General features: G+C 43.7%; 3 protein-coding genes across 6 annotated transcripts; 1 reads left to right on the top strand and 2 right to left on the bottom strand.

The window, feature by feature from the left end:
* Positions 1–26211: 26211 nt before the first annotated feature.
* igf2b (insulin-like growth factor 2b) lies at positions 26212–33941 on the bottom strand. The gene is made up of 4 exons (XM_030425968.1): positions 33701–33941; positions 32543–32693; positions 30793–30974; positions 26212–29317 (listed from the first exon to the last, which is right to left on the bottom strand). The coding sequence occupies exons 1-4, from the start codon at positions 33773–33775 to the stop codon at positions 29078–29080; spliced, it is 648 nt and encodes a 215-aa protein (XP_030281828.1). The 5' UTR covers positions 33776–33941; the 3' UTR covers positions 26212–29077.
* A 2097-nt stretch (positions 33942–36038) lies between these two features.
* th (tyrosine hydroxylase) lies at positions 36039–43795 on the bottom strand. Of its 2 annotated transcripts, XM_030425966.1 has the most exons (14): positions 43580–43795; positions 43215–43301; positions 42904–43107; positions 41186–41360; positions 40987–41075; positions 40796–40863; positions 40643–40693; positions 39485–39630; positions 39253–39388; positions 38761–38830; positions 38615–38671; positions 37529–37624; positions 37247–37380; positions 36039–36625 (listed from the first exon to the last, which is right to left on the bottom strand). In XM_030425966.1, the coding sequence occupies exons 1-14, from the start codon at positions 43661–43663 to the stop codon at positions 36466–36468; spliced, it is 1557 nt and encodes a 518-aa protein (XP_030281826.1). In that variant the 5' UTR covers positions 43664–43795; the 3' UTR covers positions 36039–36465. The 2 variants fall into 2 exon arrangements, with proteins under 2 accessions (XP_030281826.1, XP_030281827.1); XM_030425967.1 differs by lacking the exon at positions 43215–43301 and having other exon boundaries at positions 43580–43794.
* Positions 43796–57509: 13714 nt separating this feature from the next.
* nap1l4a (nucleosome assembly protein 1-like 4a) lies at positions 57510–68216 on the top strand. Of its 3 annotated transcripts, XM_030426157.1 has the most exons (15): positions 57510–57628; positions 58641–58678; positions 59129–59201; positions 59978–60122; positions 60590–60676; positions 60884–61018; positions 61104–61175; positions 61273–61412; positions 61650–61795; positions 64314–64333; positions 64456–64575; positions 64766–64801; positions 64951–65004; positions 65973–66007; positions 66373–68216. In XM_030426157.1, exons 2-14 carry the CDS (start codon positions 58663–58665, stop codon positions 65976–65978), a joined length of 1050 nt encoding a protein of 349 aa, XP_030282017.1. In that variant the 5' UTR covers positions 57510–57628; positions 58641–58662; the 3' UTR covers positions 65979–66007; positions 66373–68216. The 3 variants fall into 3 exon arrangements, with proteins under 3 accessions (XP_030282017.1, XP_030282015.1, XP_030282016.1); XM_030426155.1 differs by lacking the exon at positions 65973–66007; XM_030426156.1 differs by lacking the exons at positions 57510–57628; positions 65973–66007 and adding an exon at positions 57692–57970.
* Positions 68217–71120: the final 2904 nt, after the last annotated feature.

The raw sequence follows: 71120 nt of genomic DNA, 5'->3' as shown, positions 1-71120 counted from the left end.
CATCCAGAACACACGTCTTATAATTTCACCGGAAAAGAGGCAAAAGATGGCGCGTCCACCCAGATGTCGTGTTTCCATCGCTGCTGATCGGAGATGGAGCTGATAACTACCTGTGACTACTGCAGAGTCACCGTCCTGGGATTGAATGCAGGTTGTACCGCATCCTACTGAAGACAGATGTTAGTGGATACCAGTTATAAATGAACAGCTTTTTCTATTGGGACACAAATTAGAAAACAAAACAGACTAATTGACTTTAATTCCCAAGATCTTGTTCATATTTTTATCAATGAACTTCCACTGAATTTATGAATGAAGGCTTTCTAAGATCCGATCAAAGATCGAGGTCCCATGCCCTCCGTGCCAATGGGGAGAGGAAGTTGGATGGTGGAGTGTGAGCAGCTGGAGAGGTTCAGCTTCGAGGGGCTGGATGTTGGCAGAACAGGTTCGTGAGGTTTACGACCGCGTCGTCCGCTCTCTCCACCAATCGTTGTCAGGGCGGCGTCTGGCTTCTCCCTCTCGCGGTCGGTGCTCCGTTAATCATCAGCCCCACAGACGGCATCTCGGTGTCTGAGCTTCCTATGCTGACACTCCAGCCACACGTCCTGTTCCCAGGAACAACAGCCAGACTTCTGGAGTTGACCTCAGAGGCTTGGATATAGATCTGTTCATGTGTGCCATGAGCTGCAGGGCCAAAGAACTCTGCTTGAGCAACAGAAAACAGCTGAGCCATACACGAAAAACAGAGATGGAATGGTGCAACGTTCATCAAGTCTGAACTAGCAACGCATGCTTTAGATGTCCTATTCAATTCAAATGAGTTTCACGAGGGTGTGGCTCGGTTTAATAATTTGCGGTTGCCTCCAGGAAATCTGAATTATTTTATTACATCTATCAAATTTTTGTCTCATCTGACTTCAAACAATGCCTGCATGCCTGCACACACACACAAACACACACACACACACACAGGAAGTTAGTGGTTGCGAATGAGTGGCGGCATTAGTTTACAAAAAGAGTCACTGTTAATGAAGCTACATCGTGCAACTATGAAACTGATAAAAGCAAACATATAAAGCACGATTCTTATATATGAAGCACTGCAGCACGGTGTTTTATTTCTGCAGCATGCATCCTCTGAATTTGCAGAATTTCCAGGTAGCAGTCACATTTTTGGTAAAGGTTACGGGGTTAAAGGGCGACAGCGGTGGCCAGGTAGGACATCTCGCACGCACACGCACAGAAAAAACAGGATTAATCAATCAGCCTTTCACTTCTGCGAAAAGACAGGTCGCCGCTGAAGCGTCGGTGTTTCATAACGCTGCGCGAGTGTCAATGATCTCCTCTCGTGTTTGACTCGAGAGGCCTTATCAGTTTAGCCAACAGATCTTATCAAAACTCTGGTTAATCAGTGAACGAGACAAAGCGAGCTGGAGCTTGATTGAAAGGTTCAACGGCGAGCGCTCATACCCCCCATAATGCTGACCACGGAGAGCGGCTGAATTCAGAGGAGGAGAATGGGTCAGGTTTAGAGGAAGTGTTTGCTTGTTCCTGCGAAAGTCATGTGTGCGTGAACAGTATGTGCCTCCGTCTGAGCTGAGAACATACTGAGCCAACTGAGCCTCAACGCGAAGGGGAGGGTGGAGGATGATGCTTGATAGAGAGATTGATTATAATCGATTATCACAGCTGATAAAAGGAATGGAGCGGCAGAAGAAATGTTGCAGGCTTGAGATTTTTCACGTGTTCCTTGAGTCATCGCCAGAACAATTCACAAATGAGGACAGAGGATGTTCACTGTACAGTTTTTAAAGCCCACTGAGGGAATGTGATTGTGATTTTTGGGCTACATAAGTAAAACTGATGTGATTTGATGTGCCAAGTCAAACAAAGTCAAGCCAAGACAGCACATGTGTATTAAAAAACCTGTACAAGTTTAAGCAATGCAACAATAACGGATGCAGCCAGAACTTTCTGCTGTGGAGATCACGATCCAACACCGAACGTCTTATTATTTATCAATTTTCCGTATTTAAAACAGTTAATGTAGTTGTCATCATAATTGTTAGAGGCTACGTTAAGGACTTGTCGACCAAGCAGAAGCAGATCGAGACCGATCAGAAGCAGTAAGTAAGGCGGGTCATTTCGAGAAATCGCTCCCTATATGAGACGTTACCCTCTTCAATTTACAGCCGCGTTTTGGCTCATTGGTTGCAGATTCGGTCCGTTCACTGTTCACTCAAAATATGCTCATGTTCAAGCGCGTTCATGCGCGACACTGGCCTGCTGTATATTGTTGCAAAGTTATGATTGGGGAATCAATGTTTGCAGTCTGTGCTGAGTGAACACTTCAATTTGGAATCAGTTTTTCACTTGACTTTTTCTCTTATAAGGAAGCTGAAGGAAAAGTTCAGTCGGGTCGGCGATCTTCACGCTTGCTCTCTTTATAGAGATTTCATCAAGCTGATCATGTTGTTGTTCAGTATCACTAATGATGTGACACACTTCCATCCCATTTGGTTTTTTTCAGAGATGGCTGCAGGAATCCATCTCTACCATCACATCCATCCAGATCCTCGGCTTCTCCTCCGCACGTGACTCGACCTCCACGTGGGTCGACTCCAGCTCGCTTCACGCTGTGAGTACTTCTGTAAAATGTTAATGGGTCCTCCAAACTGAAAACTGTCGGTCCATTCTGCTATTTACACAGCTACAGCTGAGGTTTGGTTAAGTCACGGCACAAAAACAACGTGGTCGGGATTAGGTAAAGGTCGTGGTTTGAGTTAAAATAACCACTTTGTTGGTCATTGGAGCGTTGTTGTCATAGCTTCAACAATAACCACTTGGTTACGGTAAGGGAATGATGGTCATGGTTACAAGAGCAAAACAACGTTGGCAGTTGGGAGGAAACTGGAAATGACAAGTCCGACAGTTTGCTGACCAGTCCATCCTTCACCGGCCTCCGCATTTTGCGGACTCTGTGACTCCTAAAAAATGTAACTCAACTTCCTCCTTTGCTCACAACGATCAGGAGTCATAATTCCAAGCTGCGGACTTTGTCACATGAACGCAAATGTCTTACTTTGAGGCTTCGCGAAAGGAAGACAGCCTCGTCAGGGTCTCCAACATACAGTTTGTCTTCACGTTATATCATGCAGATGTATTTTCTACTGTCAGTTTGTCTCTCGTGGTTGACATGTTTCAGTCAACAGATGTTGTGTGAGGTGGACATTATTAGGGTCGAAGGTCAGGAGCTCTCAGCAGGCGCTCTCTGGGTTTATGGTCTGTAGCTCGAGGTGAGTAAGACACATACGCACATCCGCAGCGAGTCACAGGCACCCTGTTAACATCGGCACTCTGTAAAAACTGTGAAAAATTTGTCTAATTAAAGGATGCAGTTTTAACGTGTGGGTTACAGCACAGTCTGTACCCTGGTCGCTCATATTTGTATTAGTCACACACACACACACTCACACACATACAGAAAATAGCGAGCGAGGCAACTTATTTACAGCAAGTCATTTAACTTTCAGACAGCAGGATGTTTCATGGATTCAAACATTTCCTGTTGTGGTGTTTACAGAGGACGTCTCCTCATGCATTATGTGAGCGGTGAGTGCTCTGCGCTCTTCCCGGCACACTTACGTCCTCCGACATCTCAGGAGAGAGCCGGAGAAGGTGAAAACAAAAGGAGGACGGCGCGCTCACACGAGGGGACAGGAGGGCGGGAGGCGGCGGGAAGTCGTCTAGCGGACGGCTCGCTCTGCTTACGTTACACTTCTAACTTTTAAACTTTTAATAGCTTTTCTATTTTTCACGAGGTCTGAAGTGAATCTGCAGACTTTGTGCCGACGGCTTCTCTCGGCGTTTTCCTCCTCGCTTAAACGCGTTAGACGTAAATAAGCGACACATTTTCGCGCTGCTGCGTTATCTGGTGATTCTTTTCTCATCTCAGAGGCGTTCGGGCGCCTGTTAAGAAGATGTAGGCTCGGGCTCTTCTACTTGCTCTAGGTCTATGGGTGTAGATGAGTGGTTCAGGACCATGGACAGAGACTCAGACAAGTGCACAGTCTGTTATTGGATGTTCTGCTGCCGGAGCCTCCCTCCTCCTCTTATCATCATCACTTAATGTCACTGCGGGTGATTAAGCTAAAGGAGATGGAGAGCACAGCGCTCCGCGCGTAAAGAGACAAACTCTGAGGTTCAACTTCGATCTCAGACATCACAAACATGTGCGATTGTATAGGATGTTCCACAACACGAGTCCGAGTGTGTGTTGACCTTGTCACGGGGCCAGAGAGCGTAATGTTCCCAGTCAGTCACTCAGTCAGACGGTTTAAAAGTGGAACAGACCGCGATAAGGTATTTGTTCTCAACCCCGGTCTGTCGCTGCCTTTTTGATTGATAAGAACTGCGCCGGGCCAAAGTTTGCGCCCCCAAACTATTTATATTTGCCTTCGTTTCAGACTCTCCGGCTGCTCCGACACTTTTCATGAATCGGAGAAAAAAATGTTTTCGATGGATATTGTTTCTCAACGAGTGCGGAACAGGAATCCTCTCACATGATGAATCACTGGACGACGCCTGCTATCTTTAGTCCATCACCAGCGTGGCACTGAGTTTACTTCTCCTTAGGGAAGTGAGAACACTTTCAAATAGCCTCTCGATAGTTTCTCAATAGTTTCCCCCCCTGAGGAAATTCTGCAAGAGCTCAACTTTTGCTGATCTGCGCAGTTTAAAAGTGCAGTTGCAAAGTAAAAAAAAAGAGGATATCCCTTCGCAAAAAATGTCATGTGTCATGTGAAACTATTATGTTTTTCAGAACGTCAAGGGTCCCCTGCACACGTGTATTACAAGACGCACACATATATATATATGATTTCCACATTAAAATGTTTAAAATCCTGAATGAATGAACATGCACATTTTCACCACTGTGCACAAGATGTCTCCTCCTTCACTGTTACGTCCGTTCTTACTGTTTGTGCACTCGAGGCTGCAGGTTTCTACGAATGCCACCTCCTAAAAATCAGATGTTCAGCGAGCGGAGAAAGTTTAAACTTCCAGCGTATGAATGTGAAAACAGCCGTCTGGAGTCAAACTCTGTGCAGCGTGAAGTTCAAACATTCAGCGCCGACAAGAAGACAAACACACAAATCAATCAATCAAATCTTAATTCTTTTACATCATTCATTTCTGATGTCAGAAAGCTCTGCTGACGTGTTAAAGGTAGCTGCTCTGTGAACCCTACGAGTTGATACCAGCAGATTGGGTAAGACCTGGAAAGGCTCCAAACCGGAGTCGACCAATGTTCACTCGGTCCTCTGCGGTGTGGATGACATCAGTCCAGAGGAGACGAGCTGGATTTCTTCATTTTCCTCGTCTCCTTTCCCCCCCCCTTCAGTTCCTCTCCTATCTCTCTCATTCATCTTTTGTTTATCACTGAATGGAAAATGATGCAATGACGCTTTTATATTGCTGACTTATAATCTTTACACATCCTTCTCTGGCTGATATTATATATATACAGTACGTTTAGACATTTCCCTGACTCCTGGTTCGACAGGTATTACTGCAGAAGATGCAGCCACACAGCTCCACACAGGTGACGCTCTGCACCTGTGAGAAAGCCCTGAATCTCCTCCTCACCCCCCCCCCCCCAAGCCCTTCAACAAAAGACTCATCTCATTCAGTTCATCCGTTTCCCCCTCTTCATCCATCTCTTTCTCCCTCGTCCTCCACGTCTGGGCACAGCGCAGCCCTCTGTTCATCGCCGGGCAGCCGCTGCCAGAGCCACTGCTCATTACAGCCCCACATCTGCACTCAATAACAGGCCACACTCTGCATGAATAACGGCAGTGTTGCAGACATGAGCGAAATGTCAGTGGAAGGCTTCATTACTGGTGGGCAGAGAAGTGTTTGTGTGTGTGTGTGTGTGTGTGTGTGTGTGTGTCTGCCTCCCTTCAGGTCCTCGTTGCTCTACTGCAAAGGCTGGGGGTAACCTAGCTTAACCTCTGACCCCGCTCTTCCCCCTGTGTGACCCTGCCCCTTGCCCCTGCCTGAACCCCCTTTTACCCCCTCTACCCCCTCGGCTTCTGGCAGAGATGGATGAGAAGGAGGCCGACAAGAGATCACACGCATTCTGCACCCCTCCTCAATGAAAACAAAGCGTGCGGCATTTAAGGAAAGACTGGGAGACCCCGAAGCTTTAATCTGACAGGCTGACGGGCCGCAGTGGCCTCAGACAGACCTGGGAAGAACACAGCGGTACCACACACAGAGGGAGAAGGAGGGAGGCGAGGGGGGGGGGGTGAGAGCAAGCTCAGATAGAGACGTTCTCCTGCATTCCTCCTGTTGTCCAAGTGAGCCGTAAATATTTGTCAACGGCCCACAACATGCCTTTACCTTTCCCTACTGTTTCTGTAGAAAGAGCCGCATATCACAGATGCCTGGCTAAGCATCGTGACCCGCAGTGTCTCAGGTGGCAGCTCCGGTCCCTTTATTGCCGTGTTTGGTTTCCCGAAAAAAAAAGCACCTCCGGCTGCTTGTTTGCCCTTCAAGTAAAGAAGTAAAACATGGCCTTTCACTTTTACAACATGAAATTGTGGGAATAATAGGACGGAGGTGGAGGAGGATGTGGAGCGGTGACCCGCCTGTCAGGACGTCTAAACAAAGAGGGAGTGGAGGGTCAGTCAGACAGACGCGACCTGATAAGCCCGGTCCAGGCCTCCGTTAGCCACTGTTTACTCTGCAGACATACCACCGACCCACAGTCACTTCCTCCCAAGTTGGTCTCCGAGATTTAGAGGGATGAAAGGGAGAAGGGACGTAAAAGGAGAGGATGATGTCGGGCACAGGTTGAACTGGAGAAACCCTCGACTGAAACAAGAAAAGTGTCTTGATTTTGCTCATAATGTAAGAAACCGGACCTGATTTGACAGATAAACAAGGTTTAATCACCAGTTTTTATCAGGATTCACTATAACATGGATTCTCTGGACAACAATACACTGAGTCAGATTTGATTCAATTCAGGATTCACACAATCGGTTATAGAAGAATTCACTTTAATGTCTGGTTTAGGCCATAAAACAACCACTGACACGCATAGAAAATATCTTAAAGAAGTCATATGATGCTAATTTTCATGTTCATACTTTTATTTTCTGGTCCTCGTAGAACAGGTTTACATACTTTAATTGTCAAAAAACACATTATTTTTCTCATATGGTGCATCACTGCAGCTTCTCTTCTCACACTGTGTCTTGAACGCTCCGTTTTAGCTACAGAGTGAGACATCTCGCCTCTGTTCAATCTTTGGTCAGAGTTACACTTGCACATTAATTAACGGGGAGGATGTAGCCAATCAGAGGCAGAGTAGGACGGGTCAGCTGGCAACCATAGCTGTATATATCTCATAATATAAATATAAATATATATATTTATATACCGCCTGTTACATAGTGACACACATAAGTTACAGAAGGAAAGGATCAACTCCAAACTGGGTGTTTCTTGCGTGGACTTTTTTAGTTTGCAGCCACAAAACTGCTACATAAAACAACAAAGGAAAGGCAGAAACCTAAAAGCATAATATAACCTCTTTAACAACAAGAACTTTAAACAGTAGAATGAAATTCATCTCAATAAAGTTCATAGATGAAACAATTATTAGCTCAAGTACATAATAGTTTACACTGCATAAATTAGCCTAGCAGCTAGCGCTCTTCCCCTTGATGAACAACTTACATGTTTTATATAAACTCTTACTCACTGAATTTAAGCCGTTAAACAAAATATTAACCCTAACATTGTTGAAGCCGAGCAGCTAATTGCTTTTAAAAATAATCATATTTCCACACTGCTTTATTGTTCCCAAGAGAGGAGTAAACACTTTGCAATAACCATTATCATTAATTAATGCTGTGAAATGTTTTATAAACCATTTTTTTAAGCAGTTGTTTCCACTGATATTTCTGAAACTGTAAATGTAAAAATACTGCAACCTTAACATCTGCTTAATAAACTTAACTTAATCACCAGTTACCTCTTTGCATCGATGATGTTGGACGTTCCAAATCGATGGATCGTTACACCCCGACTTAAAAAGACTACTTTGGATGTTGATCACGCAAAGATTGAATGAAATTTCATTCCTTGTTTTGCATAATCGACATCCAAACTAGTCTTGAACATAAGAACTATAGAGAGGAAATTAAAAAGAGGAAACTGAGAGAGAGGTAAAGTAAGGAAACAGAACCCAGGATCCAGCGGCTGAGCATCGGTTTCACTGGTGGGATCTGGAAAGGTGATGTAATTTACAGAGAATGGTTGCGGTTGCCTGTACAGAGAGAGATTTACTGGCCCCAGGCTGGCCGTCTAGAGGGCACACACATCTCTGTGCAGACACTGGGAAACACAGGGCCATAAAACCGAACGAGCTCATGTGTGGAGCACCTCATAAATTAGGCCAAATAGCTATGAAATAATACCCCAAAACATTCATATTAGATCGAGATCTGTAAACATCTTTTATGTCACTTCGAGTAAGAACCTGGCAGGGCCTCGACTTCATCAGCTCTCTGGATGCTAATTTAAGGAAAGAGGAGGTGTGGAGGGGGGACGAGAAGACTTCTTGGTCTTTCCTCTCCTCTGCTTCAGAGTCGCCAGCAAACATTTATCACTAAAGAGGACGTCTCACTTAAAAGGTATTTCCTCATATATATTTTCCTCTCTCATCATGGGGTGGGGGTCCAGTGTGGGGGTTGTGGGGGGGGCGGGTGTTGAGGCTCCCCTCATCCCTGATAACATATTATCTATTGGCTTAAGACGTTGACAGGAAACAAATTCCCAGGCATGACAAAAGCCTGGAATGCGGTACAAGGAGGTTGTCTCCCACACTCCCTCAGAGAACCCCCTCCCTCCTTCCACCACCGCCCCCCCCCCCCCCTCCCCCTGCACTCCCCCATCCTCTCCCCTCTGAAGGATGTTTTTGTTGGGTAATTGATGCAGAGGTGCTATTGATAAGAAAGAATGAAACATCAAACCACCTCGCGGAGAAGCAGACAGGTCGGGGGGTGCGCGCGGCTGAATCAAACGTCTTGAGAAACGCCACCAAAGGGAGGATTAATCAGTCTTTCTTCCCCGTTTCTGTTCTCACGTTTTCTGTTTTCCTTCGCTCTTACCCCTCCTCCATCAGTGTCTTTTTCATCCCTTCGTGTGTGTGTGTGTGTGTGTGTGTGTGTGCACCGTCAAGACCTCATAACATTTTGGAAAATGAGCACAAAATCTGATTGCACATTACGCGTTGCAGACGGTGTACTTCTGCACCGCAGGGTTACGATCTGACATCTTGTGTTCATCACATTAATGGTTGCCTAATGGTTAAGGTTAGTGTGAGGTTTAGCCAGGGGAAGGTTTGGTTAAGAAACTACAACTGATTCGGCGTATGGTTTAGGTTAACGGTTGCGGTTGGGGGTTAAGAGCCTTTGGTCATGGTTAAATAAGAGAAACTCACCACAACAACATTTTTGTGTCTACCTTGAGTCTGTTTCTAGTCACGGCTCTGTTACGTCACCTCTTCATGCATTCTCTCACTTTTATGCTCATTTAATGACAAATTCAGGGGAGGATTTTTTTTTTAGTTTTATCCGTGGTGGTTTTCTGGTGTGTGATAATGAATGAGACAAAGAAAAACGGGGAGAAAACTCCCTGAAAATCTCTAAACCGTTCCACCTGGACGTTGGAAGGCCTCATGCTGGACAGACTTTGGCCTCTTTGTAGCAGACTGATGTCATAGGTCGAATTCCTCTGCAGAAGTAGGCCAGGGCCCTGTACGATAGCAGATTGCTGACTAATCATAGAGAACAAGCCAGGGAGGAGACAATGCTCAAGCTCAAAGGAGCTTTGTATTGACAGCAACTCACCGAGTGCCTCCATGCGGCTGGGGCCTCAGTGACGGACGGTCCCCGTCCTGGGAGGTTGATGCTCTTGGAAGCCGCCTTTATCAACAACTGTGTTTGATATAAAGGGAGTGTTTGTGTGTGTTTTTGCTACTCCTGATGTCTTATCTCGCCCTCGTATCTAAGAATCAGTCGGCCCGGCTAAAGTCCAAGGTAGACGCGGAGCACAGATTCTGTTTACTGTTCTGCTGCTGAGCAGATCTCTCATTGTGGCCTCTCAGAGAGTGGAGATGCCTTTCCATTGTGAGGGGGGGGGGGGGGGGAGAGAAAAACAACAACAACAAAAGGAAGGGGGTAGGGGACTGTCTGCTTATTGTGTGTATGTGCATGTGTGTGTGTGTGTGTGTGTGTGTGTGTGTGTTGCAGACGTGTTGTGTAAGGCTGAAGTTGCCCAGAGGGGGATCTCTGGGCTCGCCTGCTCTTAGGGCTGGGCATGTTCCTCGAATACCGACCCTGGAATTCCACGGCCCGGGGTCAGGACTTTTATTTGCAATCCCACCTTACACTGTGTCCCAAAACACACACACACACACACACACACACACACACATTGATCTTCTGCCGGCCAGGGGAGCGAAATACCTTCTCCAGCTGAAGTATTTACTCATATGCTGAGGCTGCTTAAAAAGAATTTGCTGCCAGCAAGAAGCTTCTCCTCGCACACACACTCTCTGATCCGACGCTATCAGATAAAGCGGCGCAAGTTCTCTCCTGCAGATCGCGGTTGCAGGGGTCAGTTTGCACGGAAAAATGCGAGAAATGTGGATTTTTCAGAATCGTATAGCGTCGCCTTCAGGCTGAGATGTTCTCAGAAATGTCTGCCGCAGACTTCAGACTGAGGCTGGCGTTTAACTCTAAAAGCAGTAAATTCTGCTGTGCTTGCACGGAAAGAGGTTGTGACCCGAAAGAAGCTGCACATGTTGCTCTTGCTGCGACCTGGCCCGCTGAACCTGTCCACATTCTGTAGCAGCATCATCTATCTTCATTTAAAAACGACCTCACCTGCAACTGCAGTCAACAATATGATGTAACTGGCTGAAGGCCATTCACCTCCTCACAAGTTTGATTGTATCATATATATTAAGTTTTGTTTAAATCTCTTAAATTCTGAGAAACGTAAAGGTTTTATCTGCTCTGACTTGCTTGGTTGTCATTAAACAGGAAGTAAACTTGCATTTGCAGCGCGGTGATAAAGGAAAACTATTTGGCTTTTTCATTTTCTTCTTTTCCTTTCATGTTTTATTAACGTTCTCATGCATGTAAAAGATATTTACAGTTGAAAAGTTCAAAGAAGCTCCTCACACCCACAGAAACACATAGTTTGTAGTTCCACCTTTAATTCTGTGACTTTGTGACATCACACTGCGTCACCGTGTCACACATTTACCTACATTTTGCTTAGCGGCTTGTTTGGCATTTAAGAATTGATTTCTGTTGTTGTTAGTGGTGCTGGGTCAGGCGTGTGTGAGCCGGCCAATCAGAGCAGACCGGGCATTCAGGAGGAGGGGCCTTACAGAGACAGAATGAGAACACTGATGTGTTATTTTTCTACATTAAAGGATGTAAACCTATTGTAGTTGTAACCCAAAATCAAACTTTGAACCCAAGTAATGAGGATAATATGTCTCCTTTAGTTACAAACCTGACAACAATCACAAATCAGATTTTGTTTTGCACATGCTGTCAGTCTTAAACGAAGAACAAAGAACAGAAATTACACATTTTCCCACAGTCCCTCAGGCTGTTTGACCTCTTCACCCACTCAGCGAGACATATTTCATTGTTTATGTCTCAGTCGTTGTTGATGTACAGTTCCACCGCTGCATCTGGTTCGATGTATATCTTCAGTACATGTGCTGTGAATCACCGTCAGATGAGAGCTCGCTGTAAATGTCAGCCGCGGGGCGGACAACTGCAGCGCCGTCTGTGCCGGAGAGCCTTTTGGGAAGAGCTGCAGAAGTGAAACTCCCGAGTAAACTGTGCTGGGGGTCAGCTAACAGCCATATGAGGACAGCCGAGGGTACATTGGGAAATGTACGGCCTCGTATGGAAAAACAACTTCGACAACGTCAACTTTACGGCTTCTTTTAACAAAGACAGCATGTTTAATGATGTTGGGACGAGCCGGCTTTCAGGCCGTAAAAACGGGCGTTTACTATATGATCTGGCGCGCAGGACCGGCGCTTCAAACGGCGTGTCCCTGCATATTCTATAGACATATATGTGTTGCATATGTAACAAAGCTTGCCAAAATGTGTCACAGTGCATTAGGCTCTCATTTATACCCACTTAATCTTGCGGGAGAAAAAAAATCTCACTCTGTTCTGAATTATATTTAATGCATTGTTCTGCCACAACGCTAAGCCGCTCTCCTGAGCTGCGTATATTGCGTACGGACCATATATCTCAATTACCGCGGTAACCCAGAGAAAAACAACCACTTAAGGATTACGTGTGATAGTACAGCTAATAGGATGGAAGTGACGTGATATACGAGGAGGCAGAAAATACGTTTTTCCAAATCTCTCAGCTGTAGGGAACGTCTGGAGTTACACAGGCAGCAGCTAATATATATGTATATTGCCTGAATATTGTGGGAAAGCGGCCCACACACAGTATGTACAGTATAAGGTGTTCCTGCAACCACAGGGAGGAGATTTTTTTTTTTTTTTTTTTGCAAAGTTGGCTCCGAAGATCACATTTTCACCACAAATCATGCGAGGCCCAAAAAATTGATGTCACTCTCCGCAGAGGCAGAGAAATGAGAAATATGATCTATCGGGTCGATCGAGCCAAACAAATGTAGGGTAATCCGCCACAGTGTCGGCATCTGTCTCGTGTGTTACTGTCAGTGATGTTCCACTGACAATGTTGACAACCGAACCTCGGAAAGCAGCGCAGGGAACACTTTCCATACCTCCTACTGTTTCCCAGGAATTCGTGTTTAAGCAAAGCAAACACACTCTTGACTCCACACAGACACACACACACACACGCACTGCTGCTGCCTAATGAACATAGCAGAGCAGCAAGCCATTACACATACCTCATTCATTTCCCCAAACTGTTTTCGCTCATCGCACACGTACAGCTGCGAACGCTGACACACGCGCGCCCACATGTGCATCCTCCTCCGGCGCACTATCTGTCAAACGCACACACACACACACAGACACACACAACATCGCACGCAGTCGCAAGAATCGCACAGGCCCGCTCAAGACTTACGCACCGTCCCATTTTTTTGTTTGTGACACGGTGTTAGCGGGAAGCCCGGCTGTGAGCTAACCCCACCATGTTTTTCTCGTCTCCCCTGTTATGCTTGGCACCTGTTGTGTGCTCGACATGCGCACACACACACACACAGACACACACACAGACACACATAGCTCAGACACACCATTTCTTTGCCATGTGCTATTAATAAATTGAAGAAATCAAAATTCTTTCCATTCCTGTCTTAAAGACCAGCGGTCAGAGTTTTATAGGTCCTTTATCATCTTCTGTCCGTTACGCGGCTCATGTTTTATCATACTTTTTTCCATTATTGGAATTTTTTTCAGCTATTTATAAGTTCCCACACTTCTCATGAATAGCGACGATGCCACGCTTTTGGTCGATGTTTCACGCGTGAGCTGCGTGTAAAACAGAAACGACAAGGATGACGAAAACAAAGTGACCCCTGGGTGTTATGTTCCTCCAAAGTGTTGTTTTCATGGGTCTTGTGAGGATCAGTTTCACACATCGACTGAACGTAGTAAATGATATTGAAAAAAAAAAAAAAAAAAGTGTTATTGTGCTCTTTAATCTCCCTGTTTTTCTGCTTTTGTCCCCCTCACCCTTCCCCCCACTCGACAGGAACCCCGCACTGATGACACATGGGAGCCGAGCTGAGCTGGCAGACACATCATCCCTTGTTATCGGGACCGCTGGAAAGCCCCGAGACCCCTTGGACCCCCTCTGAACACAGGAGGGCAGGTCACAGCGCTGGAATTTGAACAGGTTGAGGGGAACGTTTAGGTAGAAAAAAGAAAGAAAGGCCGAGCTGTGGCGTCATCCCTGTCCCCTCTGCTGCACAGTTTCCTTGAAGAGCGTCTGCTGGCAAACCTCCGACAACAACTCTGGATCCTGCGCCATGTTTTGTTTGGCCGCTGTGATTATTTTCATAGAAAGAACATCTTTATTGATAAAACTTTGTCTGTTGTCCGGGGCTGTTTTGCTCGCTGTTTTGTTTGGTTTGCCAGTCCGTGGCGAGAACTCTGTCTCCCTCCTGACTTGTGAAAGACACGTAATAGTAAGAATGATATCTTTGTTTCTGAAGAAAATAATGCTTGTTATTTGGAGAGGCAATTACTGGAAATATTAAAGAAAGAAAAAAAAAGAAAGGAGAGATTCACCACAGGATGTTTCCAGTTTCAGTTGTGAAATGATGATTTTTGACATATTTTGAGGATCTTCTTTTGTCGATTTCTCTTTCATTTTATGATAAACTATGACAGAGTTGGAGAGAGGAAGCTGTTTGTTCAAGATGTTTTTCTGCTCCAGCCGTCTGAAATAGTCTGTGAGAGGAATTTGAATAAGTGAACATGACACAAATGGCAGAATTCAAGACTGTTTGTGACCTCGGTAGCAAATGATTCAATGCATAAGTGTGTCTTTTCCACCAGAATCAATGTTAGCTTAGTACTTTTCAGCAAAACCACAGTCAAATCCAAACTAGATGTTTCTTTATGTCGCAACTTTACATTTGTTTAGGTCAAAATTTCCATTTCTCTCTCGTCACAATGCCTTTACTTATGCTCTGATTAGGTTTACGCACAATAAGCCACAGTCACAGATGGAGACGGTCCGACTGCTTGTGAGAAAAAGCCGGATTTGGTCGCCACAGAAGCAGCTGGAAAATGTCCAGTGATGGAACCGCCGCCGCCGTCCTGACGTGAAAGTTACCCAATAGAGCTCAACAGTGAGCTTCCGGAAGTGAAAATGCCATTCATATTCTGCGTAGAGATTTTGATTATTGGCCATAATGTCGTAACCATCCAAAGTAGACTCACCACGAGTTATGAGATTGTGAAACGATGATATATGATCCTGTAGAAGCCACAAGTCCGTATGAAATCAATCTTGTTTCGAGAAAAACACGTTTTATTCGCGATGTCATGGAGAAGTACTACACTACCCACAATCCTATAGTGTAACAGCAACGTCTCTGATTGGTGGAGCTCGCTGTTACCATGGAAATGTTTACCAAACCCACGAATTTCCTGTTAGCTAGTTACCGCTAACACTGAACTCTACGATGGTTTACCACAGAGCGACCATGATTTCACTTTCTGACCCACAGCGTTTTTTTTAGTGATGAGGAGAAGAGCGTTTTGTTTGGTAAACATTTTCATGGTAACAGCGAGCTCCACCAATCAGAGACATCGCTGTGACATTCGCAATGGTTTATGGGATGAGTAGTTCCTTTACTCTTAAGACAATTACGTGCACAGTCTTTGCTTTTTTCTCCGTTTTCCAACATTTTTTTTGCGCCGAATTAAATGTTTTTTGGTCACGATTCAACTTGTAGTTCATTGGCTTTGTTCCAGGCTCTTTATATAAGGATTTTGTGAAACGTCAATGGAGTGAAGGAATGGCAAATTCACTTCCGGAACTGGAGCCGTTAGAAAAGTGGGCGGTTACTGTTGAGCTTTATGATGAATTGTTTCGTCTGTAACTCGACATGCTGACATCTTAGACAGGTCTCCATCGCAAAACGTGTGTTGTTGTTGTTACGTGCATGTTTCAATAAATATTAAAGCTGCTTCAGGGAGCTTTGATATGTCGTTGATTTTGGAGGCCCCTGTGGACAAAAGTGGAAGTGTTTCCACCGTCACAGCGATTAAAAATAGAAATGATCAAAAGGGGAAATCTCCTCCTGCTTCTCTAACTTTGCCTGGGAAGATATAAACACAGGCTCTTCTGGTCTGCAGATGTAAAGAGAAACTAAGTAGAAATATTAAATCTTCTTGCTGGTGATCTTGTTGTTAAAAAGAACACGTACCTTTAATGAAATAACCCTCACCATACTCTCTATCTCTCTCTGTGTGTGTCTATACGGCGGCCGTACAGCCGAGCAGCTGTCAGAGCAGTTACAGGTGTTAAAAGAGTCCGGAGCTGATGCACAGGTACAGTTTGTCACACACAGAAACTCACAGGTGGCTCTCGGCGCTGCGAGCTGAGCACCTCTCTTGTTTATCAGGCCGGCGGGGGGGGGGGCTGCAGGTGGGCTGCAGGTTCTCAGGTACTAACTGACATCATCAGTTAGCACACAGCCCGCCGCTGCAGGAGAGAGACGTCCCAAACCATCAGCGCAACCTTCTATTTTCACATTTTTAAAAATTAGCTTCAGGATGGAGGTCAAATAAAGACAAACTGTTATTTGCAGCGATGGGCCGGACGGTAATTGCTACTAGGCAGCAGCGGTTGATTCACACGGCTGAGCACACGTGGGACAAACAGGAGGCTCGTAAGCATCAGTTTGTCTGGAGGAGCATCTCCCTGTTCGACCTGGCCTCAGACAGCGAGCTAACTCTCGCTTTAATGATAATAATAAGGCTAACATGGTATAGCCTCTCTCCCTCCGAGCCCACAATTACTAGCCTGGCACACAGCGTACGCACACAGTCTGTCTGGGGACCAAGCCACCGGATAATTCCTGGTTACCTGTCACAGCCACTTCTCACAAACACTCTTAACATAACAAAAAAATAAAAACATTTGATGGTTATGAACACACATGCACAGACGTGGGCTTCGGTGGCAACAACACACACACACACACACACACACGATGCACGTATGAATTAGCCGAAACATGTGCAGGGGAGCCAAGCGTGGATTTGCAGCTAATTTTCTCCTCCCAGAAATGTCTAGTTAAGGTGAAAACCGCTGCTGTTACCTCATCTCACGGGGTCATTCACGACACCAGAGGGTATATTCATTCGGTGAGTAACAGGAAATTGCTGATGATGGCTCTGTGTTAATTGACAATAAAACAAAGGCAATTTTGGGGTGTTTTTGAGGCTTTGTGTTTCTTATATGACTCCCTTGTAATACATAATAGGGGCTGCTGACTGTGACTGCTAAAGCCCTGGCTCTCCCACATCCACTGCTGACTGTGGTTGATTCTCCGCTCTCAGGACGGACTCACTATCAGGTCATCACTGCTTATTTAAAAACCTTTAATTTATTCTTGTAGTGTCTCTGATTCATCTACTCTTTTGGCGTGTGTCTGTTATAATATGAAGATGACTTGACAGAAAATAAACGACTTGAGATTGAACCCGATCTTGGAAGTTAAAGACTCGTGACTTCAGTGACTCAAATGACCGGCCTGTCTTCATTTTACGTTTCATTTTCATCTTATTGCTACTATAAAATGGGAAATAACAACCAAAGAAACAAAGATAAAACATAAAACAGATATATGCAACTCATCCAGCGTAATATAAGCTTGCAGAAGCCCCCGAGAGCTGATTTGCAAAGTTCAGTTCAGATGGGGGTGTGCGCTGACACCTTTAGCTTAGCAGCTGTAGTGAATATCTTGGCTTTAAAAAGGGTGTAAATAACATCTATCAAATCAATTTGCACTTCTGGAGAATTTCATTACACCAGGCAAGCTGTTCGGAGCCATTACAGGCCCCGTGAGAACGCTGCAACACTGTTTTGCCGCGAAGCTCCAGAAATGTTTTGTGGAAACTATGAAAACTTCACCCGACTTTCCATCAACACGGGGCCGAGTAATGACTACATTTTCATCTTTGGATGAACTTCTCCTTTAACTGAGGACTCAACCTGGCCTGACCCGCCCGAGTAAAAACGACTTGGGGTCTTTCTTGAGGCTGAGACCAAACGACCTGCTGCTTTCTTTATGTATGAACGCGCACATGCACCGTTCTGAGGACAGCGACTTATCTAATAATCACATGCGCTTGAGAACTCAGTTACCAGCAAAGGGCTGTAAATCCACGTCATTATCTCACTTTCTGTCATGTTTATAGCTCCGCGTTATACGGCAATATCCTCTAATTTACTGTTATCTGGCTGATCATTAATCAAGCCCATCTTTATTGCACACCTGCCCCACTATCTCAGACTATCTCTCCGTCTACTGCCAGTGGAAGTGATTTTTGTACTGTTGGATAGAGCAAGGTGTAAATGTTGAAACACGGATTGTGTGTGAGGTCGCTGGCCGCGTGCCGTTAACCGTCAGCGCTTACTAATGCAGTGTGGGTAGATCCAGGGAGGGCCGGCTGCACGCAGGAGCATGAGCCACAGTGCACACATTGACACAGGAGACCAAAATCTGAATGACACACAACCTCTGCTGTCATCACCTCTATTTCAATCAATGTGATTGTATCGGTAAATGCTCAAAATACAGAAACATGGACACAGGAAGGCTGCAGGAGCCCGGATAACACAGTCTATATAAAAACGATATACAGACATGTATCTGGTTTATCAGTCAGGTGTGTCTCTCTGTTATAAGTGACTCTGGAGCATCTGTATCCACGTTTTATGTATAAGAAAAGAAATAACTTCATGTTTAACATTTGCCGAATTTACAAGAAGGCCGAAGTGATTCAGAATTTGTCACAGACGGCATTTCATAAAGTGGACGTTTGTCCTAACTCGCAAAATTGAGTGATTTTCAAAGGGAGTCTGGTGTATTTTTCTCCCTCTTCATCGCCTCGTAGTCTCGACTGCAGGTGCCGTGGCTGCCTCGACCTGTTGTATGTTTATGTCTGCTGTGATGCAGAATATATTTAATTTGTTGCACAGATTTGTTATATTAGAACTATTACATATAAGTTATCCTGGCCAATCACATTAGATACAAAAAACACGAATGTTGCGCGTGTTTTATGATATCTGACCTCTCAGCAGCCTCAACTGTGACTGACTTCCAGCGTCCCTGCATATAAAGATGTTTATTTATAGACCATAGCTTTACTTGCATGTTTCATAAGATATATATGTATAGCCAAACTCTTATACAGATTAACACAGATGTAATGAAGCTGCACAAAACAAGTCCAAGTTTACAAAATGACATTCAAGCAGTTGCAGCTCACGTGGACAACTTCACTGTCGCATCTTGGAAAGGTTTCCGAGGTCTAACATGATCATGTTGTGACAATAAAGGCATTTTAATGGTTTAGAATAGAGAGTATTCTTGTGAAGCTATTGGTACTAATGTATCGATCAATACCCGATGGGTCAATCTGCAGCGCTGTATGCAAATGTTCATAATAAGACAATAAATGTTCTTCCCTTCCCGGCCGTCGTGTCTCTGCTGCTTATCAGCTTCGTTTATCTTGTGCAATATAACGGCAGATAAAACAGAAGTTGTTTACATTGACCTGCTCGCGGGGTTAACCAGCTCGCCGTCATGTTAGAGCCGCCTCTTCCTCCCCGTTTGTCGGTGTTTTACTGGTTTTTAATCGACCTATAGAATCTCGTGATGCACCATTAAGATTTTTTTAAAAGGATCCTTCTTTTCCTAGAGAGACGCGGCTGAGAAAGAAAGCACTAAAGGTCTCCCTCCAAGTTGTGTCTTTTTCTATTAAGTGCTGAAGGAGATTAAATCAACATGGTAATCCTACCACCCACCACACACACACACACACACACACACACACAGCTTCTCATCCTTGTACTAGCTCGGAGGCTTTGAACTCAGTAACACCGGCCACGCTGGTCAAAAAGTACGTCTTGCTCCTGCGCCTGTCAGCCGGCTTCTCTTTTATTCGCTCCGTCCCGTTAAAAACAGACGACGAGGATGATGAATGCCGGCCAGTCATAATATCATCTATTCTTTTCCATCATGTCTTGCATCATTGTGCATATGTTTTCCACTGTGGCACAGTTTACTGGTCTCCCATAGGCAGACCATTAATTGCTTGGCGCCTCTCAAGAAAAAAAAAAAACAGGAAAAAAAAGCAAACAAAGAAACAGTTTTGTTAATAGCCTGCTGCTGTTGGCTGCTGATTTGGCCCAAGTAGTAATGCCAATTCTTTTGGAACGCACACAAACATCATACTGCCACCCATCATTAGCAGGGGCTCCGTGAACACGGGTGTGTGCGTGTGTTTTAGCCGCGCGTATGTGTGTGCATATTTAAAATGCGCGTAGCTGCGTATGCACGTGCGCTCTCATGCTGTTGTTTGTGTATGCATGCCCAAGTTTGTTTATGTTTGTGTACGTTTGAGTATATGTGTGGGTTCTGCACAGAGAACACTTTGTCATCACCGGTCTTGCCCGACTGGTGGCACTGCCATTATATTTAAGTGCGCACAAAACACACAGACACACACACACACACATATATATACATAGTCTTTTCAGTTGTGGCATTTCTGGACAACTTCCCATCCGCATTACTGAAGCATGAGAATGAAATTGACAGTCTTGGGCTGAAGGATGGCACAGCAGACACAAACAGCCGCTGCCAGCTTCCATGGCAAGTCTCAGAGGACAATGGTTTGGGGCAGCCAAATGGCACAGTTGCAATGTCCTTCTCGAGCAATTTCCTCACAAATATTTGCACTCCTCTGTTGTGTTTTTTGTCCGACAGTGTGTGCATGTGTGTGTGTGTGTGTGTGAGAGCGCGCATGTTTTGCTGTGTGGGCAATGACGATATCTGAAATGTCTGTCATTCTTAGAAAAAAAAAAGGCCGTGGAAGAAAAAGAACGTTTCTCACAGCGAAACGACACCAAGTTCATTACCGGACAATCATTTTATTGTGCGCGAGGAGGGTTTTTTTTTTTCTTCGTACAAATCGTGTCACAAAACAAGAAAAACAGAAGTTGCAGTAAAAGAAACAAGGAGGAGGAAAAAAGATCAAGGAGAGGAAGAGAAAGAGCGCGCTAGGAGGAAAGAACTCTGTAACCCCCGGGCCCTGACGGAGGGCCAAAGAAATGGAGCTTATCTTGTTTATGTGGGGAAGATAACTAGAATGCTCATCTGGCCTGAGAGCGAGAGAGAGAGAGAGGAACCTCCACCATAGCTGTATGCTGACACTGTTCACTGGAGACTGGAGCCTGTTTATGTGTGTGTGTGTGTGCGTGTGCGTGTGTGTGTGTGTGAGCATGACAGCTGGACACACACGCTGGCACTCGCTCAACTGTTGCACAAAAGTCCAACTCAACACTTGTCATTCAAGAGCACATAATAACATCCACAGGGATCTGGTTTATAAAAATGGAAAAACACGCGGAAGAGAGAGAGAGAGAGAGAGTCAGTTAGCAGAGGTGGAGGGTTGTTGGGTTTTTTTTTTTTCTTTCTCCCACATGGCTGTTTAGTTCTTTAGTGTCGCTCGGGATTTGGCAACTTACAGGACGTTTAAAGTGCAACAGATCTTGCTGTGGGTAGAGTTTCACGTTGCGATCTCTCCGTTTGTGGCTGATGGCTTCTTCCAAGCGCTGCTCGTGTTGTTTATCTCTACCTGAACAGAAATAATATTGCCAGCCCGCTCCAACAGAGAGTCATCCAGCGGAGTTATTTGAAGTGACGGATAGGTATGGATCATGGCCTGCCTTGTAATTAAGAGAGATTGCTATTTTCCCCTCAGAATGGGCTCTCCTATCCTGATCTGTAATTATATGTTGTTCAAACACAGAGGGGAGTGTCCCTGGTTATTGTGCAGCCTGCTTTACCACCACAACAAGTGCCAGCATCACTGATTGTCTGCCTGCAGTTTGAACGTTTCACTTCTTTTAAGTTTTCCATTAACAGCGCTGCGTGTTTGTGTTTCAGCTCTGCACCCTTCGATGTCTTACCTCTAATGTGTCTAATGCATCACGGCAGCACCTCTGCATGTGTGTGTCTGTGTGTGTGTGTGTTATTTCTGTGTATGTGTGTGTGTGTAGTCCCAGGTAGTGCCCCGGTGACCCCCCGACACAGTGACACTGACGTGCAACAATGATGAATGCCCTGATAGAGTGAAGTAAGGACACACCTGGATAATGTTAAAAGTTAAGAAACTCAGAAACCTTAAACGTTACAAGATGCTGACCTCCTTGTTTAATTAAGTGCAGCATTCTGCTTTTAAACATTTACTGCCACCCACTTCACTCTTCCTGCAACACCTTCAATTAAATGTAGCCTTTAACAAATCCATGAATTTCAGAAAATGCCCCAAAAGAAAAAGGCGATAAAAGGTCACCGCTGCCGGGGAACGTATGGGCAGCGTGGAGCGGATGTTTACATTTTTATTTTTGGAAGAAGATGCAGACGGTTTTAAAGGAAAGTCTTAAAAGTGAAAGGCCACGGAGGGCAACATTTGACCCCTGTGAATAAGTGTAGCCCAGGCGGTCTCGGCACCACACACAGAGTATATTTCAGTGTAAAGCTGTGACCCCCTTGTTTTCCAGTAAGAGGAAATTGTCATGCAATGACCCAGTGACCACACTGGAAACCACTTCCCCCTTTGTTATGATTTTGTATGGCTTAACCACCTCATTTCCTTTGTCCTGGCCCTCCAGAGTAAAGTCTACCCCACACATCTTGTCACATCCACATTTCTGTGCCGTTTCTGAAATCGTCTGACCCCTCGATGGTGTGTTGACAAAGACACCGAAAGCCACAAAATTGCAAAACTTCACAAACGTAGCATCCAAAGTGCTCCGTGTTTGGTTGTGAGTGGGCCGTCCTTTCTCATGCTTTTCAGGAGATCTTGTATTCCACGCATGATAAACTGTAAAGTCACTGAAGAGTCGCGATGAATTCACACGTAAGCGACGAGGACGCATTCAGATTTTGCACAAGGGAAAAAAAAGAAGCTCGACGCCGCCGAGCTTCTTCTCTTCTCCTCAAACTGTCCTCCTTTGCACAAAAATTCCGCGAAAACTTCCACTTCACTGTTAATATGTCAGAATCTACGGTTACGTAATGAGGAAAAGCCTTCCTCGCAGCTCCTGGTTGATTAGGAATCAACAATTAGATAGTTTTGTGGGGCGCTGAAGAAACACAATCCCCTCTTTATGCTCCCGCTCTGCTGAAACCACCATGCAAGGACGTCGACGGAGTTATATCTGCAGTATGAAATTAAGCGCTTTGGGAGAAATTAGCTCGACGGTTATGTTTCAGTGTAATTAATGAGAGAGAGAGAGAGAGAGAAGGGAGATGCACACCGCACTCAGGAGTTTTGACTATTCCAGGGGGCCAGTACAGTTTGTCCTGGCCATAGAGGTTCTCTGGTATGACCCCCTTTCCCTCTGATTCTCCCTCTTTCTGTCTCTTTCTCTCAATCTCATTCCCCTCTCTCCATCCCTCTTTTCAGCGCACAGCAATTAGAGAGGCAAAGTGGGAAAAGAGGAATGTGTGAGCACGCTTTGTGAGGATCGGGAGAAAGAGAGAGGGAGCACAAGGGAGAAAGTGAGAGATAAAGAGAGAGGGAGAGATGAGAGAGACACAGAGGAGGGGAGGAGAAGAAAGGAGAGGAGAAGGCCTGTCTTAATTGGCCTGTGTGGCCACGCTGGGCTGTGATGGTCTGGGCTTGCCAAACCCTGTGCCTCAATAGTTGGCCTGGCCTTACATGCATCCCGTGCATCCGGCCAACCACAACTAAGTCTAGTGTGCTCTTTGGCAGTTTCCAATGTCAGGCCTGGGAGAGTTGTGCCACCCACATCTACACTCCGCTCCACAGTTCAGGAGGCCTCTCCGATGGGGATGGATGCGTGGGTTTGGGGTTTATGGTTTATTTGGCTCCACCAGTTTAGGTTGAGGTGGCATTTATGTCCTCTGTGTATTGTCTACGTATTCAGGATAATTCTATAGCGATTGTTTGTTTAGCTTCCACGTATAGATGCGGATTTAAATTTAGATTTGGCAACAAGGAAAAAAAAAATTACATACATACCAAGAAACATACCATTTGGCCCCGACACGCCGCCTTTACTGCACTGACGTCTCTTCTCTCTGTGGTATCAGCTCTGATGATCTCGACGAGATCCAACCCCTTAAACATCACAATCAACATCAATCAGGGAGAAACGAGCACAAGTCCCGGCGCTTCGCGGCCCGGTTTGGCTTGTTTTGGTTGACTTATGTTGTGCCAGACGCCGCTCCGTCAAGGCACAGCGGTGATGTGACGAGCCCTGAGGACCAGAGAGTCCCTGATCTCATTACCGAGCTCCAGAGAGTCATACTATGTATAAACACCTGCGGGGAACAGGCTCAGTCCCAGAGCGGCTGCTGCAAAATACACACACACACACACACACTCGCAACACCTGCACACACACCTGCCAATTTGTTTGAAAGGAGTCAGTGAAAGTGAGGCGAAGCGTTTTATTGTGAGTGACACTTTCAAAACACTAATAACACATAAATCAATAACGGGGATGCAGTTCTAGAATTCGCTGGCGGACGAGATGAAAGTATGTGAAGATTTGCATATATGTTGAGTGCGTGCACGATTGTGCGTTCGAACATGTGCCGCATCCAGCCATCCGTCACAAGGGGATATTATTTTCGACAGCAATGTTTTTTCCTTCTTTAATGGGTTACTCCTCGGTGGGGCGGGCAGAGGTGATTTAATTGAGCAATTCATGACCATAAAACAGGAGACGCAAGCTCCACTTTCCCAGGAGCGACTCGCGTGCATCTCGTCACCGTTAGGTCGAGCTTTGCACTTAAAGCCAAAGCAAAACAGATTTGTGCCTGTCCTGCTTGTGAAGCTCAACCTCTTTAGTGCCAATCTAAACAGAACTGAGAGCTGCAGTCAACTCTGCTGCTGCTGCTGCTGCTGCTGCTGCACCAAGATAACCCCAAGTGCCCAAAACTGTTCCATTCTGGGAACAAAGATACTAAACTGTAAATCTGCCCGGTAACAGACATCCCACGGCTGGGTATGTGCATGCATGTCAACAATGAAAGGTCGTGCCATTTTCAGAATATGCATGTGATAATTTGAGACATGTCGCTTACTAAACTTAGCAACTGAAGTGGAGCTCGCTCCAGTAGTTAGCGAAGCCGCTGGAGGATGGAGGGATGGATGTACGGATGGGTGTGTCAGACGCAGTGAGAACAGGTCAGGTTTAGTGTGGCATGCAGCAGAAGGAAGGGCTGAGGAGTTGTGGCCAGCCCGGTTTGCCACTCTGCCAGTGCTGATTTACACTTTGGCACACACAGTCTTATCACAGAGCGGCAGACAGACAGACACGGACCAGACAGACGGACGGACGCAGACAGACGTGGGCTGAGGAAGAGATGGAGGAGGGAGAGGAAAAAGAGAGGGAAAGAGGGAGGTAGGGTGGGTGAGAGGAACCGAGAGGGTGCTAAAAGCAACTGGAGATGTAAGACGTAATAAATCATTTACAGGGTACATAAGGTTTAATTGATATAAAAAGATTTTAAAAGCAGCTCGCAGCACGAGCCGAGAAAGCGTGAACACACATCCAAGATGGGCAAAACACACACCGGAAAACAAAGCAGTACATCTTTTCTTTTGTTCGTATGTTTGATAAAATGTTTTTTTATTGATATTAAAAATGAAAGTACATGAATTGTGCATTTCGGACGTTCTAGCGTGCAGAGGTTAAATCAATAAAATACACACAGGCTGAGTGAGCTACTGACAGAAAAAGTTGCCATTTGCTCGGCAAGATATCTCTTCATATTCAGCGAAAAGAAGTGGTTGTCTTTCAGGCCATTCATAAGAACACTAGAGTAGCCTGTTTGAACATTACAATAGTGAATGAATGCAGTCCTAGCAGGAAAATATAGAATAAAATAGAAAATATAATAATAATATTACTATCAACAATAATAATAATATAATAATATAATAATAATAATAATTGCACTGCCTGCTTTGTTGCACAACTGAAGTAGAATATAATTAGAGACAGGACGGAGCCTTGATAATTGAGATCTCAGACAGAAAGAAGACGTAAAGTATTGGCTTTGACCGTTTCACCACAGCAGGAAGAAATAACCATTAAGTCTGCATTTCATGGGCGATGCATGACACCATAGAGGAGGAGGAGGAAACTGTAAAGTGGCACAGAGTTACCTTGTATCTGACATGGGCTTTCAGTGGTTTTGTCACAGAATAGCTGTGTCATTATGGCCAGGTATGGGTACGGGAAAAAAAAAAAAAACCTCAGCTGCCCTTCCACAACAAGATTATCACTTTTACACTCGGCAACTACTCCACTTCTCCCTCGGAGAGCATAGATTGTTTTCTCGTTTTTCTTTTTTTTTTTTTCCTTTTTTTTTTCTTTTTCCTGAGTGCTTCAGAAATGGTTCAGCGTGATAGCCCTTCATCAAATGCATAATGGATGGATGATTGGAAGATCGTTTGAGGAGGGAGGGGGGGGGGGGTTGGAAGGGGGTGTAAAGGCAGGCTAACAACGCTGCTCTTCTCCCCTCGCTTTTGCCTCGCCGTGATGCAAATACAGACACGTACTGTTGGTGCGAATAGATCAGGAGCATTGTCTACGACCGAGAGAGAAGAAAGACAGACGTAAGAGACGGACAGACAGACAGACAGACGAGAACAGTGAGGTGATACGACGATAGGCTCTCTCCTTGATAGACAACGACCTTTAGGTGACCTTTGACGGCTACTAGCATCATAGCAACATCATTACCTTCAATTAAGGCATCGACACACAGACTCGCTTGTAAGTCACACGTTAACCCCCCTAAATCTTACTGACTGGCCGGGACGTTTTGCAGCCTCGAGACCCCCAAAACGCGCGACAAACATCCGTGGCACTGGCACATTAGGCAAGATGCTCCGTAGAAGACCAATAGGACACCATGCACGATAACAAAGACATGATTTAATGAAGGACTGATCATTTCCCCCCCTCAGCCATCAAGACTAAAGTGGCTTCGAAACATAGTGGGTTTTTGAGTACAATCAATGTTGAACAAGATATTTTTTTTTTTGTTGTTTTAGTTTTTACCAATAATAAAAGTCACTCATTGATGCTTTTTTTTTTTTTTTTTTTTCTTCCTTTTTCCACAGATAAAAACCACCTGAAAGGCTTTCTGGAAAATCCATGCAGACCACTGTATTTCAGAGTATGTGCCTATTTCTGTGTGACATAACATGCCTAAAGCGATCCAGGCTATACTGCTGTTAAAATATTAATTTAAAAGTAACTATGGCAAAAAGAAAAAAAAAAAAAAAAAAAAAGGAGAAAAAAAAAAAAAAAAAAAGACATTATTTTTGGTACAAAGCATCTACAAAAAAGCCTTACAACTCCAATTGGAAAAAACAGAGATCATACAAAATAAAACCGTCAGTTGAGCATCAGTGCTACGTATATTATTTGGACCAATTTTTCAAATATATTTTATAACAAAATAAATAATGCCTTTATACAGTGCCCTTATTTGTATTTCAACAAACAAACAAAAAAGCTTGGCGGCTCATTACGCAAGATACAGCTCAGACTAAAGGAAAATAACACAACGTCCCTGGAAACTAATTATATATCTATATTTATATATATATATAGATGTATATATATATATTCAAGTATTTGTTTTCAGGCAAAAGCATGTGAATACTACTGATATACAATAAAAATAAAATGTTAGTTGACATTATTGCTGTTTTTTTCCCTTTGAATTGAAATTTTGTGCCTTTCTTTAGAACTGTAAAATAACATCATAACAATAACCATGGAAACGAAACAAAAAAAAAAAAAAAAAAAAAAGCCTAACTTGGAAAAACAGGAATGTCACGGTACCAGAAACTGACGGGGTTTTCCTTTTTTTTTTTTTTCTTTTTTTTTCCATTGAAACATTGATATGAAAAGAAAAACAGAATAAAGACAAAATAAAATATAATCATCATTATCCCACTTGCTCTTTGTCCATGCCATGTTACTTCCTGTCAGAGCAGTCTGCAAAGCCATGGCAAACAGGAAGTCCTGTCCCAGAACTGTAGTACTGTCCAATCCAGGCGGTCCACGGTGTCCCATATGTGTCCCCACACTGCTCCCTGTGTCTGGCAGCCTCAGAGGGACAGGAGGAACAGGGACTGGGTCTCAGGTCCCCCCTTTGCCGCTTACGCCGGCAAACTAGTGATGAGCAGCCGCTAGCACTCGCTGTGAGCCTCGATGCCAACACAGCCCATTTCTTTTCTCAGTGACACTTCCCCCTTGACACTGCCACTGCCAGGAGCTCCCCCAGATCCTTTATTTTCCTTTTTTTTTTTTTTTAAAAGTCACACTTTCCTTAAAACGGAAAGTTTTAATATTCATTCAAAGAAAAAAAAACGTGCTTTTCAACCTCTTCTTTGAGTCCATTCCCAAAGCTAGCACCATGACATTTTTTTAAGCTACACGTTCATTGTTCATAAAAAAATAGTGCCATTTTTTTCTTTACTTTGACGTAATCCGTGGCAATGTGCAATTTTGCAGACTCTTTTCTGCTTTTTGTTTGTGATCAAAAGGTGCTGGAACAGGAATCTAATTTTACAAAATAATTCCTTACAGTGTGGAAGTCCCTTTATAGGTAGAGGTGCAAACTAATAACAAAAAGAAACTAAGAGATTTTCTTTTTGCCTCAGGAAAAAATGATGTGGAATGGATTCTTTCATGCAAGCTGCTCTTCACTTTCAGTTGTCTTCCACAAGGACAAAAAAACATTCCGCTGGGTGTCCTCTTGACACTTGCAAACCACAGATCTCTTTCATCTTCTTTTCTCCTCTTCCCCGTTTTCTCTTTTTTTGCTTTAAGGATCCACCTGAATTGCATTCAGCCGAATTGTTAACTTTTTGTTCATCATTTGTGTTTGTGCCTTTTGTGTCGGTGACTGAAAGAGAGAGAGGGGAGCGAAAGAGTTCAGACAGGAAGAATGTGAAGGCATGTTTGTGTGCCGGAGGAGGATGGGTGGGTCGGGTTGAAGGGGGCATTAGAAAAAAGGGCCAGGAGGTCAAGAAGTAGTGGATGAGAGCAGGGGGAGGGATTGGTGGGCTCGGACAGGGCAGGGGAGGTCAAAGAGAACTGCCACAGAAATGACGTCAGAGACAAAGCTATAATCCCCTAGTCTTTTTTTTCTCCCTCCAAACTCTTGTCTGTGCAAAGGGCTGGCAGCGGGCTCATTTGTGGTTGACGTAGTTGTCCGTGGCGAGCAAAACGGGAGGCAGTTTGCTGGGCAGGCTGATCAGAGGCCTGTGGAAGATCGCCTGCTCCTGGGCTTTGATCTTCTCCGCCTGCCTCCGATACTTTTTGGCCCTCAGGATGGCCGGGACACCCCTCCGGAGCCGCTGGGCCGCCTTCCTCTGCCACACCTCGTATTTGGAATACTTCACGGTCACATGCTGCTTCCTTGAGACTTCCTATTGTGGCGTGCAGGCGAAAATGGAGGAAAAAGAGGGGGGGGGGGAAAAAGAGGGAGTGAGTACATTAGAAGTGATAAGATACTGTGCAAGAAGTGCTTATTACAATGGAGGAAAGCCTTGTTTATTTTGAGAAAACATTCAGTCATTGTTGGGCCGGTCAAATGGAAATCGAATGTCATTCTTATAGCGCCGAGCGTCATAACAGACTCGCCTCGCCTCCGACTTGCCCCTGTTTTGGTTTCCTGGACTGAGAGAAGCTGTCAACAAGTGCTCGGCTCAGCCTCTTTAACATACTGTCAAAGGGAAGGGCGGCCACTCGCCTCATATTCATATGAGGGGCACGTCGTCGTTCACCCAACGACCCGCTGAACTGACTAACCTCCGCGGACCCGAGCGAAACGACACACACACACGCACTGTCATTTCAAAACGCTCTGATCCTGCACATTAATAGCGTTAGGTGTTGTGCTGAGCACCAGGGATTGAGACAAAGTGGGAGTGGTAGCAGCAGAGCTAGAATTTATGCGTGAGTAGCCAGTGCTCTGTCTGAATGGCTTGTTTTGGTCCTGCCACTTGAGGAGTGTTTATCCCTCTTCATTCACTCCGGGCCTGCTCAATAGCCAAAGAACAGCTGGCCCTCAGAGCGGGCTGTACCCAGCAACTCTCCCTGCTCCGACAAACTGGGGACATGTCCCAACTAATTCCCCCTTTTTGCAGCCTCTCTGCTTTTTTTGCATTTCACACAGAAGCCACACACCTATTTAGCTCTCTTGTTTACATCGCTCGCACGTCTAACGCCACCGATGCCGATCCTCTGACGAGTCAAACAGAAACATTTCTAAAAAAGAAACGTCTCTCTCGAGTCCGGCCTGGAGGAAAGGCTGGAGGGTTGTTTTTTTTTTTAAAGAGGTCTGGAAAGCAGCCACAGCTCGGTCTTGTGACCGCAGTGAAAAAGACCTGAAACGCTTTGGCGTGTTTTGTGACATATTTCAGAGAAGCTCTCCGGGGCCGGGTCAGGTGTTCTTTAACGGCACGGATCAAAATAAAATGCATGCCAGTTTCGGGGGAGCTTGCTGTTCCGTGACTAATAATCACACACTTTGGAACACACTGTTTTGTTACGGACCAGCAGTCTCCACCATCTCACAGACTTTCTCTCTCCCACACACACACACACACACACACACACACACACACACAGTCTCAGTCTGTGAGTATGACTCTGCCCTTTCCTGAATATTATGTGCTGTGACTGTCTTGATGTTTTCCACGACGGTCAGCACTTTGCATGGAAGGTAACTTGCTTACCAATGACCATTTAGCAAGATAAACCTGTCTTCGCGTGGGTTTCGGTCTGCGCTCAGTGTCAAGGACATAGGGGTGAGGAACACAGGTGAATGGAGGCGCAGGAGATGGGACGACAGATAGTGTTTTCCCATACTGGCGTGTTGTTGTTGTTCGGTGAGACGTACCTGTTTTAGTGGGGGCATCACGGGTAAGACCTGTAGAGAGGTGGCCGACACGTCCCTTTCGGACTTGGCGGGTTTGGCACAGTACTGCTCCAGCAGGTTGAGGTCACAGCTACGGAAACAACACTCCTCTACGATCCCACGGTTCTGGGGGCGCCGGTTGTTTCCCCTGCTGGTTGGCCTACCTGAGGAGGAACACAACAGACCACGATGAGGAGGGCGAGGTTAAGACCTCAGGAATGAATCTGGGTTGTTTTCGCGGGATTACTTCCACAATCAAAGTCGGTCCACGGAGCAAAGAGGATAAAAGGAAAATCTATGACCAACTGCAACAAATCTTTTTGTTTGTAGGGGGATAATCTGATTTGGGCTATCTGGAAGTCCTTTAATGAGTGAATACACAAGTAAACACCCTGTGCTGCGGAGAGTGATGGAGACAGACAGCTAAGCTCCTAGACAGACCTTTGGGTGAGCAAATACATAAAATGGAAAACTCTCCTGTGACCTTGTCCTTTGTCAAGTCAGCAAAGATAAAAAGGATGAGGAAGGGCGAGAGAGAAGAGGAGGGGCAGAGAGAAAAGAGAGGGAGAAGGCAAAACAAAAGAGGAAGAGAGTAAAGACCTGAGAGAGAGAGAGAGAGAGGTGAAGAAGAATACAGCAGAGGGGTGGAGGGTTAGCATGTTGCACAGGGGGGGGAACAGTATCCGTATCCGATAAAGGGCTTCGTTTGAAGTCCTGCACCCAACAGAGTGTTGCAGGAGTCTCAGGAGAGGGGAAGGCCAGGTTTGATTGCAGGAAGAGAGAAAAGAGAGGGTGATCCAGCAGGCAGGGAGGCAGGGAGGGAGGGAGGGAGCACATCTACTGTATGTCGGCCTGAACCGGATAATGATCTCTCTGTCCGTCAGAGGTGCCGATGGCTAATATCTTGTTTGAAGAGAGGGGTTTCTCTCTCGCCGCATGCGAGGAGGAAGGTTGGAAGTTGTGTCGCAAACAGACTGTGCAAACACGAGCTTATCCACTGGGGAGGATTAACGGCCGAGCACAATGCCTTCACCTAATGCTTTACAGCTATTCCCATCATCATTACAATGGAAGCAATGATCAGAATTGATGTTAATGATCCGTCCTCTTAACCTGACATCAAAAACAGCCCCCCTCCTCCTCCTCCTCCTCCTCCTCCTGCTCCTGCTCTCTCCCTCCCTCCCTCCTCTCCTCCCCCCCTTCGGACTCATCAGTGTGGTCGGCCGGCCTGGGAACACTGGTGCTGAGGTGACTGGTATGCCTCTTGGGGTGCTATTACTTTACTGGTAAACAAGCGGCCCATTGTGTCGCGCTGAGTCGTGTGTGCCTTCACAGCTCGCCGGCCCTTTCATATGCAATGAGAAGGTATGAAGGGCTGCGAGGCAGAATGCGCACACTCAGCAGACAGAGCGGCTTGGACCAGGTCTTGACACACACACACACACACACACACACAGACACACACACAGACACACACAGCTGGCTATAATCTCTCTCTCTCTCTCTTTCCCTCTCGCTTTCTGTGTGCGCGTGTGAGCGCGTGAGAAAGAAAAATACCAAACACGCATACCGCGCAGCCACAGACAGAGCGATAGCCTCAGCTATCCAAACAGATGTGTGCGCGTCTGAGCAGCAGCAGCGGCAGCAGCAGCAGCAGCAGCAGAGGGAAAGAAAGAGAAGAGAGCAGAAAAACTTGTGATGGGTTTTTTTTTTTTTGTTTTTCGGAACCTACTGAAATAGAAGCCTCTGTCTTCGCAGACAAACTGCAGCGCATCCACCAGCTCTCCCCCACACAGCGTCTCCGCCGAGGCCACCTCCACCACGTAGAGCGTCAGGGCCAGCGCAAAGAGCAGCGCGCGACTGGACGAGGACATCTTCTTGACCTGCAGACACACACACACACACACATGCACACACACAGCATCTGGTCAACAAATGCACACATTACAGAAGTGATGATGACATTGAATAAAAAAAAAAAACGTGAAAAAATAGAAGAAGAAAAAAATCTTGTGAGTAATAAATCCCAGATGACAGCCAGATGTTGGATCCAGACTTTACGCATTGTACAAGATGTACGACTTCCACTGTTAGGTGCTGTTTCTACGTATTGATGTATTGACCTACTAACTGCGTAAAACAAATGATGGCATATGTCCACCTTCCCCCCCTCCCTGCCTCCCTGTCTCCCTTCCTCCCTCCCCCCCGTCACCGTTATCAGCCGCTGTCACTGTGTCGCACCTGGGAGAAGTGCTTATTCTGGAGGAAAAACCGAGACGGTATCTCTGCCTTACGCGCTCTTACACAACTCTCCAGAAAGTTGCGAGACCGGCTGCTCGATAGTTAACTATCCGAAAGGCCAGACTCAGCATTTATTTTCCCCTTGCTCACCCTGGGATGAGCTCACTGACCCTCAGACCTACCGCCCCCTATCTGCCGACAGAAAAGACCAGCTGTTTGCTGCTCCCGGAGTCCAGAGAACGGCTCACCATCAAGAATCCCAACAAAAAAAAAGAAACGAAATAAAAATAAAAAAAAACACACACGATAATAAAACACCCCTGAAACTCTGCTCTCCTCCTTCCCTATCAGGTAACCTGTTGCACGAATGCTTCACAGCTCCCCGCAGCTCTCCATGTCACGTCTGCATCTTCAACTTTCTCTGCTGCATGCGAATTAAAAGAGATGTCCAAAAAGGAAAAGAGAGAAAAAAAAAAAAAAAAATGATGCGATCAGTGCATCTGCTCAGCCCGGAGCTGAGCTGTGTGTGTCTCACTCGCACAACACGAGAGGAAAAACATGGTTACAACCCCCGCCAGACGTCTGTCAAGACCCGCACGGCACAAAAAAAAACCCGGAGCGCATGAAACTATTTGTTCCCTCTGGTTACCTTCATTCTGCTGCTCTCCGTCCTCCGGCAGGTGTGGCAAAGTGAGTGGCGTCCGTGTCTTTGCTGGGTCTCCATGTCAGATGGCAGTAGTCAAAAACGTCGGGAGGGGTTGGTTGGGAGGGGGGGGTGGTTATTTGGTTTTGGAGAGATTGCAGGTGAGTTAGTTTCCCAGTTGGTGCGGCTGAGATGATGTGTGAGAGGCTGTCCCAAAGACCAGGCGACAGAACAAAACTTCTCAGGGAGAGGTATTATATACCAAAACACGCCCCTTACTTCCACACCCCACCCCCTCGCTCCTCCTCTTCACGGCTGGTAAAAAAAAAAAAAAAAAAAATGGTCCAGAGACGTTTTATGGAAAAGTGCTTAAAGGGAGAAAAGGCAAAAAAAAAAAAGGAGAGAAAAAAAAGGAGAGGGAGAGAGTGAGAGTCACAAAATATGGAACAATTCCATAGGCATTTTCCACGTTTACGCACTGTAACCTACAATCACAATGTTTACACACAGGGACGCAGACAAGAACAAGAATAGACGTAATTCCTCAGACTCCAAGAAAAATGTCAATGTCTCCGCCCTGCTGTAATTAAGACGAGCGTTCAGGAGTGGAAGGAGTGTGGCTGAGGTGCTGGAGGAGGAGGAGGTGGAGGTGGAGGAGGAGGAGGGGGGGGCTGCTCTTGACTCAGGTGGAGGTGTTAGTCACAGGGGTCAGAGGCTCGCCCCTCCTGAAGGGGAGCATGGAGTGGGGTTGATCCAGGAGGAGGAGGAGGAGGATGCAGCAGCAGCACTGACTGACTGACTGCAGCAGGAATATCAAGTGTCAATGCAAAGAAATGCTGCATCATGTGATGAAGAGGCAGGAGGAAGTGATGAAGAAAAGAGATGACGTTGTGCTTTCTCACAAGCTGAACATTAATATTGATAACAGAGCGGATCAATGAGTCCTGCAGGGCGGATGGTGCTGAGTGTCCTGTCAAAGGAGCAGAAAACACAAAAAATTAAAATTAAAATTGTGTGAAAGTGTGAAAGTAAGCTGCGTTTCTGTGTGAGACTGAAGGAGGGCGCCCTTATATAAGTGAGTGTTGTGCAGGAGGTGAGGATGTGGACCGTGTCCTCAGACTCACACTGACACCTAGTGGTCCGGGTGCTGAACCTCTGCTTGTTTTGTCTCTTGGCTCTCAGCTCTGCAGGTTTTGGAGGGACCAGGGACCCGATCCACAAGCTGACCACCAGGAGCTCTGTCCGGACGAGCTCCCCGAGGTTTGTCCTCTCAGGTGAAGGAGAGCTACCTTCCTTTGTTGTCTTCTAACAGTGTGTATAAAGAGGTGGAGGTGAGCTTGTATGTGCCATTAATGGACATTATTATCTTTAAACACAGTGATAGAAAGCACATAGAGTCATGTGCTGCACTTAAAGCTGCAGTATGTTTGAGTTTTAGTTGAAAATACTCAGAAATGAACAACAGAATGTGAAGAAATGACAGTTTTGATGTTGAAGTTAGCGATGCTAACCAGCTAGCCCAGGCCCGGTCCAAAAGCTCCCGTGCTATTAACCAAAACACTCCCGGCCTGGACCGCTGGCTGCACAGGTTTGAGGTTCTGTATCGACACATTGTCAACAACTTTCCCCTTTGAACTTCCCTCATGGTTTCATTTCTAATAAACGATCCAGTTTCTCCCCCAAAAAAACTTGAGAATCAGAGAAAACGTCCAAAAACTGGAGACAGATTTGTGTATCAGAACTCTGGTTTTAATTATTTCCTCTCCCATCGTCGGATCAGTAGTTTGAACAAACTCCACCTGCAGCATCTAAACCTGTAACACGCTTCTCACACGCTGATGCTTCACTGTCAAATATCTAATGATCTCACATACACGATTTTATCAGTCAGACGGACCAAACCGGAACTTTTATTCTGATACGTTAACGACACTTTGCTGCTACTACTTAAGTAGAATTTTAAGCAGTACTTGTACATTGCTGTATTGGTACTTTTAGTAAGTAATGTATTTAAATACTTCTCCCACTACTGGATGAAATCCTGTTCTCCATCCACCTCCCCAAAGTTCATATTGTCGTTCACACGTTTATCAGCTTGTAAATATCATTTTATAACATTGCAAAACAGCTGATCGTCGTCCCACACAGGAGGAGAACGTTAAGACGATCGATTCCTTTTAAAAGGCTCAAGAAGTAACTGATGTGATTTTAAAATCCTGCAGGTCGCCCAGCTGGACGGCCCCCTCTTGTGGCAGATAAAAGCAACCCATCAATGAGTTCGAGCACCATTAAATGTTGGTCTGTCAGCATTAGAATGATAAATAATTTAAACATGACAGCAGAAAACTTAATGTGCAATTCTTTATTATATGACGGATTCTGTTTACTCAAGCAGTAATCAACGATACATCACATGGAGAGTGTGTTTTTATTATTATTTTCTTTTATATAATTCATTTACACTGCCGGACAAAAACTGCAAGAATAATTGAGCAAAACTGAGAGTTAATACTCAAAATACCGAAGTCACATATCTGGAAAATAAAGCTTTGAACACTGAGCGACACATTTTTCCTTTAAAAGCAGCAGAAAACAACCCCCATCTTTTTTTACGAATGGATCCAAAACCCCGGCGAGGTCGTTGGACGTCTTTGGAAACTTTGGAAAACCGGAGGTACAGCACAGAGGAGGTGAACACACTTGATCGGCGGATGTTGCAGGACGGACACCAGGGTTTGGGACACCAGCTGGGAGGAGGCGGTCGGGAATCATCATGACAAAACGGCGAGGGCGTCTGTCAGCATCTTCAGCTCGTCCTTCACTCCCTCCAGGCCTCCCTGGACCTTCAGCGGGTTGTCCAGAACCTCCACGCTGCTGGTGTACGGGTCGAACCTCACCGAGAAGGGACGCTTGATGCCGGCCACGTACGTCCTTTGACAAGGACACAAAGAGGTCAGAAGACTCAGATGGGATTCCTTTTTGAACTCCTCATGAATGTTTGATTTCAGGAGCCCTGTCTTTGAATCCTAAACCCAAATATTTCTCTTGGCCGGAGGAAAACTTCCCTTTTATTGACTAGAAGAAGTTCCCCCGCCTGTTGTCTCAGCGCATATACACTATAAAGACTGAAACAATCCTGCTTTTATCAGCGGAGTTATAAAGACATCCAGGATCTACTCTATTTCATATTTTACTATGCTATGACAAACATTACCATGCTGTTATTTTCTCATCCAGTGTGGCAGAGTGCTGCTTTCGACTAGAGACCAAACACTGTCAAAACACTCAGTAAAGCTACTTGTTTTGCAGGGCAACATTTGATGTGTTTGCCAAATAAAACTCCAGCGTTTCGCCTTGGTATGAAAAAATACATTAGTAACAGCTGTCTTCTGGCTGCTATGGCTGACCTACAAAAGTTTGTGGCCTCAGGGGTTGGCTGCCTGTTCTCTGACCTTGTCCTCACATAACCCCTCTCTCTCTCTCCATCTGTTTTTTTTTTTCTCCTCCGTCTCTTTATGTTCTGGACGTGTTTGCACGCTACGGCTCGGGTACCTGAACTTCTCCTTGGCATCTGAGAAGCTCTCAGAAATGAAGTAGACGGGCTGGTACGTCTGGTCCTGGTAGGGCTGCACCGCCGCGGCCTCCGGATCGAACTCTCTCGTCTCTGGCTCGTCGGACAGCGAGTGCTGGATTAAAGTTTTCAAAAAAAAAAAGAAGAAGAAGCTGGAGAATTTAGCTGACAGCTCAGCTTGGCCGTGAATGTTGCATTTTTCTCAAAAGTAATTACTCAAAACGTTCAGCAGAAAGGGAGAGAAAACATGCCGGAAAACGCACCACAAGCTCTCCGTAAGAGGAGAGCAGTCCAGCGCCGTAAGCCCTCACCTCGCCGTTCTGCTTACACAAGCCGTACTCCACCGTGAACCAGTATAACTGGTGTGAGAGAGACACAAAGAGAGCAGCTGAGGATGAGGAAGGACGCTGGGGTGGACGATGAAATCATTATTTATGTCATTTTCAGATAAGGGACTGCACAGAAACGATGAGGGAGGGAGACGGGCTCATGAAGGGGGGAGTGTGACGTGTTCTTCTTTTTGCCTTTTGGCTGAAAGCTGGAATTTATTGGTTTATGTCATGTTTTTTTTTTGTGAGACTTCCTGGAAAAAACAAATCACTGAATGGTTCAGACACAATGTAACACAGAGTAAGAGCATTTCTTTTTTTAGCCATGGACTTTAAAGGCTCATTTATGCTCCCTTTACACATGACAATAAATAAATATTTAAACTATGTAACCGTCACTTCCATACGTCCTTCAAGTTGGCATGGATGTGAAGCGACACAACCACTGGAGGGCGCCGCTCAGAGTCAAATCGGTCTCACGCAGACCTCCATGTTTGCTTCGCCTCCGTCTAACTCGTCTTTATTCCCGTCCAGCTGTTCTTTAGCGTCAGTCTCCTCAAAAAAAAGTTCAAACTGATCTTTAAAACTCCTTCCTCTTGTCTCGTGGTCGTGTCTCATCTGAAATATTGGCTACGCTGCTATTTGTCTGACATCGAGTCCCTCTATTTGCTTATTTGACACTTATCTTACAGATTTGAAAATGTGTAGCAGATGTTCGGCCTTTTGTGCTCAGGTTATCCCAAATGTTTCCATAATTTTATTCAAGTAACAGCGCGTTTGATTCTGTCGCCTGTTGCTTAAACGTCAGAGAGAAAGTCTGAAAATGAGGAAGGAAGTCTGAATACAAGATATTGCTCCATGAATATATTACGCTTGAACATGGATCCGAGTTGACAGCGTGTTCTTTCTTGTTACGTCAAGTTGAGGGGGTCAAAGAAAACACGGCTTAATCAGATTCAGCCCCTCTCAACATCTCCGTCATTTCTGCACAGTCCCCGAGTCCCTGCTGGTGTTACGTACCGTGGACAGTTTCTCAATATCTTCCTCCGAAGCCCCGAGTGAAGCCAGACCGAGGTTCTGCAGCAAATAATCAATAAATTGTTACCAGAACATAACAGCGCAAACACGAGGGGGAGAAACAAATGATGTGGGAGTCAAACTCTCACCTGTGAAAACTGGGCGAACGTGCGGTTGGCCAGCATCGGGACGTGACCCAGCAGCTCATGGACGCAGTCACTGCGGAGAGAGAAGGGGGGAGAAAAGGTTCAACCTGGGGCACATCTGATCCAAACTGAAGAAACAACAACAACCCTGCACAGATATTTTAACTAAATACAGACTGTGTGATTAGAGTTCAGTCTGGTTACGTAACTCGGCGATGGTTAAAGAGAAAAACACAGTGAAGTGAAGACAGACGTTCATTCAACGATTGTCTCCTTTTCCTTCAGATATATGCTTTTTCACTGAACTGTCTAAATCATAGAGGTTTTCTCCCTTGATCAGCATTTGCTGTCACTTAGTTCCATCTTTCATGTGTTCATTTTATTTATCTTGAGCGAGAGAAAGACTTAGATCCAAAGAAATCTAGATTTAAATGGGAATGTCCATAATGTGGTGGTCGGTACGGCAAAGCGAGAGGAAGACGCGGTCGTACTCACGGTTCCGGGGAGTGCATCGGGGAGGAGGCGTGGCGGATGTACTGGGTGCACTGGAACACCCGGAACGCCAGACTGGCCAGGAAGTCTCTGGCCGAGAGCAGACCTGCCACCGGACGCAGCGTGAAGCCCGTACGCTCTGAGAGAGAGAAAGAGAGAGAGGATAAAAAGATGGTAGACGGACTTGTGTGTTCGCTAAACATTAGCTCCGCTCGTCGGCTTTTATCGTCCTTACCTTTGAGGAAGCGTGACACGTCCTCCAGCTGGGGAATGTTGTCTGGACTGTACCCACAATGCCTTTCCAGCAGGCGGAAGGCCTCGAGGTATTCGGTGCAGGCGTGGGAGACGTACAAGTCCCTCAGCGTGGAGTAGACTTCCCTCCTGATCAGAAAGATAAATGCACAATAACTCAAATGTTCTTATTTTTTTGTGTCTCTTTCAAGCTTGAAAAACACCTTCTATGAGGCTCGTGTCTAAAGAGCATTGTAACACATTATAAACATAATTATAATGCGTTATAAAGCTGTATAGTCTTAAATAAAAACTACAACAATCTGTTACAAACCTGGGATTTGCCTTTATGACAGTGGTGTTGCACTCAGAGACTGTAGGGGGCGCCAAATCTCACAGAATATCATTTTTCACATAATGTCACTTTAAATGAAGTAATGAAATCTCCATGTTTAAGGCCGATGTAATATATTACAAGTATCAGTGTGACAAAGACAAAGGCGAGGGCATGAAACAAAGTAAAGTGGGATTTTTATTTTATTTTGACAGGCCGCTAATACACATTAAACAGACGTTCATAGATGTCGGTGTGATGAGTTGCTTATAATCGTGGTAATCTGGCACATAAGTCATTGTAAATATCTTAAAATGAAGTTTGTGACGACTCATTTATATCCCGCACACGTTCTGTTATTCTACCGTTTTCATTTCAATCCAGCAAATCTTAATCTTACTTTTGAAATCTATTCATCTGTGTCTTTTTATATTTACCTTGTGGTTCTTTGATGCATTTTCAGGTCTTTTTTCAGTCACTTTTTTTGCCAGAACAAGCTTATCACCTGTCCGAGCGAACTGAGCGACGTGAGCGGAAAACCCGCTGACTTGTAAAGTGATTCTGTCACCTCGTTTCTTCTTGCGAGCTCACTGATATATTGTTTTGTGCTTGATAGCGCCCTCCATCTGTAACTAATGTACCAAAGTAAAAGACTAAACCACGACCGTCTTATCTGAGAGGAGATGAACCGGGCTCAGCTGAACGGATGCATCGATGTTCTGACGTTTAAAACGGCAGAACGGTCAAACTGTTTGTCTTAAAATCAAGTGACAGTGTACATTTTTTTTTTATTTAACACTTGACGAACAGCATTTCCAAAGCCCTCACCATGTGCCGATCTCCTCCTCTGTGTACTCCACTCTGGGAATCGGCTCCCAGCTGAGGACAAACAGAAGTACAGATGCATCAGAAATAATCGAGTATATTAGAGTTTCTTTCTCTCACAGATGTAAGATGTTCGGGGAAAAGATTGCATCTCACTGTCTGTATCTGAAGGCGATGTCTCCGATCATTTTCCTCCTCTGTCTGTAGACGGGGTCTGTGAAGCCCTGTTTAAAATCAGATATATCAAACTCACATTTTCTGCGTCATGACATAAAGTGGTCCAGCGACAAAACCAGTAAAGACGGCTGTTTCTCGTCGTGCACGCAGCTGGAGATGTCTTTACTTACAGGATGGTCTTGATCCAAGTCTGGATCAAATTTAGTGACCAGATGATGACATTTGTCCAAGTCTGCTATTTTCTTTGGGAACCAGTGAACTAGAGCAGAAAAGAGAACAAAAACAAATGGATGAATTCAGCTCAGCGCTGTTTTTTTTTGTGATCATGTCAGCAAAAATATGTTTGTTATTCAATTTAGAGGCGGTTACATTTGACTTCTTTGGTGGTTTTAACATCCTCTGTGTTCCGTTTGATGGATCCGATCAGAGTGCTGACGTCCGACAGGTGCACCTCGCAGCGGACAAAGTACTCCAGGCCTTCCAGGTTGTCCTTGAGCTTCCGGCATGGTCGCGTCTCCAAATGGTGAATCTTCGCTTCGAACGTCTGAAATACAGTCGCCACGCATCATAGCAGGACAGACATTTAATAGGAAGGGTGTACAGAGATGTACTTTATCTTTACAGATGAGTTGCAAGTCATTAAGAGGATTTTTTTGGGGTGCCAGGTTGTGAAAAAACCCCTTAGACTTTACTCACCTCATTGAAAAGGGCTGCAAACGATTTGAATCAAAAGTCATTTAACTGTCGGACAAATTATAGCTCAAATATAACCGTTAATACGGCTTTAAATGTGCGTGAAGATGTGTTTAGCTACACACTGAGTTAAAACCTCTGAGTGGAGGGTGGAGTCCCCATCTTCTTTAGTTGTTTAGCTGCAACGCTTTACTCAAACTTTACTCGAATCGGCACGGAGGTGAGAAGATACTGACTAAATTTCCCATTTTGGGTGAACTTTAAACTTTGAACTTTGAACTTTTCCTTTAAACTGAGTCGTGAGGACAAAAGGGACAAAGTCGGAGCTTGTTGGGTTATTATTGTTCTCAGTATTTCCTAGCGTAGCCTGGACAGTAAACACCAACCTCACCAACCCTGGGAACGCATGCTGTCCCCGCTGAGGTTGTGGAGGAAGAAGGAGGTCAGTTGCGGCGTGTCGGCTTTCACGCTGTTTTTACATTTCATGCAGTTTCATGCACCCTCATGAAAGGTGTGCAGGATGTCCTCGGTCATGACTTTTACTGGGTCAGGACACCAAGTTCAGGAATGCCTCAGTCGTGTGAATGAGTTGCTTAACCTGCAGCTGAGACCCGGGTGTGGCGAGGTCCAACCAGCAGAGGTGAGTTTCATAAGCGAAAGATGAGGAGAGGAAGGTGAGGCTGGTTACATATTTACCTTTAGAGGAGACGTGGGAACGGGAGGTGACCTGTGATGTCATCAGATGCAAGCATCACTCCTCCTCTCTCTGCAACTTTTTCATGTTTTGGATTTTACTTTTCATTTCTTATAAATCCTGAACAACGTCTGTTATGAGGTTGACGTTCACAAATTTGAAAATGTGACACTCTCAGTTTCTGAATGATACCAAATGTCACAAAGATCAAGTAACAAGATATCACACATTTAGAAAGGAGTGAGTGATATTCATGATTAATCCAGGTCTGAAATGTTATGAATGGCCAATCTCTTTATCAGCATGTTCCATATAAACAAATAAACAGTAAATTGCAACAGCAAATTGAAATGATCACACTGTTCATTGCTCCTGTTTCTCTTTTTTCTCAGACGTCCTGTCGCCACCAGGCTGTGAAGGCGTTTCCTCAGTTTAGTTGATATATAAAATATATGAATATGAATTTATGACGGCGCTGTTTTCAAAATAGAGACTGAAATATCACAAACCGCTGGGATTTTTCCCCACAAACTGGCAACTCAAAAATAAAATAATATATTAGCTATTAATCACCCATCAGTTACCACTTAAGTTATCTTCATAAAGGTGGCCTCATTAGAAAGCCGTGCCCTCTTCACCCAAATGTTATCAAACACACAGATTAATATTTTTTGCGAGCAGACAGCAACGATCGGTTTACCTCGAAAACTTTGAGAGTCCGCGACAGTGCCGGTGTCTTGATGCCTCTTAAAGTGAAGAAGATGTTGAGCAGCGCTTTTCCGTCGTCCTCCTCGAACACGATCTGTTCGCTGGCCTCTGCCGCCTCTGCCGCCGCAGCGGCGGCTTCCCGCTCCTTGCGCGCGTCCTCGATCAAGCTCTGACGCCTGCCGACGAATCTGGGAGACTGTTCGAAAAGAGAAATCAAACTCGTGAGTTTTCCTCTCCCTTTTTGTTAATCAAACCATCGTCACAGCACATAGTCACAAAGACTGAGCGTTGACATGTTCCTACTTTTTGGTCGACGATCTTGTTGGATATTGATGAGAGCGCGCCACATCTCCAAATGCGCATAAGAACAGCAGCGCAGTCGAGGTAAACCTACGACATAACTAATATTAAGTAGATGCCACGGCACATATTTAAGCTGATTTAAGCTGATATTTTCGTTTTATTGCTGCGTGTCTTTTTCTGTATTGATTTGATCTGTGCGCATCAGGCTGTGCGTAATGGGCACCTCGCCAAGCTCTCCGCGCGCAATAGAACCGTTTTAAGCGGACCTCTGTGTATAACTTAGACACATCACTGGGAGCAGCGTGCGTGGCTGTCCATTATAACTGAAACTTATTAAAAAGAAGACTTGGCTGGTGTAAACTTACGGTGATGGAGTCCGACCTCTCCAGCTCGGACGCTGCTCTGCGGATGCTCTTCGTGGAGGACGTGGAGCTGCTTGAAAGCGGCATCTTCAGGCGCAGAAGTCTTTTCTCTGTTTGATGTCAAAGCGATGCTGAAGTGACAGTGTCGTTGTGGCGCTCTGTGGACCTCTGCGGCTGGGCTGTGCGCCGGGAGCTTTTCTTTTTTTCCCCCAGACAGGTTCCCTCTTTTTATGGGGTCATTTGTTTGCAGTTTTCTGACGTCAAACACACACAGACGCGCTCTAATCAATCAATGCGCAGAACCTTTCAGACACATCCTCAAAACTTGGAGGCGTTTATTTACAGACGTGGGAGAATATGGATCCCTCTAATCAAAATGGATTCTAGATCAGAGGATTAAGAGGGAAAAGTTCATTTGACAAAGACTTAGCTTTTATTAAAGTTTGACTGAAATTCTCCAGAAATGACAAAACACGAATTTGAAAAGTCTTTGAAGAAAATTAATGCAAGATTCAACTTACATGCAATGGATAGCATCTTGAGTGCATAGATGTTTGACCCAAAGCTGAAAGATTGTGTAAACTTAATCCTTTTCAAAGTAAAACCTTGTATAAAGCCCAAAAAACACACACACAGAGCATTTATTGTCTGTTTTTCAGTGAAAAATGTTTATGTTGTCATTTTTAACAGCGAATAAAGGAAAGATTCACAAGTTTTTGACAGTATTTGTCTTAAACAATGCAACATTTCGAAGCATCTTCGTCGATTAACGTTCACAGAAGTGAGTTGAAGTTGTGCGGTAAGAACCGTCCGGCTGGGTTTCCCCCTTCAGTCATCTTTAAACTTATAATCAAAGCTTTACACCTGAGGGGCGTCAACGTAAAGGTTAGACCAGAGAAAAGTCCACTGTGGAAAATTAAGTCACTTTATCAGCTCAATCGAATCTCCACAGCTCCTCACAAATTAGATTTAATTGTGAAACACACACACACGGACAAACAAGGGAAGCGAGAACAACACGTTTCCCGGTGATCCACTCCGTCTGTTTCTTACCTCAGCAACAACCACATCAAGTGGATTTGCTCTGCACCGCTTTTGGCCGAGGACTTTGGTGGTTAACGTGATTGCACAAAGTGATGTACGGTGCCCACAGGCGAGCAGAGCTAAAAGAATTATCTAAAGGACCCCTGGCCACATGCTGTCACAGCAGCAACCTTGCATGGGTGCAGTCCAGTTTGACTCCCCCCCCCCCAACCTGAACACACAGGCTGGAAATGCTAAAGAGCAGCGATGTAGCCTCGGGCACAGACAACCTTTCCACCCTGCTTAAGCCTATTTCTGTTAATAAATTGGCGTATCTTTAGAAATGAAGCCTCGTTGTGTTTTTCTTCTCTATATTGACCTTTTTTTATGCGGTTTGACATAAAACACAGAGCAACAGGAGGACGCTTGACATTTATACAGAGACGGGGACAATTATCAGTTTTATGGTCTGTTGGATTAAAGCAATCAGAAAATCTTACAAACAGCTCTGCTCAGTGTAGATTATCAGAAACATTTACATGATCTGTTCCCCCAAGATAAAAACCAAAACAGTTGTCGTTTAGAACATCTGAAGTCCAGGAAAAATGGGATACGCCCGAAGAGCAACTGTATTAAAAACCCCAAGAGACTTTTAATGAGCAGCAAAGGTTTATTGAGGCTCAACTAGCTTCTGTTGTTCTGAGGACGAGCAGCGGAGCTACAGGCTGAATCAGGATGGAGATAAACTGATATCGCTCCTTCTCCTCCCTCCAAATGTCTGCTCTGCTGTGTCAGCCCTCTTTATCAAGTCCAGAGCCTATTACAGCTCATTTGAAATCACCCAGGGAGAAAAAAGCTTCTCTCAGTCTTCACTCCCGTCATTTTTATTGCTATCCAGACAGACAGACGGACAGTATGTACAACTTCCAACCTTTTATACGGCTGCACATATGGGAGCGGAGGGGGATTTTGGATTTTGAACAAAAAATACTCACAATGACTTATTAAAACATCAAAAATAAACATTTTATTTATTGTTGCTTTATTAAAATGTAGCCCGTTTCAAACCAAATCACCAGAATAAATGTTGACTTTATAAATTTCTGCTATGTTGAAACTTCTCTCTCTCTTTCTTTCTTTTTCTCTCTTTAGGTGACATTTTATGTTGCGACTATGCTGAGTTTAAGAGCAAAAAACCACTCGGTTAGGGTTAGAAAATCATTATGTTTTTACTTAAAATATCTGTTTTTGTCGCAACAAACATGGCTGGAAATCGTTCTGAGGTTTCGTAAGTCGTGGTCACAAAACCCCGCAAAAAAATGAGTAACTCCACAGTCTAATAGATGTAATGGAGTAAAAAGTGCACAATTTACCTCAGAAATGTGATGGAGTAAAGGGAAGGACCAGAAAATGGAAATACACCAAAGTATAAGTACCTCAAAAATGTACTTGGCTATTTTATTTGCAGAAAAATGCTTGCATATGAAAGTTTTTCACCCACGTATGGGAACACAAGAAAAGTAAACTTTACGTTATTGTGAATTAAAATATATATATCAAGAAGGGCATTCGACTGAGTTACAGGACATAGTAAAAGATATTATAAAGTTGGCTCTACTTTCCTAAATTGTCTGAGTATAAGGTAGGAGATCCTGACATGCACACGGCTCGTGGTGCGGCGCGCTGCAGCCCGGCTGCAGAGGAGGCCGTGTCGGTTGTGTGCGGTCAGGCTGACTCATCGCCTCGTCACTCGTCGACCCCACTCACTGATCATACCAGGTATCGAGGCTTCCTTTTGTTGGAAATGTTGCACTTGATGATGCGATATCTGTCCGCCATTCATCCCTCTGTGTTTATCCAATTCCATCTTCTTTTCTGGAAGTGTGGGACACGTCCACAAATGACATCAGGATGATAATTATTACAATTATGTATTGATTCAGCGGCGGCATTGTGGCATTGTGAGTGTCAGCTTTTCCATGCATAATTGTGGGACTTCAGACGGGCTAATTGCAGCTAACGCGACCAGCTGGGCTATTATTCATCATCCTCCACACTTCTTTTCTCTCCCTGGCTGCTCAACAATGATGGTCACCTTTGTGGGGGTCATTAGACTCATCCAGTTGATGAAGAGAAGAGGAAACACAAAATAAATGTCCTATTTATCGGACTGATGTTGGGTAAACAGCATCGAAATGAGCATATCAGCTTGTAGTACTTAGTGACTTACTGTATCCGGTGTCTCGTGTCTTTTGGATGAATATTAAAATGCATCACAGCGTCTCTGTCTGTGAATGCTGTCATTTCTTAAACTTAAAGGAACAATATGTAAGAAGAGGCCATCTGTTGAATTCATACTGCACAAATAGGGGGCAGCACATCACTGGAGTGACTGCTAAAAGCTGCTAACTGTAGCTGCCGTTGGCTAGTTAGCTCAATTAGATGTGCAGCTGCATATTTATTGAGCCTAGCCTCGCTGGTTAGCATGCTAACTTAGTAGATATCTTTGACGTTCGGGAGGACAGAATCTGTTTGAAGAGCCAAACTTTGAGGCAATAACACCCACAATCAAATGTGATGTGGACTAGCATGGTAAAAACAAGCTGGGGACAGGGTTGGTGAGTGGTTTTGGTTTTGGAATTGGGGTTGGGGTTAGAGCAGTGGTTAGGATAGAGGTAGTGGTTTTGGTTTAGGGTTTGATTTTGGTTTTGGGGTTGGGGTTGGAGTTGGGGTTTGGGGTGGGGTTGTGGTCTGAATTGGGGTCGGGGTTGGGTTGGGATTAGGTTGGGGAGAAAAGAAGATGGTTTATGAAGGGGAGTCCACTGACTCTCACCGTTGCGCGGGCACATGGGGTTCTCTTCTCTTAATTACAACAAATCACAGCAATAAACAGTGTAGAAAAATGGTTTATTTGGGGGCCAGAATACCATTGTTGGTAGACTGGACCACCAGTGCAAAAACAGCCTGCAGTGTTCTTATTACGTAGCCAAGAATACCATTGTTGGTAGACTGGACTCATTTGTGTTTGACCATCCGCAACATCATATCTCCGGTCTGCGGTGGGGTTGTGGTCTGGATTGGGGTTGGGGTTGGTGTCTGGATTGGGGTTGGGGTCTGGATTGGGGTTGGGGTTTGGAGTGGGGTTGGGGTCTGGATTGGGGTTGGGGTTTGGAGTTGGGTTTGGGTTTGGGTTCAAGCAATCCCCAACGTTTAAAATTACCAAATCCATAACTTACTAAAACCATTAATGTTTGTTTTTCTTGTAATTTACCACCCATCTGCAGCTGGTCAGCGCTTATGAAAACAAAAAGATGTGTTACTTAACATTAAAATAGCATCATGTGATCAAGTCCAAACCAATGTGTAATCATTGGATTTGAGAAAATAAGACATTTTATATAAATACATGTTTAGTAGGAATCTTTAAGCACTCAAACAAAGTACAACTTATTTATTTTTTGGGATATTTATCCCACGTAAGTCTTTCTCTCCTCGTCTTTCTCTTTTAAACAGAGCATCGAGCATCTGTGACCGGCGATGACTGTGATTGTTTTTGCATGTGTCAAAATACAGCTGCCAAGTGGAATGACTAATCACACAGAGTGCTTCTCCAGTGCCTCTGTCTACATGTGTAATTTGACAGCGCCGGCATAAAGTGTTCCTGGGGTGGGCGAGTGGGCCTGATGCTCAATGGTCCGTGATGTCGACTGCCATCATCGGTGCCGCGGTAGTCGGTAACTACAGCTGTGGCTGCGACACGACCGCACACATTACCAACATCAACAGCAGACTGCTGCGACCCTGTTACGGTCTTCAGACCGCCAACACCAGGACCCAGAGTCTGCCAGGTTTTCACTCGTCATTCGTTCACTCACACAAATGTGCAAATGTAATTTAACGTGATCCCATTATGACTGAAGTCGATTCTAAATGTCTAAATCGAGGACGATGATTAAACCGATCTTCTTTTTCCTTCTTGAGAAAAACAAATCATTCCTGTAATTTCTTGCACGTTGGCGCATTCAGAAAAAGCAACGGCAGGTTATGGTGACAAAGGAACAAGGATTTTTTTAGACAGTGAAGACACCAAATTGAAAAGGTGATGAATTTCAGATTTCCCAGCAGTTAATTATAAATGACACTTTAAGAAAAGCAGTAGCCGAAGCATCTTAGGCGATTCATTGATGTTTCCCTGTATTATCATCGCTTCAGGCTACACGCCTCTTGCTCTTTGTTTCTCAGGCAGCCTGTTCTTTTCCAAATGTCATATCTGATAAGTCGGATTGTGGTCCGGATGCATCCACATATCTGCCGTGTGTGTCATGTTGGATATGCCCAGCAGGATAGAATTTCACATCAGGAGTTACAAGTCGTTCAACAATGATTTCCATCAATCACTATAAGTGGTCTGAGAGCTCACTGCTCACAAATAGCACAAATCGGTTTATTTCCGGCTTACGGGTTTGAAAGGAATCATGGAGAAAATCCAGATGTAATGTCAAGATCGGTTTAAATACGAATCTATATGGTTTTACGTTGACTTTGAGAAGAGTGTCCAAAAAGAAAAGCCCGTCCTACGACTCAGCACTTCTCACCTCCAGAGTGTCCAGAAACATAAGCCTGCCTGTAGATGATGTTAAAGTCTTATCCGACAGTTCTCCCTGTGCCGGGGTCACAGAAGCAGCATAATGACGTTGTAACATCGCCCATGCCGCCTCCAGCAGTGGCGCACAGCTCTGCGGCTGGAGAGACTCCTGATTAGATTTACCTTTCCTTAATGGGCCCCTGTCATCCAGCAGCCTGGAGGGCCATGACGAGAATCAAGCAGCTGGAGCCTCAGATAAAATCCACCTGTCGCGTTACGACAGCTTGTCCTGTCAGTAATACTGTCAGCTGTATTAGGCTTCTTTAATCCATTTACATGTGTGCAAAAAAACCACTGATGACTGCTTACATGAATCGCGTTTACTTGATTATCTGTAAGAGATGTGTCCGACTGCTCGTGATTCAAATAGACGTCGGACCGATGTTGTCAACACGAAGTCGAAGACACGATTTCTCTGCTCTGTGAGCTGAACTTAACAGGGTGACTTTACAAAAAAATAATCTTGACTCAAATTCCACTTGCTAGGTTTTTTTCTGTGCTATTTGAAAATAAAAGAAAACATTTCTTTACGTTTCCTTTGGTGGGTTTTGCTGAAATTGTGAGTGTGCTCACAGTACTCCTACTGTGAAGTTTTACTTAAAGTTATTTCAATTTTATTTCCATTAACAGAGACGAGGATGAACGCAGTGTGTTTACACTGATGGAAGGAAATACTGCAAACACATTAAATATCTTGCTTTTCTTCCCTTCATCTCTTTTTCTCCCCAAACTGACAATATAAGAGGCTCTCAATTTCTTTGGTAGGTTTTGCTGAAATTTTGAGTGTGCTCAGTTCAGTGACTAAGTTAGGAGTTTGGAGAGCGTGATGTGCAGTTGAAAGCTCAGAAAAAACAAATAACCTGATCTGTCAAATGACTTAAAACCTCAAGGAAGAAACATCCAGCTTTACTGATCTAACTTTAGAGCAGGGAATCTGTCCGTCTGTCTGTTACTCACATATCTTGAGAATCTTTCATCAGATCTAATTCACACCTGGCAAGTTTGTTGGTGAGGAACCAAGAAAGTTTGGTGTCGAGTCTGACACGCGACACGTTCAATATTAACACATTTTCAACAAACAACACAATACTTTTAGTGGACAGGAAATCTAAACTTTATACACATGCAACTGCTCGACTCCTACTGTGAAGTTGTACTTAAAGTTATTTCTGTTTTATTTCCATTAACAGAGACGAGGATTAACGCAGTGTGTTTACTCTGATGGTGTCATGACTGTAGATTCGTGTTCGTCGTGTTCTTGTGTCTGGTTTCGTCTTGTGGTTTCTTGTATTTGATTTCCATGTCTTTGTAACATGTCTTGTGTTTTATATTTTGATTTTCCATGCCCTCATGTGTCCTTTAAGTGTCTCCTGTGTTCTTCCCTCTGTCTCCCTCTGTCTGTCAGTGTTCTCATCCATGCATTCCCCTCGTTATCTCACCTGTTGGTCCACCTCACCTGTTCCTCGTCTTGTCGTCGGTGTCTGTGTATTTAGTCTGTGTTTTTCCTTCACTCCTTGTCTGGTCATTGTATGTATTCAGTTTGCCTCCGTCTGCGTCCATGCTCCCGTTCATGCGCCTGCTCCTTGTTCCCCGTGGTATCTGTTTTTGGACTTGAGTTTTGCATTTTGCCTTTTGATTTGAACTTTGTACTTTGGTTTGCACTTTGTTTAGCTATCTTGGGTGCTACTTTGCTTTTGTCCCTTTTGTCTAATTTTGGTCTAGCTCCCTTTTGTTGTTCTTGTTCAGCTTTAAGAATAAAGCTTGCCTTTTTGTTTTTCCCTGATCTTGCCTCCTGTCTGCATTTGGGTCCTGACAGATGGAAGGAAATACTGCAAACAAAAGGCTGTCTGTAACACACACACAAATTATTCACATTAAATATTTATTTCTTTTCTTTTTCTCCCCAAACTGACAATATAAGAGGCTTTTAATTTGAAAAAAACATTGTGTGAGATAACATTCCCACGTGGGAGGCACAATGACTCGTGGTGATCATGAAGAAGAAGAAATTTCCCAAAGTTAACTAGATTTGTATTTTTTAAGACAAAATATCAAGAAGAAATGTTAAAGTATTGATGTGTGTGTATATATATTAATAGAGGACAAATATTAAAGGTCAAACAGTTCTCAAAATGTTTCTTCTAAATGGTCTGTTGATGTCAAACATTAAACTGGTGTTTCTGCTCTGAGTCGTCTTTTCTCTGAGGTGATCAAACACCCCCCTTTTTTATCTCCTGCAGCAACTCTCCCTGTAGGTTTGAGAACTGTTTGACTTTTAATATTTGTCCTCATACATATGGTATATACATACATCAACATCATACCATGTCAAACCTACAGGGAGAAATGCTGCAGGAGACAAAACGATTAAAACGTCACGTGTGTTTGATCACCTCAGAGAAAAGACGACTCGGAGCAGAAACACCAGTTTAATGTTTGACATCAACAGACCATTTAGCAGAAACGTTTTGAGAACTGTTTGACCTTTAATATTTGTCATCTATCTATTTACTTTTCAACATTTCTTCTTGATATTTTGTCTTAAAAAAAATGCAAATCTAGTTAACTTTGGGAAATTTCTTCTTCATGATCACCACGAGTCATTGTGCCGCCCATGTGGGAATGTTATCTCACACAATGTTTTTTTCAAATTAAAAGCCTCTTATATTGTCAGTTTGGGGAGAAAAAGAGATGAAGTGAAGAAAAGAAAGAAATATTTAATGTGAATAATTTTGTGTGTGTGTGTGTGTTACAGACAGCCTTTTGTTTGCAGTATTTCCTTCCATCAGAGTAAACAGACTGCGTTCATCCACGTCTCTGCTAATGGAAATAAAACAGAAATAACTTTGAGTATGGAGACAAAAACCCATGAAAAACACCAAATATACTTTTTTTTAATGTATTTTCAGTATAATTCCATTAATAATGAAAAATATGAGAGTGAGCGTGCCCTTGAGAGAAAGTCCATAAGTGTCAGAATTATATAAAACCCTGTTTTGTCGTCAAAAGTTGATGCTGAAATTATAGAGAATTTCTTTATTTGTCAACGCACAAAATCTGTGTGTGTGTGTGTGTGTGTGTGTGTGTGACTGGGTGTTATGTGTTGTTTTGTTGCTGGCTGAAAGGTTTAGCTGTCCTTGCAGAATCAGATCGACGAGCGACAGCAGAGGACAACAACAAATAAGACAGAAAAAAAAACAAAACACCAAACACGATGTTATGATTGAAATTGCTCATCGGTGCAGACGGAAGTAAATTGCACTCAAATCGCGTAAAGCGTGAGCAGAGAAAACTCAGCCTGCCATAAGTTGGATCGATGGCTTTGCTGAATTTGTTACGCACGCAGGGCCTTCTGACGCAGCCACCTCGGAGATGAAGTATTTCCGCTTGCCTTTTTTTTTTTTTTTTTTTTTTCTCACCCCTTCCCCTCCTCCTCACCCAGGACCACCTCCTGTGAATAATGACTGCAGCTGTGTCAATGTGGCTTCTAGCCGTGTGTGTGCGCCTGTTTTGTGTGTCTTTATTTTGATGGCTTTTTTTTTTTTTTTTACTGTGTGTATTTGTGTGTGTCCGTCTGATTATGGTGCACAGATAGGCCATTACCCATGCGTTAGGAGGAGAGGGGCTTAATGGAGGACAGAGGATGCAGGGGCAGGACGGCTCGTAAACACTGGCCTGTCCTCCCAGCCATATCAATACTGCCATCTGGGAGTTTGGCCACTTCATTCGCTAAGCCAATACCCCGGTGGGATGAGATGGGCTGGCGTAGACGCTGTTGCTCCGTGTTCAATCAGCGGTGGAAAAAAAAAAAAAAAAAACTGGGGCTATCATGATATCCACTTAAAGTCAATGTCAATTCTTTTCTTTCTCATTTTTTTGTGTGTACGGGTTTTGTGAAAGTGAGAAACAACGGCACGACAAGAAAGACAAAGGACATGAGTTACAACAGGGGGCCGTTGACGACACCACATTGTCTGAGTCCAGTACGACAGAGCGGCAACATGTGTACCTTTTCTTTTCTTAAAGGGAAAAGTATTGATTGAGAAATGATCGTTCTCCAGATTTGTCTGCGCCGCACATTTCCACATTCAACCTAATCAATGCTGAGGGAAATGGCAAATCGATGCACGAAAAAGTGAAGACAATTAACACGCAAGAGGTTCGATCATTTCTTTATTGTTTTCCACACGTTTTCTCTTCTACTGATGGTCACGCGGGCCGGAGCCAATCAAAGCATGAATCCACTTTATCACCGTGTCACCACATCAAATCTGACACGTTCACGCCTGTCGGTGGTTTTTTTTTAAAGTCTTTGTTCTGCTAACTTGTGTGTTTTGGAGTTGTGGACTGGGAACAAACCAGAAACAGGAAAAGCAGGATGGAGTGAACGTGCACTGGTAACATGTTCTGTTTTTATTCTTTCTTTTAGCAGTGAGGTGAAGTCAGCCTCCAATACGGACTGAGAGGAAGACGAGTCTCAGTTCAAAATGATTCGCCAAGCGGAAATCAAGGCACAAATTAAAAAACGAGATAAAGAAAAGACGTCACTGGAAACCTTTTAACTGTAGAAACAGGGAGAAAAGTCAACAAGGGCAACTGGGGAGGGGCAGCAGGACGGACGGATGTACATATACATATACACATGTTGTTTTAGTGTTGTGTAACTGCTACCTTGGGAAGAAAATACAGAAAGAGCCGTCTGCACTACTCTTTGTGATTTCTTGCATTTGACCTACACATGAATGGGTCAGAGAGAGGCCACGTTCGCCTTCGGGCTACAGATTATCATTATTAATTTTATTATTATTATTATTATGTCATCAAGGTGAACTTCCTTGTGATACTGATGCATGATGAGAGCAACAGTATGACCTGTGAATGTCCCTTTAAGCTCCTTTCTGCTGCGAATATTCAGTAACTCACAGAAATGATATCAGAAGTCTGGATGCCGTAAAAATCCGACAGAACGCACACACGTGTGATGAGAGCTACACGATGAGATGCGTGTTCACACAGCTGGAAACGCCTTTTTGACTTGACAGGCGGAGAAGCAGCAGCATGTATAATGTTTGAGCAGCCAGGTGCGTTACCTCTGCCCACTCAGTGGAGCCCGGTACAAAAGACTCGAGCGCGGCTGTAATTTGAGGAGTCGCTGACGGGCTGAATCTGTAAAGTACGTCTTCTTGTGAGAGGTGCAGGTGTTACAGCTTTCCAAACAATATCACTTTGACACAGACTTCAGCTGAGGGTCACGAGACTACCAACAGTCAAAGCTGCAATCTGCATAAATTTCAGTTTGAACCATTAAAAAAATAAAAGCTAGAATAGAATAAATGTCTCTCCATGCGAGATTAAAGAAATCTTCTGGTATCCCCGACCACTTTATCCAATCAGGACGGATATCTCAATTGCTGTGTCTCAATTCAGGGTCTGCATCCTCGGAAGGACGCAGCCGTTGTGGTCTTCGAAACTGAATCCTTCAGAGAGACCTTGTTAACCGCGTCAGCTGTTGTTAAATGGGACGGTCTAGCCTTTGGAGCATTTCCCGATGTTTTACCCTTACGCAGCGATTTCTGCCGCCCGCGAAAGTGACGATCTACGCCACGCGATGTCGCCATTTTCTCTCGTTCTTTCTTCTTTTTCGGGCGCGCAAAGAATCTTGGGATATGTGAGGCCATGAAGGAAAGTAGCTGTGCATCCTCCAAAAACAGGGAAAAGAAGGAGCATCTGGAGGAACCTTCGAATTGGGACAGCCTTCATGCGGCGTTGTGACGTAATTGGCCTTCAAATGCTCCTCTGAAGGATGCAGACCCTGAATTGAGACACAGTAACTGTGTACATGTGGTGACATGAAAAGGAGGGAGGGGATTGCGAACTACAAAAGTCAGGAAGTTAGCTTAAACAATTCACAGCAGCTTTGACGTAATATTTTAGATTTTTGAATTAAAATATCCTCTAACGACTGGATCTTTAGTATGAGTTTTGTTGTAGTAGTCTACTCTGTTGCTGCCCTCATTATTATAGTATTATTATTATTATAACTGTGAATATGATGTCGACAGGTGGACGATTGTTACATGCTACATTTAGCAATGCTTTCCATAATTTTTTTAAAAAAGGAAACCCAATTAGCCTACGTTACCAAAAATACCCATTTCAGTACACTTGTTTCTAGATTCCTGGCTCGTCCCAAATGCTACACAATCACATTTGATTTCTTCTGTTCGTTCAGACCCTGCTGGCAAATGTCACGCTGTGACAGGCACAAAGCCTGGTCACCACAGTCGAACCCCGAGGGGCTCCGGTGCTGTCACTTCCTCTCAAATGTGTACATTACGCAGTGGTTGATAGCGGACAGGAAAAAAAGGCCAGATTTTTAGTGGTTTGCTGGTCTCTTACCCAGTGAGCTATTTTTCACAAAAAGCGCATTTCAAGGAACGAAAACATATGAAATAGTGGATCAGTACTTTTTTTTTTCTCCTACGTGTGTGATGTAAAAAGAAGCTGCTGACTTTCTAATTAAGGGAGTAATTCTGATTGACAAGAGAAGAGAATGACTCAGAGCTATTACTCTCTGTCACACACGTTTAAAATCTCCCTCCTCGTCATTCTCTAGGATACGAGAACAAGCGCTGATGTTATCTGACGTAACAGGTGAATGATAGCACTCGTCCAACTGCCTCATACTCGCAAAGATGAACTGCAAGCACTTGTTGATGCCTTTTTCTCAATCGTGGCTTTCTGTTCAGTGACGATGTTGTTTCAGGCACAGAAAGGCTATTTTGTGTCATGTAAAACACGGTTGTAATCATCCTAACCCTTCACAATTATTCCGTGACATTCCCAACTAGTTGTTGTGACTTGCTTTGATTATTTCTACAAAAGAAAGAGCAGAATATTTTTCTTTAACTTGACATATCAGGTTAAAAAAAAGCCTGTCTGATCATCTCTTATATCCATGTAAGAGATGATCAGTCAGCTCTTTAATACTGATATTTCTTATTTGTCCCTGTGGAATTAAAATGTCTTTATAACCTAAATGTTGCACTTTATTTAAGAAAACAACCTTCAAGGCTTGTCAAACATGTCTACTTTCTACACTATAAGAGCATCTATTAAAGTACGGACACTTATACAGTCACTGTCTCCCATGAGACACCACGGGTGTATGAAGCCCTCTTGTGGTCTAAAAATAAATCACTGTTCTGGCACTGTTGTTATTATTGTGTTGTTGAAATAATAAAATAAAAAATGTTAATCATAAAAAAAAGATGGTCTCACAAGGTTCATTAGTACTTACAACCATTTATCTTGTCAGATCAGGATCACAAGTTGTTCGTAGGAGTTTTCAGACACCGCTTTGGAATAAATCACTGTGCAGCCGTGCATTTCTAAAGAAGCTGCCGTCTGGCATGTGGCGTTCACTGTTTAGAATTCAGAGGGTTTCTAAAGGATAGGTGTAAAATTAAAGAGAGGCCTGGGCACCTCTTTCAGCACGCAGTGTTCGTTTACTGCCAGGTTTGGCTGGTGCGTACATGCAAGCTGAAGTACTATGAAACCACATTGGCAATCAAGAATGTCAGATGTTACCCTTGTCATATGGCAGGGAGTGTGGCGGCCCCAGGATCAACCCGATCATCGTTATCCTTTTTAGTTGGCTTGTATCTTCTTCTCCCAGGAAGTAGGGGTGTGAGAGAGCTTGTCAGTGACGCAGTGCACCTGAACCAGCTTGTCTCAGGTCAGGAGTGTACATGAGCAGATCTGCAAGAGATCGCCTCACCCTTTTTTTTTTTCTACCCCTGCCCTACTTCTTTTTGTCTGTGCTTTTATTTCACATACACACACTCAGACAAGCATCTTATACTTTAACAATCCACTTACAGAAACACATTACTTGTATTATTTGTGGTTCATAAAGGCTTTTCTAATCAAACTTTACTCTAAGTAAAATAGACGTAAAATGGAATAACTGAAACCAAGATGGAGACAAAAACACACTGAAATTTGTAAAAAATTGTACTTGAATGTGACATTTGATCATTAAAATAGGATTCGTGTTGTATTTCCACTATTTCTGATGTCTTACAGGGTTCAAACATACATTTTGACACTATCATTAGATATTATTGTGTCTCTGATGGTGAACACAGACTGAACATGCTTGTTTTTCTGTTTTTTGGGAGCCAGGAGTGATTGAAGGAGACTACTTGTCTCCCCTGCACTTACATTTTGGCAACACAGCACTTGAATGCAACACCATGCCCTCCTTCAGCGGCTGTCCAATCAGCGCCCGCGATGCTGGAGCGCGTGTGTCGGCCGCGCGTGGGGGGTTGAAGCGAAGACGCGTGAGCGACGCGACCAGCTTGAATTCCGCTCAGCTAGAGGTAAGAGAGCTACAACAGCTGGTAGCCACTGGCGTTTCATTAAAAAAGGAGAGTTCGCTGCCATGTTGGCTTGTTAGTCACTAACGTTACGAGTAACGCGACGGTTTGCCGTTTAACTGTTCTCAAGACACTTTGCTGTCACTCCTGTGGCTTTTATTAGCGCGCGAGCTAACGTTACCTAGCTTGTATTAGCTTGTCAATGCGGCTAGCAGTAGGCTAGTAGCATAGCTGTAACGTTAACGGCCAGTTTTATCGACATAATTGAGAGGCATATCATCGTTGCCTCGGCCCGTCAGTAGCATACTTCATTAGACTTGGACTCGTGTGAATCGGGGAGGAAAGGTTAGTGTGAAGTGTTAACCTTCGCACTTGCTGTAAGCTAAAGCATTGTTCCTAGCACGTTGCCTCGGAGTTTCTTGCTAGCTGGCTAGCCCGGTTAGCTGCTGTCAGATCTTTGGCACCGCCCATACCAGGTGGTAATTGGTATGTGCTTGTTGGTAAACCGATGTAAGCGCGTATAATCATTTGATATTCCTCCATCAGTGCCCGACTGTGACTGTCAGAGGCAGCGACAGTCATTTTACTTATTGAAAGCGGAGAGGAGCTAACTTTGGTTGTCATAGCCTAGCTAACCCAGCTGCCGTTAGCATGTCAATGCGTCATCGGCCTGCGCTTGCTCAACACCAGTGCTGCTGTTTATCAGTCAAAGTTAGCTCAGCTGGTCTGTCCGTTGCTCTGGTTTCCCCTTCTGACGCTTGATTTAGCTTGTACCTATAGGAAAAATCATCGGTTTTGGATGTAAGAACTGAACACTGATGATTATGTGGCAATGTCACAGTAAGACACATCTTGCATAAAGGAGGATTATTAAAAGACAGGTGGACACCCCGGTGAAATACAATAGACGGTGTTAACAACCATTCATACTGTTACTTGTTTTGTCAGTAGTTACTCAATCGCTGTCTGTGACTCATGTGTTTATTTCAAATATATTTGTTCTGTGTCCCATCAGAGGAAGGAGCTGCCACTCAGTAATGGAAGCCAATAAAGGTAAACATCTTCTTTAATTGTTTTCTGTCAGGGTTTAACACAAACTGCTTTATATGCATGTGTATATAGATGTATAAAAAAGAGTAGTATTATCTTGGAGAATGACATGTTATAAGCTCAGAAAGAGAGTTTGGAGCAGTTTAATCAATTCCTGACACAGTATAAATAAAGCAAAACTTGCCACCTTTCATGGTTTTTCTTCAATAATGTCATATTGTTATGCATGTGATGAGCCACAATTTAAACAGCTTGAATGAAAAGTGTGGCATAGCTAGGGCTGCACAGTTAATTGCAAAATATTCAAAATCACAAGAACTGCAATCAGTAAATAAAGTTAAAATGCATCACAAAACAGTGTTTTAATGAGCCCTACAAAGTTTGTTCTCCAGATGTAATAAAACATGTTTGTTTGGCAAAAACCTGCATAAATATTATGTGTTGGCGTTGCAGGTAAAGGGGATCAAGGGATGCAGAATCCAAGTGGGCAGATGGACAGACCTGTCAGCTTCCACTTCTTGGAAAGGTCAGTGCAGATTGTACTGTGTTTGTACTGTACTGTGAGATATAAGGTACAAATACGTAGTTGCTGGAGTATTTAAGATGAATTTAGGCAAATGGAAACCATTTTAAACAACAATTATTGTGTGATCCTTTGACACTTTCATATAGTTCACTACCTGTGCTGTTATATTGGCTGTTTTTGAAGTTTTGGTTACAATTGCCAGTTGTGTATTGATAGGACAGTAACTTCTAAATGACTCAAACATGGTGCTGTGCTGAGGTGTACCTCTGATCTGATGATTACTGCCAGATTCCACTGGACACTTCTGTGTCATGATGAAGCTGCGACATGGCTGCAGGAGCTGATTGGAATTTAGAAATATTGATGATAAACACACTTGAAACAGACATACAATAAAACCATGTAACTATGAAGCTTACTCACCCAGGGTAGAAGCAAACAAATCGGGTAATAATACAGAAATTAACCCATTCTTAGCAAGTCAACAATATCAGGCAGGCATGACACGCTTCTGACACACACCCGATGGGATATGAAGCTTGGTGGAGCACAGACAAAACAACTCGGTACACATGATGTTACAGCGACGTGCCCAGTGGAATTAAGGTGGTTATATAAACAACAGGTTCAACTGGTGTGTTTAAAATTGTACATTACACGCACGTAAAATACAACCAGTCTGATCGATTGTGTTTTACTTCCAAAACATAAATCACAATATTATGTTTACTGTCGTTCAACTTCACATCAACTCTCATGTTCCTCTTCTCTCACAGCATGCTTCCCAAAGTAGTGAAGAGGCGAGTGCACGCTTTGAAAAGGCTACAGGTGCAGTGTGCTAACATAGAGGCTAAATTCTACGAGGAGGTCCACGAGCTAGAGAGGAAGTATGCTGCCCTCTACCAGCCGCTGTTTGAGAAGGTAAGCAAATAAACCCTCAACTACAATTAAGTTGTCTTATTTGTTAAGAAGCCAGTTACCCAAGAATAACTTGTTTCCTGCACTAATGGATGGTGAAGTTTGTCTCTCTGGTCCGATCTGTGGTCAGTGAGGATGCCTCCTTGGTGCTAAATTGAAAACTGCAACAACGAGTAGTCAACTGTTCTTTTGTCAGTAGAGGCTATTTCCAGAGCGAGTGACAAGAACTCAACCATTCTTAGTCGCACGGAAGAGTGACAGCTGTAATCCTGCTGCACCTGTTTCTGCTGAGTGTATATATGTGTGTGTGTGTGTGTCTGTGTCAGCCCTTCTCAAATGGTATTGATTTCAGTTAGCTGCTAGCTGAAAATATTTCATCCTTGTTGAATAAATGCTTGTGCATGTACAGATATTTCACGCTAATATTCCCAGATTTGTCTCTAAAATGATTAACTGTGTGTTTATCACAGAGACGAGACATTGTGACAGGAACAGTGGAACCCACAGATGAAGAGTGTGAGTGGCACAGTGACAGAGAGGAAGAGGAGGAGCTAGCTGTAAGTACTCCGTTGATTGGTTCGTCTTCAGCGCCCAGTGATCACATCCTCTTATACTTGTGTTTTGTTTATTTTTTACTGTGACTCATCTTGTTGTTATCTTGTGTGTATCAGAGGATATGTGTCTTGTAAATGATCTTGATGTCAATGAGACTTCAAAAGCTACAAACTAGATTTCTGATGAGTTCCCTGTTGCGCTGCCTGCAGGAGGAAGTAAAGGAAAAAGCTGCTATTGAGGATGCAAAGAAAGAGGAAGCCACACCGGAGGAAGACCCCAAAGGCATCCCTGAGTTCTGGCTCACCATATTCAAGAGTGTGGACATGCTCAGTGACATGCTACAGGTACGGTAAATTGATCCGTCACACATTTCCTTTTACATATTTTCAAAATCATGTGTCTTTAATGAAACTTTTTGTGCACCACCAGGAACACGATGAGCCCATCCTAAAGCACCTGAAAGATATTCAAGTGAAGTTTTCCGAGCCTGGACAGCCGATGGTCAGTATGTTGTAATAATTAAGTGATATCATTTGAAATTTTAAAAACATAATGGCACAAAAATGCTGAGTGAAATTGATCTTTTTATGGTCCACAGAGTTTCACATTAGAGTTCCACTTTGAGCCCAATGGTTACTTCAACAATGCAGTTCTCACTAAAGTCTACAAGATGAAGTCGGAGCCTGATGCCTCAGACCCTTTCTCATTCGAGGGACCAGAGATCATTGATTGTGAAGGGTAAGAACCAAAAACCGCAACTGTGGCTTTCACACATGTTGATGTTTATGTAAAAATAGAAAAGTAGAGACTGTGTGGTTTGTAAAAACATTAACTGCTCACTCTTTCTATATTAGTCTCCTGACTTTACATCCCACATATCAGCCTCCTCTTGGCACTTCTTCCAACTTTTACCTTTTTTTTGTGTCCTTGCTTTTTGCCGCCTCTCACTTTTTTTTGCACTCCTCCTCTCTCTAGCTGTCAGATAGACTGGCACAAGGGGAAAGATGTGACGGTGAAAACCATTAAGAAGAAGCAGAAGCATAAAGGCCGTGGCACTGTGCGCACTGTTACCAAACAGGTCCCCAACGACTCTTTCTTCAACTTCTTTAACCCTGTCAAAGGTGAGAACACACTCAAAACGTGGTGGATTCTCTGGAGGTGTAAATGTTACATTCTTCCTCCTTTTACAACTTGTGTATGCATCTCACATAGTAGTAAATATTCAAATTCATAGCTGTGTTGTGCACAAACCTCTTGAACAAACACTGAATCCATGAAAGGAAGGCAACATGCAATCTAGGTGTTTTTACCATTGATCACTGCTGTAAGCCGAGTTCAGCAGCAGGTGGCGCCAGACTCTTAACTGTGTTGGATTGCACTGTCACTCTGCTGTGTGTACTAGTCTGATGTTGGACTTTTTACATGAGGCTGTGCTCACTGGGCTGTTGAAGTTTTACATCAACTGTGGTTGAACCATATTTTTCCTGCTTGGAGTGTTTAGGAGTTGTTGTGGGGTCAGTTGATGATTGACTGATCTAAAGCTTTAGGCAAAGTTGTGAAACCACTTACAGAACAACAGTTTATCTTCCCAAAACATTGAACAAATTAAACAAAAGTCTGTAAATGTTAAGTTTATACAGTATAAAGCACTTCTTTTATTCATAAACACCCCGAAGAGTTTCCAAAGAGTAAATGGATTAAAAAAATGTTTTTAAATGTGACTCATCACAGATGCGCTTCAACAATAACAGTAAGAGTGTGTCTGTGTCTGTTTTAAATATTTCGTAAGCTTGTTAGCTTTTAGGATAATGCTCTCTGATGAAACCTTTTAGGATTAACATGAGGTAACCTAACCGGCGCAATTACACCCATCTAAGCCAAGGGTGAGGTCAGTCTAGAAGTCTGCAGTCTTTCAGTGACAGATGCCTTGAGTCAGATAACTTAAAATGAGCCATTCTCTCTCAAAGGATCAAGTCAGTGAGTTATTGTAATGGCCGTTTCCTGTGCAGTCAACTCACCTTTCAGACATGCCTGGACTCATTCTGACTTTGAGAAGTTGACCTAATCACTCATTGGCTGAGCAAATATCGGTCCTACTGGTTCAGTCATAGACTCAGTTTATGACTGGTGAGTATAAATAGCTCTTTGTCAGGCGAGCTCAGGTGAGGTGTACATTTCTGGGGATGGGATGTCTAATTAGTGATTAAGTCATCCTTTTACTAATCATGCAAACACAAAAAGTGCTTTGACTGGTGGGCAGTCAGTGGATGTGTGAACTGAAGGTTTAAGTTTTCATTAGAGGAGATGTCGCAGCTAATTCTGTTTTTGATGGAACACAAGAGACATTTCTCAGAAATGACTTCTGTATGTTTCTCGCAACAGCGACAAAACCAGATAAACACGACTTATCTTAACTACATCTGCTGTCAGAGGAAGCGCTGTTGGTGTAAACGGTTGCGGTCACTTCTTCCAAGATATGTGAGCAAGTATTTTAAAAAAATGATTTTTGTTCAGCACCTGAACATAACATTGATTCGCTCATTGCACAAACTCATTTGAAATCCAGCGCTTTTAAGTAGATTAAGACCAAAATGAGCTTACTGCGGATGTTTTGGTATTTATTTGTTTGCAGTATGTCGGAAAATAACAAACACGAGATGTCGGCACCAAAACACCAAATATATGTCAAAGGGTATTTAAGAAATGGTGTCTCACTCTTGTCTTTGTCTCCCAGGAAGCAGTGATACATTTAAACTCATATACGATCAGCTCAGAACAAACTGTGGTCACGATTTGTGTTTCAAAAAGACTCGGTGACAGTGACTCCTCTTCATGTCCGACTTACGCTAGTTTACATTTACTTTTTTGAATGTGTTGGCAGTTGTTGCTCATAAATATAGTGTCCTTTGATCGGAAGACCTATTTAGAGAACTCATACAAAACTAGTTCTTCATTTTAAAACTAGATGTTGTAATACAGTGGAGACTGCTGCGTTGCTCTGGAAAATTGCTGTCATTGCCTGAAAGTTTATAGCGTCAGATATAGTTTTTCTTGTAAAAAATAGCCTTGATGAATTCAAAGTGCTGTGAAAGTCCGCTGTAATGTACACAAGTTCATCTTCGTCTTTTAATTCATTTGCACTGTTAGTTAGCACACTCGTAAAGAACAAGTCCTTTGTTTGGGTGTGCTTTTAAAAAGTATGATGATTGTGTTGGAGTACAGGACGGAAAATCAGATTCTCACACTGTAAAAGTAAAAACCTTTTTATGAAGTGTAACAGCAATTTCCTCCACTGCAACATTGTTGGAAGAGGAGGAAGGATGGGATGATGTCACCTTTAGTCAGTGGAGTGCAGCTGTTTGCTAAGGAGTGCTCTCTATCTGAGGATGACGGGCTCTTGCGCCCTCATGTCACTAATAATGAGCATCCTTGTTGCCATAAATGGACTTTCAGATGTTGGTTAAATTACGGGTGGCGTCCGTCTGTGACAGTTGGTTCAACTCCTCATTTTAAAAAGGATGTTTTGGTTAAAATCCTGTTTTCCACTTTACATCATTCCTTTTAATTGCGTACTGTAGTCGTTGTAAATCAGCGTTGTGGTGTTCAGTGCCTAAGTTGTGTATGTTCTTTCCTTTACAGCTTCACCAGATGGAGAAATGGTGAGTACAATGTAGCTTATTCTGAATAAAATCGCCACCCATTTTATTGCGTCTGCCTTCAACATCAATCTATCTGACTTGTAGCTGTGTGAAAGTGGTTTCTTTGTGTTCTTGTTTTATAGGATGAAGACTCCGAGTTCACCCTAGCCACAGACTTTGAGATAGGTCACTTCTTCCGTGAGAGAATAGTTCCCAGAGCAGTGCTGTATTTCACTGGAGAGGCCCTGGAAGATGACGAGAGTGTGAGTGTTTCTCCTCTAACACACACTAACGCTATTATAGTTGGACACGGGGGGAAAAAAGCCACAAGATGAGATGTTTGCTCACTGGAAAAAAAAAAAAAAGGAGTACGACATTTAAGCTAAACTTGTCATGTACCACATGTGGGCGTGTTTTTTTTTACTCTCGATTTTGTGTAATGTTTTCATGCAGTTTGAAGAGGAGGAGCTGGAAGAGGGAGATGAAGAGGTGAGTTAAACTTGTTCCCCGAAATAGCCCAGTAAATACTTTTATGGGAGGCGATGCCACTACTGGTGATTAAAAAAGTTGTCATCTGTCAACCTTTGATAATAATAATTCTTTGGAAATCTAATAGTCATCTTGTCTTTGTGTCTCAGGAGCAAGATGAGGAGGGTGATGATGACGATGACGAGGGAGATTTTGACCCCAAGGTCAGTATGAATACTTAATGTTGAGTTTGTTTTGTTTACTACCAGTGATGCATTTGCATTATTCTTTACGTTTGTTCAATGCGAGTGTTTTTACTAGTGCAGAGAGCGGAGCATTACGCTTGTGTAACAGAACATCGCCTTGATGCTCGAGCACTTCAGCTAGATAAACGCTCTCATCGTCTCGGCTAAGCTTTAAGTGCTGCGATGCACCTCAGTTTATTTTGCTCCAGTCTGGTAATGGACACGCTGAGAAGACGCCACTGCAAATGTTCTCCGAGGAGGTTTGAAAAACGTTAACACTCTGTTTTCATCTGATACGCTGCTTCTTGTCCAGCGCTGCTTGTAATTAACTGAACCAACATAAACGCTCCCACAGTGGATGAAAGTGATCCAGGAGGTTCACTTATTTGCCCTCACTTTATGGGCTGCAGTAACTCCAAACATTAGATGTAAATTGGCTGTTATAGATGTAAAAGACTTGCAGTTATTCGTATCAGAGAGTTTACTGAAAATTACAATGAAACTACAAGTGTATTCTAGCTGTACTGGCAGTTTCATGACTCTTTTTAGACCCACGATGTTAAGAATGTGAAGATTTCGTCACATATTCTTGAAACTTCTTTAATTGCATCACCACCAGGAGTTCTTGTTTTCTAGTCATTGGCTACAAATTATAACATAATGATAGCCGCTGATTGAGCTATCTATCATGTGGTTTGGCTGATAGTTATCAGTTTCATCACAGCGCTGCTCTTTGTCTGTGAATGGCTCGCTGTGGCAGCTCGTTGTGTTGAGTTTCGCTCTCGTGGTACCTGTGCAGTCATTAATTTTGCTTCAGGAATTCAGTGCGCTCATTCACCAAACCTCAGCTAATGTTTCTCTTGGCTCACGATGTCATTCCTGAATGTGACGATTAAACTTGTGCGTGTTGTTGTCTCTCCCTTTCCCTGGAATCCCCTCCATTACAGGCATAATCAATCATTCTCACCCCATGCATTTCTAGGTAAGGGAGAAATAAAGGATGGCGTCCCATGTTCATTGTACACTTTGGTTTATCATTGTGGCTGCCTCTCTTTCACTACATCCTTGATTCTCCAAGTAGTTCGAGGCGTTTAGGCCCCTCAACTCACATCTTGGGTAGACACGGCTTCTTCCTTTCTCTTTCCTATTCTATTTGTTTTTCCTCCTGTAGTCCCATCCCAGGTTTCTAACACTGTCTTCCTATTTGCTGTAACAAAAAAAAAAACAGTTACTTTCTTTTTCTAGCGTCTGCTTTCTTGGTAGCTTCTTCTACTAGCTAGTTAGTGACTTTATCGGCTCTCTTTCTTGTTTTTCTAATCCGATTTCTCTCCCGTCTGCTCCCCACAGAAAGAACAGCCCCAGCCTGCCGAATGCAAACAGCAGTAACCGTGGTGATCAGGGGAGGCGGAGAGCTGCTCTCCGTCAAATCAGTTCTTAGCCAATCAGCAAGTCCTCCTACTCTTGCAGGCTCTGCCCTTTTATGAACTCTCATCTGAACGCAATAGAACGCAAACCAAACTGCGTTTTTACTATGTGCATGACTTCTTTTTTCGTTTGTCTTGCGCCCATCTCACCCTTTTCCTTTTTTATTTTATTTTTTTATTTGGCTTCATTCGAACTCCAAGCGGGAAGTGACTTGACTAACTAAACACACCATGGCATCACATAGGGACAGTCTTGTTTTGATAAGGTGGAGTAGGTACTACTACTGCCAACAACCTCAGAACATCATCATAAGGATAAACAAACAAAAAAAGATAGGAAAGAAATGGCTCCCAATGTTAGTTTTCATGGAAATTGATCAGTTACTCAGGGTTTTTTAATGCCAACAAGAGGAAGTATAAGTTTACCAGGAAACTGCTGAACAAGTTTGACTTAATCTTTCACTGGGGTCGCTGCAGTGTTTTTCTTTTTGTTATGGTGTTTTTTTTTTTTTTTTAAGAGACAAACAATGTATCATTTTGAATTTAATTTACTTTTTTTTAAATGTTCATTGTCATGTCATTGGACTATTTATTCTGGTGTCATGCAGCTGTATGGAGGAGGAGGAGGAGGAGGAGGAGGAGGAGGGTGGTGGTGCATTTTGGGAACTCTTTAAGGCCCAGCAACAGTAACAAGCTCATTTTTTTTTCCATTGGCTCAAATCTTCTTTGGGCATAGCCGGTCAGCAAACACAAATACTGCCAAGTCATGTCGTTTTATCGTCCAAATGAATCTCAAACATTGAAGAATTGTGTCCTGCATCAGTACTGCTCACTTCTGCCCAGGTGTATTGGGCCTAACAAGCATTTAAACAGAGCACCTGAGTTGGACACCTAACACTAAATTGAAATCATGTGACAAGCATGAGGTCATACGTCAAAACCGCCAAGATTTCTCTCTTCCCCTGTTCGCCCCACCACCCCTGAAACGCTCTTAGTACTCACTAGATAATAAGAACACTTCACAAAATCAAGACATTTTGAAAGTAGACATTTTTGTCCACGTAGTTTGGTTTTCCCTCAACATCACAACTATTCTGGTTAATATTCCCCCCCCTGAAGCAGACAAAGTGGCAAACCTGCAACCTGTTGTGGTTGTTTTATAAGATATAACCTCCAGTATGTATCTAGCTCTTAACAAAAGTCATTTAAAAGTCATTGATGGAACAGCGTGCGGGTGTTTGGATCAAATGTAAATTCTGTTGCCAACGAGCCAAAAAAACCGAAAGACACAAAACACACTGTTCTCTTTTTATTAAATTGTTTGCCAATTGTCATTAACACCGTGTAATCTAATTCTGCGTTTAAAGTTGTTTAAGAATATATAAATATTTCTGTTATTGTCTAATGATTCAGTAGAATGTCTGTGGAAAAACAAATATAAGAGGTTGCCAATGTATTTTATATACTGCACTTGGATTTTGGCCCGGTCGGTTGGACACGTTTGCCCGGTGACTGGTCTACGACGGCGGTCACAGCGAAAGATAATACCCACTCCTTCTTCTCTTTTTAAAAAGAACGATTGTAGATCTTATTAGACGGATCTCTCCGAGCCACGGTTGACATCATCAGATCTACCACATTGGACCGTGTGCTAGCAATGGCCTTAACTGGTTCTTATTCACAATTTGTTACTTGCGCAATATTTCTTTTCAATTTGTACAGAGTTAGTTAAAATATTCTATTAAAGTTGTGCGACATGGAAATGTGTTTTTTTGTGTGAGTCTTCTGTTTGTTTTTTTTTGGATTGACCAGGAAGTGCAGTGCAGGTGTGACCAGGTGTTCTGTTCTGATTACTTGAGTGAAGAATTGAGGATTAAGTTTGTGTAGATGTTTTAAGAGAAACTCCCGAGATGAATCTGGCGACCAGGTGGAGGTTTGGAGGCCGCTGGTGTACAGATCTGATCAGAGGTTCAAATCCCTTGTGAAGTGGTGAAAGATTGAGAGTAAAAAAGAGTCAAATGTTTAATGTTCTTTACACAAATGTGGACGACGGCAAACATTTGACTTGTAACAGTAGGAAAATGGAGGTAACTGATAACATTAACAATTAGGGATCTTGATGATTAATGTTTAATCACCTGTCGAGAATGCAACCGTTTTAAAATGTAACTGACAATCAGACGGGCAGAAATACATGAATTCAAAATTAAATACAAAAAGCTGGTGTGAGAAAATGTATTCAAATAAAATGTAAGTCGTTTATATATTTTTTAGATATTGATACATTTAAGCCAGTTAGTTGCCTCCATGTGCTGGATTTTGTTGGCCGGATGATGAAAAGCAACAAATGGGAGCTCCAAACTTAAAATGGGGTCATTATTGTAAGTAAATTGTTTTTTTATTTGTTCTTTTAACTCATGGAGCCTGTTCTGATTCTGCACAGGACAAAGATTGATTGTGACATATGCGACATATTTCCAATATCCCTAATGTTTAAAGCAAAACTCTCGCCAAAATGCAGCTTAGGCTTTTTTTGTGAATGTACCAAAGTCAAACCTTCATGTAAAAGCATAATTACGACGAAAGAGGCACTTTTAAGATTTACCGTATTTCTGTTTTCAGGTCAAACTCATTTTCAATGGGAGTGCTACGGGCACTTTTACGTTAGCATCAAAATCTCTATTTTTAAAACAGAAGTCTCGACACAACATGAAACTTTGCTGGTAGTATCACCAGGGTCTCTACACATGAACACGAGCATTGAGAACATTGTTTGTGTACACAGAGTTTACTAAAAAGAAGGTTTTTGAACAACTCCCATTAGCATACACTTGTTCCACTCGCCGCCGTCCTGCCAGTGGAGAAGTGTCGATCTCAGAATGTGACGTAACCTGGAGGACAGTTAAGGTGGAACGCTTAAACGCACCGATAATCAATTCTTAGGTTGCTGAAGAAATTATTTAAAATTTGCGTGTTCTTGTTGCATTCAAATGTCCCAGTGAGCTGTTAGACTGAAGTACGTTTACTCACCTACTGTACCTCAGGAAATGTTGAGGTATTTGAGTATTTTCTGCTACTTTATAGTTCGACTCTACTGGAGGCAACTTTTCACTCCACATCATTTATTTGATTACTTTAGTTACTAGTTATTTTGCAGGTTGCATCAGAGACACATTACTTTTGTTACTTGAGTACATTTAATATCCAATTTTTAAGACTTTTACTGGATGACTTTCGTGTTTACCAAAGTATTATCTAACCCTAAATTCATACTTTTATCAGATGACTTTAGGTACATTTTAAAACCATCATTTTATTATTTTACACCTGAGCTGTCCTGCTGTGAAATGTCAAAATAACTCCAGTAATAAAAAGAGCAGTCTGTTGCTGGTTTGCCAGTTACAGACCAGGGGTGGGTATTGGCAAGAAACTCACGATACGATACGTATAACGATACTTTGGTCACGATACGATACGTATCACGATACGATACGTATCAAGATATATATATATAAATAAAGATGAAAACACAAGTAACTGTATATGTACATCAGATGATATTGATCGGAGGACAAATTGAGTCAAAACTATTTCATTCAAAACAGCCTCTCCATTTTATTAATTCCCATGAAATTTCTGGGCAGTAATATTCTCTTTGTCCAGCTCGTTGTTCTTGCTATCTCTCTTAACTTTGAAGCCAAAGTGCTTCCAAACGTCAACTTTAAATTGCGGAGGCGTTGTTAACTTGCCATCCATTTTGCAAAGACTTCAGCCACTCTCTCTACTACAGAAATACACCCGCCGCACAGCAGAGTCGCTCTTCGGCGATATATCGATATTAGGAGTTGAAAAATCGATATTGTATTGGGCGGCAAAGTATCGCGATATATTGCTGTATCGATATTTTTGCCCATCCCTATTACAGACTGGTCTTACTGGCCGTCTTGCAGCATCTCTCCTGCTGTGGACTCATTATGTGCTCGGATAACTTCGCCTGGCTGACTGCAGATGCTGTTGTTGACTGGACAGTGAGTAGCCACACACACACTGACGTTACTATCAGGCATCAGATGACGATTTGGGAAATGATTAGCAGTAGTTTAGTGCAAAACATGCAGACTTGATGGCCTGAAAACGCTGGAACTTGACCTCCGTCTTCACCCGTCAACACCATGGGGACTTTGTAACGGCGTGGTGGTTTCCAGGCCGGAGGAATTTGCTGACGGTCTGCCCAACATCAGGCGAAGGCAACCAGAATGTCTGGAATTCTGTCTTGCAGATAGAGAAAGCATGTACTGCTCCACTGAGAGACCCTCTTGTGATGCATTGTGGGAGATAATGGCTGAGTGCTTCTGAAGCTTCAGGAGGAGGATGGTGACACTTGTGTCCTAGCAACCCAGTGCTGAAAGACAGATGCTTTCTTATCCTGTCACCTCATCCAGCGACACTTAATGTTTCTATCTTCATGGGAACAGAGGTGAGAACACAGAGGTCTGGATCAGATCAGGTTCACGATAAGGGCAAGATCACTGTCAACACTTCATCCATAATTATGTTTCATATTAATAAACACATGAATGAGAGCTGGTCCTTAAGTCCTCGTCAGTAAACCATAAACTTGAAATCTCTCAGCACTCTCCTTTTGTAATTTTTAAGATTCTGCTCCACAGA

Source organism: Sparus aurata, chromosome 8, assembly GCF_900880675.1.
Source record: "Sparus aurata chromosome 8, fSpaAur1.1, whole genome shotgun sequence".
NCBI lineage: Eukaryota > Metazoa > Chordata > Actinopteri > Spariformes > Sparidae > Sparus > Sparus aurata.
This window is presented reverse-complemented; position numbering and strand designations above follow the sequence as displayed.

Excerpts from the sequence above, each read along its gene's own strand:
- igf2b (XM_030425968.1), bottom strand. The coding sequence starts at position 33,775 with ATGGAGACCCAGCAAAGACACGGACGCCACTCACTTTGCCACACCTGC. Across the intron at positions 30,975-32,542 it reads AGACAGAGGCTTCTATTTCA|GTAGGCCAACCAGCAGGGGA; the intron begins GTAGGTTCCGAA and ends GTTCCTCCTCAG. Across the intron at positions 29,318-30,792 it reads TGATGCCCCCACTAAAACAG|GAAGTCTCAAGGAAGCAGCA; the intron begins GTACGTCTCACC and ends ACGCCACAATAG.
- th (XM_030425966.1), bottom strand. The coding sequence starts at position 43,663 with ATGCCGCTTTCAAGCAGCTCCACGTCCTCCACGAAGAGCATCCGCAGA. Across the intron at positions 41,076-41,185 it reads AACCACCAAAGAAGTCAAAT|TTCACTGGTTCCCAAAGAAA; the intron begins GTAACCGCCTCT and ends TTTCTGCTCTAG. Across the intron at positions 37,381-37,528 it reads CCTCTTACGGAGAGCTTGTG|CACTCGCTGTCCGACGAGCC; the intron begins GTGCGTTTTCCG and ends ACTTTAATCCAG.
- nap1l4a (XM_030426155.1), top strand. Across the intron at positions 61,176-61,272 it reads CCGAGCCTGGACAGCCGATG|AGTTTCACATTAGAGTTCCA; the intron begins GTCAGTATGTTG and ends TATGGTCCACAG. Across the intron at positions 64,334-64,455 it reads CTTCACCAGATGGAGAAATG|GATGAAGACTCCGAGTTCAC; the intron begins GTGAGTACAATG and ends CTTGTTTTATAG.